Consider the following 72089-nt stretch of genomic DNA (forward strand, 5'->3'; position numbering starts at 1 on the left):
CCAGACGCCCCTGCCGTTTTAGGCTCCCAAGAGGCGCTGATCCGACTCCGTTCCTTGCCTTGTCCAACCATCTCCTTCGTAGACACCACTTTCTCAACCCTCTGCGCCTGATACCCCCCTGCTCCGGCAGGTGTTTGTGGGCTGAGAGAGCGCCCTTTGTTCGAGGAAGCGGAGCCCTCGTTGCCACCACCAGACGCCCCTGCCGTTTTAGGCTCCCAAGAGGCGCTGGTCCGACTCCGTTCCTTGCCCAACCATCTCCTTCGTAGACAGAACTCTCTCAACCCTCTGCGCCTGATACCTCCCTGCCCCTGCAGGTGTTTTCGGGCTGAGAGAAAGCCATTTTGTTCGAGGAAGCGGAGCCCTCGTTGCCACCACCAGACGCCCCTGCCGTTTTTAGGCTCCCAAGAGGCGCTGGTCCGACTTCCGAGTAGTGGAGTCTATACATGAAGCTACTGTACCTACTGACTTGTCTTTTGGCTCAAAACTTATCCCACCTTTTGCCACACACTACTGGTGTTATATTGATTCCACCGAACTGACCCACGTGCGCAAGCCCCCATAAATTGCGTTGTGTATTAGTTACTTTCGTGGCCACTTCTGCAGCCCAATGGTTAGCCTGAGCCCTCTCCCCCGCATCAATGCCCTTGCAACTACCAGGCCCTGCAGTGATAAGGTACCCCACCATGACCCAACCTGGACAATCTGCTTTGTAGGGTATGCCCTGCCCAGATAGGGTTGCCTACAAGGGTATCCATCTACCTCCGTGCCCTTATTGCCTCGCCGGCCTATTCACCCCTCCTCTCCTAACCTGCTTTATATCATTTGGAACGTTGGTAGGAGGATAGGTTTTTTGTAATGCGCTTAATACCCCGAGGTTTTCCAGCGCTAGCATGGGATCAAACCTATGTTGCTCTGTGTCGTCTTGCTTCCAAGGCCAACCTGCTCCTCCTGAGCTATCCTCACCTCTACGCTTTTTACATCCCCTGATTAGCCCTATTCACTTAGGTACACTCACTCTTATGTCCTCCAAATTTGCAATGCCTTGCCATTCCCGACCAACCACCTTTGTGTGCTGGCAATCAGTATTATTACTGAACTGCTGAGTTTGGCCCTGCCGGGCTCTGAACCTGTGTCAACTGGTTCTGCACAGGCGTCAAAGCGAGCGCTCACTCCTGTACTGCAGTTCTATATAGGTACCGGCATCCCGTGAAAGCACCCGACCCTGCACTGCAATTGTAATGCAGAAAGCTTATCGCCCCGGCATCACAAGCCCTGCCATCATTCACCACCATCACTTTGGGGAACTTACACTCTTGTGAATTAGGCGATTAAGAACGGTAGCTTGAGAGAGTGCTGTACCGCTAACCCCCTGACCTGCATACTGGCAGGTGGGTGTATGGGATGAGAGTTTGTAATGCAGCCCGCCAGTGTCATTCGTGCCCCCCGGGGAGTTTGGGGGGGCGATCCTGCACACGTTTGTGACTCCTGTCTTCCCCTGGGTTGAACTGGGAATATAAAGGGAATATAAAGGCTCCCAAGGCCTCACTCAGAATTGCGATGAAGGAAGCTGAGCACCGTACGTGCCCATATGCAGACACGCCCCAAGAGCCTAAAGGTGCAAATGGATGCCCGGCAACAAATCTGCAAGTTACATCTCCCTTGAAATCGGCAGCAGCCTGCTCCCTGATGACTGTACCACACCTGGCCAACTTTCCTTGCCCCTACATCCCATAGTGCAGAGAGCTGCCCTCAGACTTCTCACCCCTGTCTTACCTAAACCACAATTTGCGTCCCGTTATATACAAAACTCTCCCTTCATTAATATTCACGGGTTCACAAGAGAGAAATGACTAGCCCTTTGCAAGCCTGGGCAACTCGCCTTCCCTCCACACCAAGCAGTGCTGGAGGCTGCCCTCCAACTCCTCTCCCCAGCTTCACCTTGGCCACAATTCGTATCACATTATCTCAACAACTCACCCCTTGTAACTATTCAAAAACTGGTTCCCAACAGAAAAACAACCTCCCCGTTCGGTAGAACTTCCTTCCGTGTAGGCCGCTTTGCCCCGGATGCCCACACTGCTTTGGTTTTAGTCTGCCTGTGTGTTGCATTGCTAATCCGCCACAGCACGCTGTGTGCTGCATGCCTGCATCATCCCAGGTTGCCTTTATCCGAAGCGGCTATTACCCCTGTTCTTGCTCTAGTGCAGTTTACCTGGACGCAAGGCTGCTTGATTATTCCTACTGTGATGCCTACAATCTGCCAATGCTCTTATCCCTTTAAAGTTCCAACCATTTCTTTATGCTCGTGTTGCACCCCCTTCTACCAGTGAATGACCATGAATCCACTGTTATTGTCAGTCCGATGGGTTGGATCCGTTTTGCCCACTGCATTATGGTGTTTGAAGTCCGTGGGATGGAACATGGACTAACCTTGTAAACTTCCCCTCCCGTAATTCCGCCGTATCTCAGCAGCTAATTCCCACAGGCATCGCCGTCGTGCATTTCTGGCACTATCCACTGAAATAGGTAATTTCAAGGGCCATAGACAAGAAGAAAAAAGTGAGTTGATAACCAACATCATGCAGAATGGGGCGCGGGGTCCCTGCTCTGCCCTTCACGTACCTAACGAAATGCACCTCTTGTAAAATATCCTGTATTCAACCCCTCAAGGTGACCTTTTTGCATAACTGTTTTCCAGCATCGCCCTAGTTAGAAACAACGTATTCCCTGGAACCTCCAACGTTCTTGTCCATAATCACATGCAGGCACTGCTTGAACCCTTTTGTCCGACATACCCCAGCTAAAATAAGCATGAGGGAATCCCGCCATAAAACACAAACTTGGGCAGCGTTCGTATGCCAATGTGACCGACCTTACTCCTGCCCCAAACAATGGCTCGACACTAGTGCTATTGTCACGGCCACGCCAGTTGTACCGTGAAGCCCTTGTACTGCTAACTTGCGGTGCAGAGGCCGTGAAAAAACAATGCCGCACCCCTCCACCTATTGCTTGAAATTATGCAAAAAAGAATTTAGCCTTTTATAGTCGATTGGACTTTTGAGAGGGGTTCGTGCTGCGCAGAGGCCACATACCCTACCAACACCTGTCAATAAGTCATTTAAATAAGCATAAGCAGCATCCGCCCCATTTCTAACATATCAGATTTTCCTAGCTAACCAATGTAAAGCAGGTCTTTCCACGCGCGGCCATAACTTCTCAAATCAGTTCCTCATCGCATTAGCACGGGCACCCAAACGAGGCAAAATTGAATTGAAAATACCCCCGGCCGTGCACTTTTGATCGCGGTACTAGTGATCCACTACCTAACACTCTGTATGGTGATACCACACATGGGGGCCCCTACGGGAAACACCAAGTGGCACGGTGGCCGCGCCGGCCCATATTAATAAAAACATGAGCCCTCGAAATGCGAGCCTGAGAACGTAATCCCCAAAACTGTCCATCGTTATTTAAACTGCGGGTTTCCGCATGCCCGGAACGCATGGTGATGCTGCCACATAATGCAGTCAAAACAAGTCTGAGACTTTGGTTGTGAGATATTACGGACCCCGACATGTCCGAAGCGACCACACCACTCCTACCATTTACGCCACGTGAATCCCCCCAATCACAGGCCGGCCTTGCTAAACGGCAAACAAATGCGAAAACATTACCGCCCCAAAATGCCAGCCCCTTGCACAAAAAGGTCACATGCCTGATGACTAGCTCCACGTGGCAAGGCAACCCAATTGCCCTTTAAGACGTGCCCCACGATCGCACACATGGATAACATTAAGTGGCCACATTCTTTGCTAGTATTCCGCCACTCGGAATACTAGCTGCTCGCTCGCTTTATAACATTTAGGCCAATACAGCGGTTAAACCCATCCAGCCTGTTACCCCCGTGTGCTGATCTGCCTGGCCCCCCAATATCAAAATGCCGTGTGCATGCCCGCCCATACAAGGATTGCCTCTTTACTGCGCATTAACCAGAGAGCATATCTCCGCCCTCTCTTGTAGCCGTAGCTGCGACCATACAGCAAATGAATGCCCTTGTGCGCGCGACTATGAACATGAGGTAAGCGGCAGGAGGGTGGGTGCTACCCAAGGGCCATGTGGGCCCCACCCGCCAAGGAACAATTCCTATTCCTTGCCCCTCCCCCGCACGTATCTCTGACCGCACATTTTTCGCAATCCTGCTTCCCCCTAATCGATGGTCCTTCTTCACTTGGACCCCGCTCCTTCAGCGCTGGAACCATTCCACTGGAACAGTCCTTTCACTGGATAGCCACCAGAAACAGGAGCACACCATCAAACGGGAACACAGGAGCACGGGAAACCGAGCCGAAAACGAAATCCTCTCCTGGTCAGCAGGCGCCCGGTTGCTGGAAGAGCTGCAAGTGCTCCTGTGCCGGGCGCCTGCTGCTTATGAATCCCTTGCTCCTCCCCTTTCCATTGTTGGCCCTTCGCGGGCTTTTGGCGCGCTTGGCGCTTCTTTTGGACTCTTCCTGCCCTCTCCCCTGCCCCCGAGGGGGGGAGGGAAGAGAGAGCGGAAGGAGGAAGGCCCCTGCCCCGGTTATCGGGGTGCCTCCTCCATTTTCCTTTGGCTTTTCCGTCGTCACCTTCAAGTAAGGTGGTGCCCACAGCCAGTACTGATTTAACCCTCCCGCACGTCGTGCGACCGCAGGACCCTCCCCAGCCTCTTCCTCTGCCACGAATCTCACGAATGGTGCCAAACATAACTTCTTGCTACCAAACACGCCTTTTTTTGAAGATCGAATCTCGACATTGTGAGTAGCAATAGAGGAAATCAGGGATGAGGGCAGGTTTAAATCTGTGTGCTAGCAGGAGCCGGGCTGGCAGCCCGCCACTTACTGTGTCTTTTTTTTATTTTGAATACTAATACTAGTAAAAGACGGGTGCGGCGTGTTAGCGGTCTCTGAGAACCGCCACCCCGTGAGCCCTCCACTCCCCGAACACAGACACACAGACGCAGTGTTGGTAGTGCGGGCCCCCCAGTGGCTCTGATGCTGCCAGGAATGCCCCTTTTATTTATAGAGGCACGCAACGGAGTGAGACATCACTCCGTCGCATGCGCCCCCTTCATGGGCCAGAGCCACACTCCTCCATTTTAATAACAACAAACCGAAAAGGAGGACCTAACTACTAAACAGCACAGCACACAATATCAACAACCCCCGGATACCCCTGTTTAATGGTACCCACCCTGGATCCCTAGGTGGCACCATGCTCCACCGGCTCAGGAGTCTTCATCACACAACAGCCCTCACTTAGTCTGTGACATAGTCCGTAAAACGGGCAGGTTTCCCTCACCCTGTCCTAAGGGGGTACCTCCTCCCTGTCTCTCTGACCGGTGTTCCTTCCTTCACAGGTCCGGGAATCCACCTGGACGGAATGTCCACCTCCTTCATCTGACGCCTCCTCCAGGTCCATGTCCACCATAGTCTCTGCCCTTGGCTCACCCAGTCTCTTAAAGAAGCTGGCATTCCTGGTGACAGATGCTGTTCCATTGACGCGATCACCATGGACCCCTTGACCGCCACCATGTCTAATGGAGCTGGCTCATAGGTGAGAGATAACTTGCCCTGCGGGTGATGATTTCTCACCAACACTTCATCACCCGGGGCGAGCCTTGGTGGTCTTAGACCTCTCTGGGCGTTTTCCATCTCTGTCCGCGCCCTTCTCTCCTCCTCCACCTGGTCATTGTTAAAGATGGCCGGCTCTCGCTCCCCCAGCTCTGGTATTATGTCCCATGGGCACCGCTGGAATAGTGCCTCCGCTGGCGCCACTCCTGTGGATGAGTGCGGAGTGGCCCTGTACCCTCGCAGGAACACATATAGTGCCCTTTGCAGGCACTCGTCTTTTCCTTGTGCAATCCGGAATACCTTATTCAGCGTGCGCATCATCTGCTCTGCTTCACCGTTTGCATGAGGCCACATCAGAGTGACCTTCCTGTGGTGGATGCCATACTCTTTCATGAGGTCAGTGAAGCTCTCGCCCTGGAACGGGGCCCTGTTGTTGTAGCATAGCACTCTGGGCAGTCTATTTGTGGCAAATATCTTCTCCAGTGCTACCACCACTCTTTCAAATGCCAAGGACTCCACAAATTCTACCTCCGGGTATCGGGACCACTCATCCACAACCACTAGGAAGTGGGTGCCTCTGGTCGTGGACCCAAAGTCTGCGTGGACCACCTCCCATGGCCTTGTTCCGCTGGGCATGTTCTCGATGGTTAGCTCACGCTGCACCGGTGAGGCTGCCTGGCACCAAACACAGGAGGCTACAAACTCCTCCACTCTTCTTTCTAGTTCAGGGAACCACACTGTTTGCCAGAGGCAAGCCTTTGTTTTGGGTGCGCCTTGGTGTCCCTGGTGTGCCAGAGCGAATATTTGTTGAATTTTGGCCTGGGGAGCTACGATTCTGTCCCCTCTAAGTAACAGTCCAGAGTCCGAGAATGCCAGTTCTTCACGAAACCCGCCAGAGCTGTTCCAGGGCCACCTTTGCCTCATTTGTCCTCCAGGCCAGGAACTCCATCACCGTTTTCCAGGCTCCCTGTTCCATGGCCGCCTTCAGTATGCCAAAACACTAATCTGCCCTTGATGCCTGTTCCAGTTCTTCCACCTGCACAGAATTTGGCGTGGCCACCTCGATCACCAGCCGTATATGCTCATCTGCCTCCTCCATGCACATAGACGGCTGACCACCTCCTCTCGGGTGCCTGGAGAGATATTCAGCAGCATTGTTTCTGCCCGGGTGGTAGATCAGTGACACACCGTACTCTTGGAGCGCCAGCATCCATTGATCTATCCTCACCGGAGGTTTGGAAGAAGAGCCCGCCAGTATGGGAAGTAGGGGCATATGGTCAGTGACCGCCGTGACTGGCCTTCCCAAGATGTAGAGGCAGAAGTGTCTGCAGCCCCACAGCACCGCCAGCTCCTCCCACTCAATTTGCGAGTGCCGCTGCTCAGTCTCGCAGAGCGCCTTGCTGGCATATGCTATCGGCGGACTTCTCGATAAACCCCCACCGGCGTGAGGACGCCTCAGAGGCCGTAGGGGCTGGCATCTACGATTATCTCCATCTGTAGAGCTGGGTCGAAGAATGACATGGTGTCCTCAGTAGTGAGGGCGCCCTTAATGTCATCGAAGGCAGCCTGCTTGAGTGGCCCCCACTGCCTGGTTACGTCCTTCTTTGTTAGTGTCCGCAGCGGCTCAGAGCAGGAAGCTAGGTTCCGGATGAACCGGCCACAGTACGTAACCATGCCCAGAAAGCTCCTCACCTCGGCCTCTTTCTCGGGTGGCCTGGCCTTCTTAATGTCTCTCACCTTGCGCGGATCAGGGGACACTCCATCCGCCTTGAAGACAAAGCCGAAAAACTCAATAGTGGTCTTGAGAAATTCCCACTTGTCTCTGTGCAATGTGAGTCCCAGGGAGCATAGGCGCTCAAATGTCTTTGCTAGACGTGCCAGGTGTTCAGCCTCTGACCTTGCGAACACCAGAATATCATTGCTGATATTGAGTACCCCTGCCAGGTCCGCAAAGGCCCCTCTGATAATGTTTTGAAACACCTCTGCCGATCAGGAGACACCAAAACGGAGCCTTTTATATCTATACAGCCCACAGTGAGTGGTGAAGGTGGTGATGTAGTGTGATTCGGGGTGGAGTACCACTTGATGGTACCCAGCCCTGAGGTCCAGCTTGGAAAAGAACCTATCACCCTGAAGCACAGTTATGATGTTGGCAATAGTGGGGGTTAGGTGTCTCTCCTGCTTTAACGCCTTGTTGGGCAGGTGCATGTCCACACAGATTCTCACTGAATCAGGCTGCTTGGGCTTACGGGCAATCACAATAGGAGAGACCCATGAGTTAGGGCCCTCCACCATTTCGATGATGTCCAGTTTGACAAGGGTATCTAGTTCCTGATCCATCAGGTCTCTGAGGTAGAAGAGCACACGTCGATGTTTGAGTGCCACCGGCTGGATGGACTTGTCTATATGTAGCCGGACAGGTTCACCAGCCATCTGTCCTATCTCCTCAAACAGAGGTGAGTGTTTGCCTAATAACACCTGGATGTCGTCTAGGCACACTGAGTACGCAAAGGATACAATGCCAAGAGCCTCTGCCGCAGCACAGCACAGTAGGGTGTTGTTACTCACTGGTGTGACGTAGAACCTGGCCCGGATTGTCGTCTCGCCATACTTCACATTTGCAGCGAATGCACCGTCCAATGGGATTGGCTGCCCCCCCCCCGAATGTGAAGATGCACGCCTTCGGTGCAGAAAGGCCAGGTGGGGATCGCATAGTGTCATAATGTTCCCTGGCCATTACGTTAACTGATGCCCCAGTGTCCACCAGCATCGGAATCGAATCCCCATTCACAGGACATTAGACCTGGGCTGTCGCTTGGAGTTGGATTTCAGGAAGCCCACGCTGGACACGAAGAATACATTTTCTTCTTCCTCTTCTTCTTCTTCACCCTCGGGATCATTGCCGTCGTCCCCTTGGTCCAACTGAGCCACGTTTGAGGATCGCTGTTGGCGGAAGAAGCTTGCCCGGACTGGCCCTCTGGGAACAACTGTCGGTGTTTCAGCCCTACACATGCGGGCATAGTGATCAGCCCGTCCACAGCGGCCACATGACTTTCCTATGGCTGGGCACTCCGCCAGATGTGGGAGGTCAAACCCACACTTCAGACATGAGTTGATTACTGTTTGTCCTCTTATTCCTTGGTTGCCAGCTGAGCTTCTAGACCCTCGGCCCCTGCCGATGACACAGATGTCTTCCCCTTTGCTGGGGCGCACTCCTGCCTCCATTCTGGTCGCCCGCAATTCAGAGACCTCATGGCGCCTCCCCAGTTCTAGGATGCGGGGAAGGGTGATGCCCGGCTCCCTCAGTATCTGACGGCACAACTTGCCAGACACACACCCTTGGATGAGTTGATTTCTTACCATTGTGCCAGGGTCATTCCAAGCACAGGGGACTGCCAGTCTGCGCAGCCTCCCATAAAACACATCTAGTGTCTCATCATCATTTTGGCGTGCCACACCCATGAGGAATCGTTCATAATCTGCATTTGCCATGGGCAGAAAATGATTGTGGCGAGCATCCTTGGCTGCCGCATACAACCCATTTGCTGGTTGCAGGGACATGAACACCTCATGTACCACAGGGCCAGCACAGTACAGAAGGGTGGCCAATTTACTGTCCTCACTAGTCTCCATGGTGGCCTAAAGTACATTTCTAACCTGTCCATCCACATCTTCCACCTTGGCCTCAGACCCGATGGTGTGCCCAAGATATCAAACTCAGGCATTGGCTGCAGGACACCAGGTGGTTTGGGCAGTGGTCTTGGTGGCAGTACTGGTGGTGGCTGTTGGCCCACTACTGGAGCGGCTTGCTGTTGGTCAGCGGCTGCAGCTTGGCTCATGATGGAGAGCGCACAGGCTACCCAGATGTAAGACAATAATAGGGGCCGCAACTCACAAACACCCCTTTTTTCAGGTAGTGTAAAGGACCAGAAGGGGGTATCTGTACTTCTGCTCTCTATATGGTAGAGGAGAGGCAAAGAAGACCCCAGCCAAGATTCTCTATTATTGGTACGTGGTCCAGCAATCAAGGCCTACCTTCTCAGAAAGGTGATGCAGGCTGGTTTTTAAGTACAGTGTAGTCCCTAAGCACCCACAAAGGTCTGCACACTGTATCGGTTAAAACAGTCTTTATATATTTAATAGTCAAGGTTATATACAATATCACGATAACGCACTTTGTGCTCGGTTATCTATAATGGCAAATATACAGTTCTACGTGGTACCACAATTACTATTAGATCTCTTTAAAGTGCATCAACTGTACGGTTAAATGGTACACAAATCAGTTTGTAAAGGAAACCAACAATAGAGGTGAGAGGAAAGCAGTTGGTAAGAACAATTGGCAGAAATATTGGTCACTACCATTAAACACAGTTCTGTGTGGAGATCCCCCTACCTGGGCAACCTGTAGAATAAAGATATAAGCCCAGTCCATATATTGTTCACAAGAGACTTCCCAATAGTTCTGCAACCCCAAAGTACCTGGTGTTTTAGCGTTCCTCGTCGGGAAATCGATGGCCCATCTTGAGTGCCCTCCCTTTAAGGCAGGAATCACGGGTCATCGAACCTCCGACGGAGAACAGGGTGAGCTACGATGGTGAAGTGGCCGCTTAGTCCCTAGCGGTGCTCGTTGATGGGGAAGTATAAACGTCCTGCAAGGAAGAGGCATGCGGGGCACCTCAGTGTCGATAGTTCTGGACCGTCAAGTCGTTGGCATCTCTGTGGTCTTCGGGTGGTGGGAAACCCACCAGCGGATGCTCCTCGGCGGGATACAGCGGCGACAATGTGGATGAGAGCGTCCTTGGATTCGAAAGTTCTTAGGCAAACGGGAGCATGGCGGCTCCGGTCAGCAACGGCGGTCGTCGACAGAGGTGGACAACAGTCAGGGCGCTTCTCTTTGGGATTGCACAGCAGTCCCCGTCTCGGGTCGGCAGCCTGTTGAAGGTCTGTCTACCAGGGAGCTTTGACAAAGATCAGTTGGTGCACGATGGTCTCACGTAGCTCGGGAAGAGGGCGCCTTACCATTTTCTCTCTGGGTCAGTCCTTGGAGACACAGCAGCTTTCAGATTGTGAAGGTGAGCAACAGCAATTCTTCTCGTCCAGCAGAGCTTCAAGGTTAAGCTTCAGGTTTACTCCAGTTACTCGTCGTATTGGACTTCAGCTTCTGAACACGATTCCTAGCAGTGAGAGGTCCCCAGATGTACTGTTGATCTCCCATTCATTCCACTGGGTCATACTCAAGCATCCAATCACGGAAAAGGGCATTCATGAAGGCAGGCAGCCAGTCAGCCATTCAGGCCATTCACTTCACTTCTCTCCAGACACTCACAACAAGTTAAGCGCATTGGGAGAAGTACCCAGCCATTCAACACTCCACACTGCATTCAGACCAGTTTCAGGCAGGGCTGTCTCAGTCATTGTGTCAAACACCAGATACTAGACACCCACAAGACAGAATGCGTATTAGTCACACACTCCACCCTGGTCCCACCCATAGGCATACCCACAACATACGGTCGTTGGGAAGGCTCCAGCCAGTCTGGTCAGCACTTCCCCACACTACCATATATGGAACTTCCATCCAACAGCCAGTCAGGGGGCAGGGACAGAGTCAGGGCCTCCCGGGACTTCGGGAAGATCAAGTTAACAGGCGATGGAAGGCAAGAGGCCACAGGGGCCATCTTGTCTCCATCAGGAATCTACCGATTCCAATGACAGGGCCGGCGCATCCCAAAATGGAGGACGCTCAGGGCACCAGTCAATTCAGCACAGAGCTGCCACCAGCCTGTACCCTGCTCTGTGGGCCACACACAGGTGCTCAAAAACAACCACTAGGGGCACATGGTTGTACCCCTTCCCATGGGTGCCATAAGGGTATCCCATGGGTCTCTTCACCAAAACCAAAAGAGAGAGCTGCACCGCAAGGAGTCCCACATGAACTCCGGTGCGGAAAACACGACAGAACACACGATAAAAAGGCAGTAAAGGACAAGGATACAGAGGCCCTGCCCCTGTCCCTGACAACTGGCAAGTTGGGCAGGTCCTGCAGTGGGACTCCACTTCTACTCTCATCCGAGGCCAGTGGAAATGGGCAGAGAGCCTCTGCTTAGTCTTCTTGGTACCAAGATGACCAGCTAAGGGCACCTCATGTGCCAACTGCAGCAGGAAGGGCCTGTAAACCTGGGATACTACCAACCTCTTGAGGGCACCAGGTTCAGGCTTAGTGGGTTCACTAACAAGGAGCTCACCCTCCCAATAAATCCGGAATGTCCTAAGCACTTCTCCTTGGGCCTGGGACAGGGCCTGTTTCCTCAGGCCCTCAAGAGAGTGGCACTCTCTCTGTCTTTCACAGAAGTCCGCCCGGGAGGGTCCTCCTTCGGCTAACAAGCATTGAAGGTCGGGATGATCCTACGGGTTGAGAGCCTCTCCCACAGGAAAGTCTTCTGGCTCTTCTTCCACAGGAGTTGAGACAGGATTTACCACGGGACCCAACCGGTCCAGAGCATGGATCCCAATGGGAATGTCGGAACAGCAGGAAGAACAGGGGCTCCCTCCACAGAGGTGGCCTTCTTACTCTTCCGTTTCCTTTGTGCCTTCGGTTTCCCCATCGGTGAGGGTACCAGGCTCGCAGCCGGACCCTGTGTGACCTGCGATCGGCACAGCAGCCATGGGTAGACCATCCGTGATCATCCCCAACTCGACCAAATCGTTTCTCAACAAAATGTTCGCAGGCACGTTGTCCTGAACCAGAACCGGAAGCTTCGCTGTCTTGTCTCCAATCGTGATGTTGACTAAAGCTACAGGCGATAATTCGGGAGGCCCACCAGCAAACCTGGTGGTTCTCAGAGGAGCACCTCCTGTCCACCAGGGTCCTGTCCACCACTGTCATGCTTGCCCCAGTGTCTCTCAAACCATTAGAAGGCTGGCCATTCAAGAGGACACTTCTCAAAAACCTACAAGTGTTCTGTGGGATAGTCACCAGCACTTCTGCGTACTGGTCCCAGGCCCCAAGGGACACTAAGGAAATATCTACGGGAGCCCTGAAGGTGATCCCAGTAGAGGAGGGTAGGACAGTGGCCTCCACCTCAGTCACGGAATAGGGGTAGGTCAGGCTAACAACCTGGACTCCAAGTGCCTTACCCTTACACTTGGGATCACCCCTTCGGTGATCCAGAGCCCCATAATCCCAACAAGTGCCAGGAGTGTGGGGTACGGTGCTGGGAACACTGGGACCCTGCTTTGCAGCAGGCAGACCACTACTCTTACTCCCACCCACAACAGACTTATCCCCACTAGGTTTTTGGGTCTTAGGAGAGGAAGGTTTTGGTTTACCTGACTGTGACTGCTTTTGGGACTCTTCAGCTTTCTGAGAACCCCCTTTTCTTTGTCCTTGTCCTTACCACTGGCGTCCTTAGGGGACACCCGGTGGGAGACCCACTTGTCAGCCAACCAAGCCAGCTTAAAGGGGTCCAAAATGTTCTGGTCAGCAGCATACTCACAGAGCTCTGGTGAACAGGCTCCTGAAAAATGCTCAAAAAACAAAATGTGGGACAATTCAACAAACGTTTTCACTTTGTAACCATCAATCCACCCCATCATGTTCATGTGCACAGCACTCACCCAGTCAATCCAGGACAAATGATCTTGTTTCTTAAAATCCCTGAACTGTTTAAGGTATTGGGTCGGCGTCTTGGCAAATTTGGCAATTAAAGCAGACTTCATGCACTCATACCGATCCCTTTCTTCCACACTCAGTTTCAGAATACAGTCATATCCAGTTTGAGGCACTCTGCTTAACAAAAACGTAGCCCAATCTCTCTTATCAACATCATGAATTTCACAAGCCATCTCAAACACTTTAATCCATTGGAGGATATCAGAACCCTCTGCATACACACCAACCAAATCTTTCATAAACTTGGTTGCTGGGGACCTGACACTCTTAACTGGTTTAGCTGAAGTCTCCACTGGAGCTTTCTCTAACTGGATTCGCTGACATTTAGTGTCCGGGTTCTTGAGTTCAATGTCCCTATCTTTAAGTTCAAGATCTCTACCTCTGAGTTTAAGATCCCGATTCTTGAGCTCTACTTGCTGTGCCAACTCCTCTTTCTTAAGCTCGGCATCTACTTCCAGCTTGCTATATTCAAAGGCCAATTTCATCCTAAATAACTCAAACTCCAAGGAAGTGCTGGGGTTTGGAACAGAGGGAGCAGGAATGGTGGCATTCCCAGAATCAGATTCTGCGACAACCCTCGGGGTAGAGTCCTCATTGGTTGCATCCCCCCGTTCAAGAGCTTCACAATCAGTCTGGTAGTCCACCAGGGCAGCTATCAGCTCAGCCCTAGACTTATCCACAAAGTCTAACTCCCTGGCTTCACAAACACTTTGGAGATCCTCTAAGCTCATTCGAGTCAATTTACCATTCGCAATAGATTCCATTGCTTGTAATGCAGTTATCTCGTACACAACTAAACCTTAATTTAACAAAGTGCAGATATCCTTACTAAGTGACACGGTAATACACTGATTCTTAAAAGCATAAGCATCCCACCGCTGCTACCAGTGTAAAGGACCGGAGGGGGGTATCTGTATTTCTGCTCTCTATATGGTAGAGGAGAGGCACAGAGGACCCCAGCCAAGATTCTCTATTATTGGCACGTGGTCGAGTAATCAAGGTCTAGCTTCTCAGGAAGGTGATGCGGTCTGGTTCCTAAGTACAGTGTAGTCCCCAAGCACCCACAAAGGAATGTCCGCACACTGTATCGGTTAAAACACAGTCTTTATATAATTAGTAGTTAAGGTTATATACAATATCACGATAACGCACTTTGTGCTCGGTTATCTATAATGGCAAATATACAGTTCTACGTGGTACCGCAATTACTATTAGATCTCTTTAAAGTGCATCAACTGTACAGTTAAATGGCACACAAATCAGTTTTTAAAGGAAACCAAAAATAGAGGTTAGAGGAAAGCAGTTGGTAAGAACAATTGGCAGAAATACTGGTCACTACCATTAAACACAGTTCTGTGTGGAGATCCCCCCACCTGGGTAACCTGTACAACAAAGATACAAGCCCAGTCCGTATATTGTTCACAAGATACTTCCCAATAGTTCTTCAACCCCAAAGTACCTGGCGTTGTAGCGTTCCTCGTCGGGGAATCGACGGCCCTTCTTGAGTGCCCTCCCTTTAAGGCAGGAGTCACGGGTCGTCGAACGTCGGTCGGAGAACAGGGTAAGCTACGACAGTGAAGTGGCCACTTCGTCCCAAGCGGTGCCCGTTGACGGGGAAGTGTAAATGTCCTGCAAGGAAGAGGCGTGCGGGGCACCTCGGTGTCGATAGTTCTGGACCGCAAAGAGATTGAAGAACTGTGGCCTTGGAAGGACATCGAGTCATCAGCGTCTCTGTGGTTTTTGGGTGGTGGGAAACCCACCGGCGGATGCTCCTTGGCGTGTTGATGGTCAGGCCTTCTCCAGCGGGATACAGCGGCGATGATGCAGACGAGAGCGTCCTTGGATTTGCAAGTTCTTAGGCAAACATGAGCACGGCGGCTCCGGAAGGCGACGTCGGTCGTCGACAGTGGTGAATAACAGTCCGGGTTCTTCTCTGTGGGATTCCGAAGCAGTGCCCATCTCGGGTCGGCAGCCTGTTGAAGTTCTGTCTATCAGGGAGCTTTGGCAAAGATCAGTTGGTGCACGATGGTCCCTCGTAGCTCGGGAAGAGGGTGCCTTACCAGGTCCTCTCTGGGTCAGTCCTTGAAGACACAGCAGATTTCAGATTGTGAAGGAGAGCAACAGCAATTCTTCTCGTCCAGCAGGGCTTTAAGGTTAAGCTTCAGGTTTACTCCATTTACTCGTCGTAGTGGTCTTCAGCTTCTTGTGAAAACTAAAAGAAGATATCGAGGCTGAGTACCCCAAAAGGAAATACACCAAACATGGGTTACAAAGAAAGATACAAAGATCTTTATTCTATACTGAGCAGTTTCAAAGGACAAAGCAACAGATAGCTATCGGCCCTCAGTACAACACAACAAACTCCAGCGCTGTTCAGTGTGCTCAGTGAGTAGGACTGTACATTAGAATAGTCGTGCCTTTTATACTATCATAAACATGATGTTCAGCCCACCTACAAGTTATTACAAGTTAATACATCACGGATCTAGGGTTCGTGCCGAGTTCATACATCTATGCATTTAGGTTTTACCATTAATACATTCACTAACAAGTCACAATGGCAACAGTATGTCTTAGGATTTCTCGTAGAGCTTTCTCAAACTGTTTTATACAATGCAGTAAAACAAGTGTTCACCTTTCAGTATTTCAATACATTGTGTTTAACATATGCTCGCGGATTAGCTACGTTGGCGCAGGTAATCCCCTACACACAGGTCAACGAAGGACAAGGTCTCAGTTCATGACCCCAACATGTGGCCTGCAGGCAAGTTACATATTAGTTTGTACGCAGAGGTCAAGACGGCCATGTTACATTCGAAATGACACTGTCCACCATCTTAGAACACAGGGTGACTTTAGAGGGAGAATCTAAAATGGCGGATAGACCTAAAATGGCGGTTTACACTGATCTAAGGTCACGACCTTACAACGCGGATTTCTTCGTAAGCGACTTGGCGTAGGCCAATATACATATATTCATACAGTATAGGAGGCACAATATGATTTTCCGTTCGACAAACCCTCCTTTTGGCCTATGCCAAGCGCTAACTACACTTTACGAACAACTCCAAGTCTCAACGTCCATACACCCTGAATCACTGTCAGAAATATCTATTGCCATCAGATCGGTTATCAGGATTTCTTTCAACACATATTCTTTGGAGTTCTTATCCGGGGCGTATACCTTGTGTCCTATTGTACCTATCGCCTGTGCGCAACATCCCCCTAGCATCAAACATATACTAGGTAGACACTGTATACAGCAACAAAGAAATAACACAATTCCCAAAATGATCAGTAAGACCGAAAGCACCTTCCAACCCCAAGATCGCAAGAAGTCCCAGAACCAAGCGCTAAGATCCCAGTTTCCCTCGGGAACATGCACTTTTGAACTAAGGACGTGCAGATTCTGTATTGCCTTGAAGATAGTTGGGGGAGGAATCTGGAACGAAAACACAGCAAGTGGACCCCACTAATTTACACACTCCACCACGTTCAGCCAGAATGACATCTAATACCATCCAGTTCTGAAGTGCTACTAATCGTATTGCTTTCTGTTCTAATGTCATATTATAGAATATGTCTGTGGTCCGGTTGATGGTTCTCTCCAGTACTCTTGCTAGACTCCTGATGTCTTCAGAGTTCACTATTTGTCCCCAGAATGGCACAAAGGATTTCACTACATCTCTCAGAACCTGTGCTGGAGTGTCACCATTCTCGTCCTGTCGTGGACGAGCCTTTGAAATCTCTACAGTACTGGCTATGAATACCCCAGGTAACAAGATCCCTAAATAACAAGTTCCCTGGCAATCCCTAGGTAACCATGGAAATGCTACATTATCGCAATGGAAATGCTACATTACTGCAAACAAAGTAGACAGGTTCGCCTACATACAAAGAAAAGGTCTGTCCTCCCCAGTCAAATTCGCAATGTTGGCGCAACCTTTAAAATTTCCCATTGACTGAGTGCCATTCCTCTGTATGCAGAAAGAAACTGAATCGGGGCTATGGTTAACAGTGTAAGAAGGAGGTGTGGCATCCTTATTGCCTATAGGAGCCATCTTGAAAGAAATCAAAGATTGAAAAGAGCCAGACAGTCTATCAGAAGGCCTGATAGAAGAAACATTGAGCTTGCTCTTATTCGCGAAAAGCGAGCATCCCAGGGGCGTAAGAACATATTTCTCAAAATTATTCAAATTAGTACTGTCAAAGTTCCCTGAGATGCTATCGTTCCATCGGCCAAAGAACAGTGCTCTAAGAGAAGCATAACAAGCAGTGTCAAAGGTAAGGGATGAATATACCAACCTAGCACCTTATCCCCATGTTGCAGTAAATGCAAACAGACCCAACAGTTGGACTTAATAAAAATAGAATGCGTAGTATTCATGATAAGTAATAATGTATTATTGTAATATCTCTGTCTGTGCTGAGAGTCTCTAGGAGATAGAGTATGCAGATGCACGAAAGGAGTAGAGACAAAGGGTACATTTTCAGTCGGTAAGAAGGTTTCAAATGGATGCAATTCTTCTAGGTACCAAAAGCCTAAAACAATTACTATTATAAAACCAATTGACATTATAAAAAGACAGCAGTACGTTTTCAGGGCCCAAACAGTTTGTCCATTCTCATAGCTGGTCACACGATCATTTATCAGTCTTGTGCGAGCGGTAGCAGTCACAGGCATTGCTGTCTTCAAATGAAAAACCCAAGTGTTTTTGGCTGGCAACCTCCTGGCCGAGCGACTTCTTAGTCCTTCCACAACCCTAGCCAACAGAATCCCCTTATTTGAAAACAATTACTTGGGCCAAAAGCAAGCCCTTGATGATTCTTCTTTCTTCTTCAAATACACAGCCAAACCGTAAGTCTATTTCCTTGGACGCAAATTGTACCTTGTTGCCCCCGGTACTGATTGATCCGAGAACACTGTGTCATCACTTCCCGTTGGAAGCGACGTATCAAGAGCAAGTGAGGATGCAAGATCCGAAACAACAGTTTCCGGAAGCAAAACTTTTGGAGAGTGTTGAGACAAAATGGCTGTTTCCCCAGGCCTCACAGGCTCAGAGAGAATCTCTGATGCACTCTCGTTGCTGTTTACTGCTTTGGGATCATTGGTTGCAGTACTGATGAGGGGTTCTGCTTCTTCTGTATCGTGCGTGACCGGGTGTGGAATCCTCTTGACATGCGTAGCGTGGATCCAGTTTTTCCAGCCTTGCAACGCGCACCGCAGTTTGTGTGACCAGCAGGACCTGGAAAGGGCCCCGCCACCGAGGTGCAAGACAAGGAGATCGCTCAAATGCCTTTACCAACACCCAGTCACCGGGCCGGATGCTATGACCTGGGCCCTCGTATCGTACAGGTAAAGCCCCTCGCACCTGGTGATAAATCAAATACAAGTTTTTAGTCAACTGGCTACAATAGTCTGAAAGAAGGACATTTTCAACATTCCTCAAAGAATGACATTTTGGAAGGTTCCAGATATTATCATGTCTCCCCATTACCACCTCAAATGGATATAGCCCAGTCTTAGATTGAGGGATTGTACGCATAGTTAGCAATACGATCGGTAAGGCGTCCGGCCATTTTAGTTTGGTGCCGGCACATGTTTTAGCAAGCTTGTTCTTGATGATGCCATTGTGTCTTTCTACTAGTCCGGCGCTCTGAGCGTGTCTGGCCGAATGGAACCGTTTGTCGATCTGTAGTGCCGCACATATCTGCAGAATTACAGCAGCGACAAAATGTGGACCATTGTCCGACCAGATGACTCTTGGTAGCCCGAACCTAGTTAAATACTCCTTTAACATGGTTTTTGCAGTAGTCATAGCTGTAGCGTCCTTAACAGGAAAAGCCTCAACCCATTTGCTGAAAGCACAGATAACAACTAACATATATTTCAAGCTATTACACTGTTCCATTTCGATAAAATCAAAGTTTATGTCTTCAAAGGGGACATAAGGTGGACCAAAACTTCCCCTAGGAGTTGATGTACCCTTTCCCACATTGTGCTGTAAACAGATCATGCAGTCCTGAACATATCATTCAGCTATTTTAGAGATTTTGTCATTCACCCAAACTTTCTCCACATTTTTGTAAGTTTCCTGGCACATATATGTGTAGGACCATGAGCCATGACGACCATCATCATCATGTATGCGTCAGAGAGTAGCCATTTCCCTTCAACTATGTCTACCCAACACCCATTATCATCGAGTTTCCCCAAGCCTACAGCCCATTTCTTGGACTCTTCTAATGTGGCATCGGCTTGGATATCCCTTACAGAGTCAACACCCTCATCCATTACATAGGCATTTACGGTCTCCCTTTTAGTGTATATGTTTGCAGAGAGATTGGTGGTAGTTTGTTTAGCTATCTGATCAACGAAAGCATTCCCTTTTCCTATATCATCTACAATCTTTTGATGGGCTGCACATTTCACGACAGCTAACTGAGTAGGGAGTGCAAGCGCTGAGAGCAGTTGTACAATTAGGGAGCCTTGCTTGATCTTTGTACCATGGGAAGTTAGGAACCCTCTTTTTGACCAAAGTCAATCAAAGTTGTGAACCACCCCAAAGGCATACTGACTGTCAGTGGGCCTCATTACGACCCAGGCGGTAAGTTACCGCCTGGGTCGTACCCTTACCACCATGGCGTAAACTATGTTTACGCCATGGTGGTTGGCGGATTTACCGACCCATTCCAAGGTGAGTGGGGCGGTAAATCCCCATTTCCCATTTTACCCTTCCCCATTCCCATTTTTGCCCTATAGGGCATAATGGGAATGGGGAAAGGCGCTAATTACGCCACCGTAAATTACGGTGGCATAATTAGCACCAAGGTCCCTTTGCGGCATGGGTTTTAACGCCTGCAAAAAGCAGGCGTTAAAATCACCATCCCGCAAAGGGACCTTGGAATCAGGCGTTAAGGGTCGGCGCCGTTTACGGCACCGTAAACCCCTTAACGCCTGGGTCCTAATGAGGGCAAGTATATATGTTTACTGTAAGCCCTTTGGAAAGTTCACAAATTCTATAATCTCTGCGGCCTGCGCGGAGTTATGCATGATTCTCTTGGTTTCCACGACCGTGCTTAATGTGTTGATTGCATAAGCAGCTGTAGATGTACCATCCAGAAGTTTGAAGCAGGAGCCATCGCAAAACAGTTCCCCTTGTGGATTTTTCAAAGGAGTGTCTTTTAGATCAATTCTACCCTTTGTCTCTTGTTCGGTAGTGTACAGGCTATCATGTGACTCTTCGTTACTGCAAGCAGTACCTTGCTCGAAAGGTAAGAGTTCAGCCGGATTAAGAACACAACACCTCTTAATTTGTATGTGAGGAGCAAACAAGATCAATTCATATCTCGTCAACCGTGGGGAAGTGAGGTGTTGCGTTTGAATTCTGTTCAATAAAACATCTACAGAGTGATGCACCATCAGGGTAAGAGGACGGCCTAGGACCATTCCCTCACTCTGTTTTACAGACGCAGCAGCAGCAGCGACAGCTCGCAAAAATCTTGGCAAAGCGCATGCTACAGGATCAAGGGCAGAAGAAGAGTAGCTGCATGGCCTATTCTTCCCTCCATGTTCCTGCGTTAATACAGCCAAAGCACATCCATCACATTCATGCACAAACAACACAAAGGCCTTTTCATAGTTTGGTGTGCCCAAAACTGGTGCCGAGCACAATGTGGTCTTGAGCAAATTAAATGCACGCTGGTGCTCCATGTTCCACAGCAATGGCAAAGAAATGCCCTTCTTCGTCAAAGCCAACATCGGCTTAATCACTAGTGAAAAACTGGATATCCACTGCCTATAGTAAGAAACCATACCTATCAAGGCTCTGACTTCCCTCTGTGTATTTAGGACAGACATGCTAGAAATTAGTTTTATCCATTCAGGAGTCAATCTTCTTCTGTCCTTTGACAGGAGATAGCCTAAATAGGCGACCTCCTGTCAACAATATTGACATTTTTTAAGCGAAGCTTTATGTCCATGTTTAGCCAAGCGTATAAGTAATAACACAGTGCCCTCCTTACAAGCGCTCTCTGAGTCGGCAGCTAAAAGCAAGTCATCAACATATTGAAGCAGTGTACAAGTAGAGGGCCATTCAAGAGTATCAAGCTGTTCTTTCAAAGCCCTACTATAGATACTAGGACTTTCTGTGTAACCTTGCGGTGCACGGGTAAAGGTGAACGAGCGTCCTCCTAAGGTGAACGTGAACAAATATCTACTGTCCTTTTATGTAGGAATACTAAAGAAAGCATTCTTGAGATCCACAACACTAAAGTAAGAAGCTGAAGCCGGGATCATAGTCAATATTGTCGTCACATCAGGCACAATTGGAAATTGTGGAGCGACAATCTTATTGATGGCACGTAGATCAATTATGAAACTAAATGGAATTGCATTATCGCCTTTTTTGTACACAGGCAAAATTGGACTATTGCACAAACTACCTGCAATTTCCCCAATCACCCCACGATGCACAAAATCGGAGACGATGCATTTCAAAGCTTGCTCACCCTCGACTGAAATTTTATATTGTGGAATACGTGGCAGCTTTACTCCATGTTTCAAGACTATTTTAACAGGCTCGATCTGCAAAACGCCGACATCATTGTCATCAATTGCCCATAAACACTCTGGTACATCACTGAATTCTGGCGGTAAAGGTCTAGTCAAGAATTGAGAGACAGAAAGTTGCTGTGGTGAAATTGTCAAACACGCTCCATCAGAAGAACAATGAATTACTGCATTTAATTCCTTCAACAGATTCAACCCCAGAAAATTCTCTCCACAATTCGAAGTCAAAACGTATGGACAGTGGTCCGTAAAGGGACCCAAAGAAATAGGTACCGGCAAAGAAACCAGACAAACAACTGGTGTGCCAGAAAACCCTACAGAAACATTGGTTTGCCCTGACAGTGGAATGTTTGGAACCCAAGAATGATCAATGGAACACTTCTGTGCTTCTATATCTATCAAGAATAGATGTTTCCTATTTCCCACTATCATTTCAACGTAGGAACCTTTCTGATTAATGGGAATAGGCGTCGGTTCCAAACTCTGCTTCGGGCAATCCTAGCGAAACAAAATGTCATCAAAAGGGAATTCTTCCGAGAGGTAAGCAGCAGATGGATGATCAAAAATGTTTCTCGTATCCATACTTGGTACCTGATTATCCTGTGAAAAAGGTTGCTGTGGATCCTGTGCGAACTGACCCCTACCAGGGCCCCCTACACCCAGACGACCTCTGGATCGTCTACCATATTCCCAAATGTGTTATTTGACCTCTGTCGAAGGACCGGGCATTGTGCACGCCAATGACCCTCTTGTCTACAAAAGGCACACTGGTTAATGTTTACAGGACCCAAGGGCACATTTCCTTGTGGAACATACTGACCTCTAATGTGCGAACTACCCCCTCTAGGGCCTCTAACATTTTGTTGTAATAATACTTTTGTCTTCAAATCACCTTTTCTCTTTTTGACTCTTTCCTTTTCATTATTAACATGGTTCTCGTAGTACTGAGCCATGTGTAGTACCTCTGATTGAGACTTCGCTTGCCAAGCGCTCTCAGAAGACATAATTTGTGACTGGATGTCAGGCAACAATCCACGCACAAATTTGTCTACGAATAACCTTTTCCCAGACTCTGTGCCTAAGTCTTGTCCACTGAAATGCGAGAATACCTGTTCGAATCGATTAAAGAACTCGGTAGCACCCTCAGACTTCCCTTGGACACAGGCTGTAAGCCGTAAGCCTGTCCCAAATAATTATTTTTTCGGGAATCATAGTTTTCAATTTTGCAATAATTCTGTCAGGTAAAGTTAGTATCACCTGAGGCGGTCTCTCACCAGCTGGCCTTTCTCCACCAAGTCTAATTAAGTTAGACCATGTATCTCCTGACCCTGGTACATCATCTATAGTCCTAACCTGTTTCCACAAATCTATAGGCAGGAGTACAAGAAATAACAGATCAATATCACTTAAGGTGTATACTGAGGATCGCAAGACAGACTCTATTTCTTTATAGAAACCTGTCGGATTTTTCCTAATGTCAGGAATAGATTGTCTAATAGTGTTCACTTCCTGTCTTGAGAACGAGATGTGAACAAACTGTGACACATAATGCACAGGAATATCCTGAGCTGGTGTACCTGCTGCGACATTAGCGGGGATCTTAACTTTTGGGAAGAATGTCGGCGGAAACTCTCTCATAGGCAACTGAGTAATAGGCAACAATGAACGCTTACTAAGCAACAGAGCCAAATCGAGCGCTAAAAAGTGTCAAGTGAAAAAGCTCTCTTATAAATACTCAATAACTCTGCAGGACAACAAATCTTTCCTTTTACACACTCATCCTGTAGGTACTCAACCATTACCTGTATCACTTTCCTCTGCATTTCTGGCATATATTGACTATATGTGTCATATACTTCAACTGGAGTTATCGACGTGTCTGAGATCCATCTAATCACATCTTTCGAACAAATTTGTGTTTCCTCAGATATCGATTTATGACAAGGAAGGAACAGTTTCTGTACATACATACTATACTCATTGTCATCCTCATTATGTAAACCTTTCCAACTCCTTTCTATACTCAAATATCCTCTCAACATGCTCTTGTACTTTCTCCACAGTGTCTCTAGAAAGCGCTAAGGTGTTCAGATCCCTCAACCCTTGTGGGAGATCTATATTGTTTAATCTGTCCCACATTACACATAAGTGAATCACTAATCCCTCAAGAAAAACATTTTTCTCAGGAAAATTGTCCATATTAGAAAGTGTGGAAAAACATTAGCTCGATCATCTCTCTCCATACAATGCTTAGCCCACTCGATCAAGTTTCGTTTCGTCTCTGGAGGAACAGTATTGCGAGTGACAACCCTCGATCTCACTCACTGATCAACTGCAAGTGGTGAAGGACCACTTGGAAGAGGAAGAGCAGGCAAGTTCAGCGGAGGTACTACTACTGGTGCAATAGGAAGAGGTGGAGGAGCAGGTGGTGGAGCAGCAACAAAAGGAGGAACAACGACCGGAGGAAGAGGAGCAGTAGGAAGAGCAGGAAGAACAGGCGGAGCAGGAAGAGCAAGAATAACAGCAGGAAGAGGAACATACGGAGGTGGCACAGTGGCACCAGGCCTTCGTTCATTTAGCAATTTATCAATAAATTCATCGGAAACACGAAAGTCTTTAGAAGGATAGATTTTCTGAATGCCAAGTGAGAAAGCCCGATCCATATTCCTAGCTGATTCAGACTGTTTATCTTGGTCATATAACAACGCTGTTTCGGCGTTCATTTTATGACGGTGCGCATGTTTTTCCCTACTCTTTAGCTGCAGCAAAGCTTCTTTCTTCCAATTCTGTAATACATCGTATGCTGCAGGTCTAGCCTTTTTCTTTAATAAATTGGATTCTAAATACTCAATACGAGGGATTTCAAAACTACCATTGATTGGCCACTGAAGTTCGGAAGCATGTCTAGTTTGCTGTGCCAAATATCATTAAACACTATACTACCAATGCCATGCTTACAGTACAGAGTACAAGCCGGCGACCCCTCCTGTGGTGCTGGACAGCTAAATTCCAAAGATTGTCTATCGCTGCAGAATAACGCCCTGAAGCAGGTAGACAATTTCCCAGGCATATCAGAATACTGGTGCTACCTGGTCAATAATTGTATTTGCATATAAAATGCGCCAAAACAAATTATCAGGATACTTAAGAATCGGGTCATGACTCACCTGATCAATCCAAAGGAGGTCCGATCGGATTACAAAATTCTTTTGTAACAAATTTTACCTCGCGTTTGGTGATTTTGGCAAATCTGCCCACCTCAATAAGTGGACCCTCGTCAAGATGCCGACTCGGACCGCATGCTCACCGTCCAGGGATCGGGCCATGCAGCGCTGTTGAGGTGTCGTGTCTCTTTCAGAAAGGGGCCCCTTTTTGTTACACCGTCCGATCCTAGTCCGATAGCTTGCGTCAACCTTCAACGAGCTGGCATCAATCTTGAGGGTCCCTATTCGGGCGCCATCTGTGAAAACAAAAAGAAGATATCGAGGCTGAGTACCCCAAAAGGAAATACACCCAACGTGGGTTACAAAGAAATATACAAGGATCTTTATTCTATACTGAACAGTTTCAAAGGACAAAGCAACAGATAGCTATCGGCCCTCAGTACAACACAATGAACTCCAGCACTGTTCGGTGTGCTCAGTGAGTGGGACTGTACATTAGAATAGTCGTGCCTTTTATACTATCAGAAACATGATGTTCAGCCCACCTACAAGTTAATACAAGTTAATACATCACAGATCTAGGGTTCGTGCGGAAGTTCATACATCTATGCATTTAGGTTTTACCATTAATACATTCACTAACAAGTCACAATGGCAACAGTATGTCTTAGGATTTCTCGTAGAGCCTTCTCAAACAGTTTTATACAATGCAGTAAAACAAGTGTTCACCTTTCGGTATTTGAATACATTGTGTTTAACATATGCTCGCTGATTAGCTTATTTGGCGCAGGTAATCCTCTACACACAGGTCAACGAAGGACAAGGTCTCAGTTCATGACCCCAACATGTGGCCTGCAGGCAAGTTACATATTAGTTTGTACACAGAGGTCAAGACGGCCATGTTACATTGGAAATGACATTGTCCACCATTTTAGAACACAGGGTGACTTTAGAGGGAGAATCTAAAATGGCGGATAGACCTAAAATGGCGGTTTACACTAATATAAGGTCAAGACCTTACAATGTGGATTTCTTTGTAAGCGACTTGGAGTAGGACAATATACATATATTCATACAGTATAGGAGGCACAATATGATTTTCCGTTCGACGTTCTGAACACGATTCCTAGCAGTGAGAGGTCCCCAGATATACTGTTGATCTCCCATTCATTCCGCTGGGTCATACTCAAGCATCCAATCACGGTGAAGGGCATTCATGCAGGCATTCATGCAGGCAGCCAATCAGGCACACAGTGCATTCGGGCCATTCACTTCTCTCCAGACACCCACAACAAGTTATGTGTACTGGGACAAGTACCTAGGCATTCAACACTCCACACTGCATTCATACCAGTTTCAGGCAGGGCTGTCTCAGTCATTGTGTCAAGCACCAGATACTAGACACCCACAAAACAGAATGCGTATTCGTCACACACTTCGTGCACCTAGGTCCCACCGATAGGCGTACCCAAAACATACGGTCATTGGGAAGGCTCCAGCCAGTCTGGTCAGCACTTCCCCACACTACCATATGTGGAACTTCCACCCAACAGCCAGTCAGGGGGAAGGGACAGAGTCAGGGCTTCCCAGGACTTCGAGAAGATCAAGGTAACAGGCGATGGAAGACAAGAGGCCACGGGGGCCAATGACAGGGCCTGGGCATCCCAAAATGGAGGACACTCAGGGCACCAGTCAATTCAGCACGGAGCTGCCACCATCCTGTACCCTGCTCTGTGGGCCACACACAGGTGCCCAAAAGCATACACTAGAGGCACAGGGTTGTACCCCTACCCATAAGTACAGCCATAACGGTATCTCATAGGTCTGTTCACCAAAACCAAAAGAGATAACTGCACCGCCAGGAGTCCTACATGAACTCCAGCATGGAAAACACGACAGAACACATGATGAAAAGGCAGTAAAGGACAAGGATACGGAGGCCCTGTCCCTCCGCTGCATTTCCAGCATCACAGGTAGTCCTTCCGCAGTAGACAGGCACCAGATGCGGCCAATGGCAACCCCACAGTCACATCGTTCCTCTATATTGCAGAGCAGATGCCAGGCAGTGTAGAGGTCCCAAACATTGAGCAGGATGGGCCCAGGGTTATACAAAACAGCAGGCCTTCCCTGGCGCCACACCCAATCAACTCGATGAAAAACAGTGAAACTATGAAAAATTCACTTCTAAAATGCAGTCACTGCATCCTGTGGCTGGCTGACACAAGAGTGTCCAAAAATGTAGCCTGGATGTCTCATTGTTGCTTTGTATGAAGTCGCAACCTCCCAGGGCCTATTGATCAAAACGGCCACCGACCGCATGGATCAGTCCCCTCTCCGCGGCATGTTTCGCGAAGTGCGCTTCACAATAGATCATTCACGCACACATGAAAGTTACCGACTTTCTCGGGTGATGATCCACAGTTCGTCGCCACTGTTAGCGGTCTCTGAGAACCGCCACCCCGTGACCCCCACACTCCCTGAACACAGACACACAGATGCAGTGTTGGTAGTGCGTGCTCCCCGGTGGCTCTGATGCCGCTGGGAATGCCCCATTTATTTATAGAGGCACGCGACAGAGTGAGACGTCACACCGTCGCGTGCCCGCCCTTAAAAGGTGCACCAATGATTCTGGAACGTTGTTGGTGAAGAGGTGAGATGGCAATCCAATGTCTAAACCTAAAATAGCACCTAGATACTCTGTTAAACTGCCGGCACTTCCAAGGAGATAATAATAGCACCCAATAAACCCACTTTTCATAAAACAACTTAAAGCTGTGAAGTTCACTTCACGCATATCTTTTTCGGCGTTTGTTGGGCCGTTCATTCTAATCACATCAGCAACCTGGAGAATGGAGGCATCAATGGCGGATACGCAATAAAACCATGCAGCTCAGCGCCATCATCAGTGTCTATTTGGAGCATACCTTTATGGTTATACGTATACACAAGAGGAGAGTTTACAGAACGCTGGGGTAGTCCTAATCTATTTTTAGTGATGAGCCAGTCCTGGCCTTTAGGATTACAAGACATTCTTCTTCTTGCAATCCGACATCATTAGTGGAAAATGTAATTACAAGGTGATGTGAGCTAAAACAACAGGATGCACACAGAATATCAGAGCTGGCTTCCAGGGGATATCTTGAAAGCTGGGTTCCTGCATATTTGTTCAAAATAAGCTGGTGAGAGAGGGGGACAGTTGTCAGTGTTACTACCATTACTGAGCTTTCACTTTTCTTTACTGACCTGCTTTTGCACATGTAAGGCAGCCCCACTCCACTGAATGGCATCACTTTTCAGTGATGTTGGGTAAAGAAGCACTCCCCCACAGATCAACTTGCAGTGCAAATTAGTGGTTTCTAATATGTCTGCGTATAGATAGTTTGGACAGATCGTTTTGACTGCTTCTCGATGATATTAAAGCATCCTCAAAGGGAGTTGAGCTGAGAAGTCAACAGGGAACAGAACAGATTGAAGGATTAGAAACAGGCTGGTGCCTGGAGTCAGCGAATTCATGGGCACCAAACAAGACAAAATAACAATACCCTGAACAGGGCCTTCTTATGGGATTTTCGGGATTGGGGCACAGACATTTGGAGAAGCACTGCAACTAAAGAAATTAAAGGAATTCAGGATTTCTGTTCATCATAAAAACCTTCTCTTTGTGAACACAACCCAAAGCTTATTATACTGCCTTGGCAATGATTAAAACAAGTATGCATGTACCCTTTATGTCCTCTAGCCCCCTTCATCCTTGACTGAATTAGAAGAATAAACATGTGGAATATAATGGGCAGTGTTAGTGGTTCAAAACAAGAGAACCTGTGTTCTAGTATACTTAAAGCACTGTAGAATATTCTATGTATACATGTTTTAATTAAGGCTGAAACCCCGATCTAACACCCTTATTACACAGTCCCACTTCAACATTACTGGAAAAGGACTGTAAATGATTTCAATCCAGCACACACCCAAGTCAACGCTGAGCATGTAGTGAACAACTGAAATCCTTATTTATTTTTATCGAAAAGTTCATTATTCCGAACGATATACCACTCATATCACAACCTTCTACTGGACCCCCCTTTCCCGGTCACACTGAACCAGGAATCAGGCTGGTTTGCAAAGGTAAATATTTATTTATGTATTTAAAATGTATTCACAATATGTTTTAATAGATAAACAACAATCGCCAATGGGGTGACAGAACACTAAATAATATATTTAATACACAAGGAGTAAGTAATGAGCAAAACAGTTGGAGCATAGAAAATAATACTTTTGTGTTGGTTCAGATCAGATAGCACTGTGGTTAACAGTTCCCCTTGCAACACCCCTCAACTCCCCAATAGGCAATGTAAGGAGATAGGAGGAGAGAGCGGTATTCAGGAATGGCACAAATCAAACAGAATATCAGTCCCACTTTCCCCCAGAAAACACAAGAGAAAAACGGATTTGACTTTCAGCTGTCAGACTGGCTTTCAAGAATGGATTGGGCAAAAACACTGAATATGGTCAAAATTGCTGAAATTGTTATACATTCTTATGGGAGCTGCTTTGCACAGTTGCACACAAACACAAGCAATGATTTAGTCCAAAGAAAACATTTGAAATCTTAAAATTCAAGTCGGAAGCAGTTAAAAGCTCTTTTACATGTGTAAAAAGTTCTCAAAATGGAAATTTGTGGTAAACTTTTCAGTGTGCGATATTCGCAATAACGGTAGATTCGCAAAGAATTGGAATGCGGTTTCAGATTCTGGGTTCTATGGATAGGTACAGATGTTAGCTACAAGTAAGAGTTGAAATTTCTTTCTATCACACAAACTGAGGGAGTTATGGGGTTTTTAGTGGAGGTCATTTTTGGAAAATAGGCGCGAGAAGGAAAAACAGAAATGCACTTTTAAAAATGACAAATGAGTTTGCTTACAGTAGGGGATGACTATGAAGAAGCAAATACCACACAGAGATTACAATTACTGGATCAGGATGACCACCTGATAAGGAAACCCGACTTCTTCAGGTGAGAAAATGGGCAGCGCAAAGATACTCCTAACAATACTGCTTCTGACTGAAAGATAGGATGGGCTGGAGATAGGGACAAGATTATGCAAAGGACATATGCTATGTGACACAATTCTTCCTATTTATACTCACTGGGACCGTTAGCTCCTGTCATGGAGTGGGTCTGGTCTAAGAAAAATAGCACATCAGGCACGGGACTGGAAACTCTAGGCCGGTCGCTGGATTGGCAGAGGATCTGCTCTCCTATTCGGTGGGTATTTGGATCAGCTGGATGGTGAGTTCCTCAGGCAAGCCTAGTGGTGGCAAGCCAGAGAATTTCTGGATACTGGTTCAAAAGGCCATCTCACCCACACAGCACTTTACTGAGTGGAGAGGATACATTTGAGGATTGGGGCCTTTCTGGAAATCAATAGTCTCTATTGCTGGCAAAAGATTTGGCATCTGGATATGTAATAATAGTTCACGCTGGATGTGGAATGCTGGATCAGAATGCTCTGCCGGAATCAGGATGGTGGCTGGATCAGTGAGTCCCTATGTGCTCTCAGCTGTCTCTATTTATGTGCCAAAAATGACATCACAAAGGGGTGTATGGGCTGGTTTAGCTAAGCCTGCCCCTTTGAAAGATGATTGGGTCAGAATCCACTCTCTGCCTTGATTGGAGGAGAGAAACAGAGTGTGATCTTTATGGTGTAATTGTATGATGCTGAGAATCCACCCCTAGCCACTGGAACACAAAGTCTAATTTTGGCAAAATACCTATTTGCACATGTGCAACCTCTATAAAAATCACATACACCGATTGCATATTTTACATAGCAGCTATTCCTCAAAACCCCGTAGCTGTGGGATCATGTCTCCCCTTTCTACACACTTTTGTCCTTTTCGCACACTTTTCAATTTTTATGCAATTTTTCACAAATGTGTGTGTTTAACATGGGGATGAGTGTATAAAGTTTCACAATTCTAGTGGAAATACATTTTGTGTAAAATAGCTTGCCATTGCTGTCCAGAACATGTCACACAGTTCTGTTGCCTCTTCTCCTGTGCAGCCGGAAATTAAATGAACAACTCTGCCATTTTTATATTTTTCACCATTTTGACTATTAAGTTATAAGTCTTTTTAAAAAGTGTTCTTTGTACATGTTGAGCCACAGATGGTTGCTTGGGTCATGCCTCTTTTTCTCTCCCTGCAGTCCAGGAGCATGCTCCTCCTTGTTTGTTCCTTGCAGAGGCCATTTAAGACCCTCTTCACACTTCGAGTTTTCTGAGCTGCAGCTTGTCATTGTTCCTTTTCCCTCTGTGACCAGATTCTGTCCTACCCTGTAATTAATGCCTTCCTACGAGTTCCTGCTGAGGGAAGGCCTTCCTTCTGTGAGAAACAAAAACTGCTATTCCAGTTGTGCAGCTTTAGACAAACTAATAAACTTTTAAACTTACCAAAAAAATCACACCTGTTGCATCACATACAACTACATTTCTTTTTTGGCCTTAAAATCTGTGGAAGGGAGTTTGGTTCAGTAAGTGTTCTTTCGCCTGTCTCTGTCTTGTGCTATCGGCAGATTTTTATGAAAACATTCCCTAGTGCTATGGGTATGTGCCGATGCTAACACTCTGCCCTCAAACACCTTAATGACTGACACGTTCACTTGTTTTCCTAGTAGTGGCACGGTGAAGCTGTTGGCAATAGGAAATCCACATACCCCCTACTACCCAGTTGGAACTCTGTTATAAGAATTTTGCTTCATAAACTTGCTTTCGACTCTTTGTGAGATTTCCACGTTACCCAGAAGGAAGTCAAGTTCCCTGTTTGTACGTGGTCACCAACGGATAAACTTCCACATTACAATTACTAGGGCGACTGCAGGTGAATCACCTTTGAGCCCTGTGCAGTACAGCGTAACTGTCAAGAAGGCGACATCCTGAACATAATCATAGCACTTTTTTGCTAAATTCCCTCGACGCCTAATATCAAACTAACTGTGCTAAGTTGTTTTGCTACTTTACTAAATGACTCATATGTGTTGCCGGCAATAGGGTGACTGCAGGTTGTTTTGACCTTTGAGCCCTAACGGAGATAGAGCCTACTGCTTGCAGAGGAGACCTTTGCACCACAATCAAACATGGCATACGGGACTGCTCATGATTTTGCAGGTTCTTTTTGACTTCTCAGAACTTGAAGTACTCCTGCTCTCGTAGTGCTACTTCTCAAGATGCTACACACTGGGTGTGTTCCTACCTTGTAGAGAAACTCTTCATGTACGTGGGCAAACTCCTGGCATTATCAGCATACTAGTGTGGTGGGGAGGTAAATGCAGGCTTTTTTGCCTTTGAACCTCCCTACGATGTACTTTTTCGAATAATTCTACTCTGACCACATTCTTCGCGTCAGGTTACCATTGTGTTATGAAGTATTACCCTGTTTTCTTTCTAACTCACATAGTATGTTTATTATGGTCCTGTGAACTGAAATTCATACAGGCACCTTGGGTTTAGTTTAGGCGACTGGAAATACTTGTTCACAGTGCTGCTCTGTTGATGGTAATATGCTTGTGTATTAAGAGTTAACTAGTAGTTGATGCTTTATCTCTTATATACTGCTGTTTCACTCATCGTGACTGTGGAAAGAACGTCACGGTTATTGCACATTCTCGATTCATCTTGAATAAAAACAAAAAAAAAACAGGATACACATTTTTGTTGGAAGTCAAATTCGTACTATGTCCTCGGGGTTACGCAGTGGACGATTGTTGACTGCACATCCCCTCAAAGCAACGAAAATGTTAAGTGGGAAGGATACTAAATCCTCAAAGATGCATGCCATTACAGAGGATGGCAATACAGATGATACTGCCCCCTCACTTATACCATGTGCTGCCAAAATACATTCTCTTTGTCCGTCTAATTCTAAAACCATAGGCCACAAAGTTGCTTTTCCATATGAAAAATCCTGTAATGCTCGGAACACTTTGCCTAGCGCACAATCTCTACTGACTTCTCCTAAAAATCAAAAAGAGATAGTGATGCACTGTAGGAAAGTTTTCTGAGCATGAGCGAATGGGATGAACGTGTGCACATGGATGACATAGAAAACGCGTCAGAAAATGCACCATCAGAAATTTCCATTTTGGCGCCGGCTGTCTTAATTGAACTCGAAAAACAAGTCCAATTATCTGATGGGCCTTCTACTCCTGTCACTGCTCCGATAGGACGCATTTCTATGGTGCATTTGCATACGTGTGAGCAAGTCTCCCCTATAAGAGCAATGAATGAATCGTACTTAGAAGAAAAAACTCCAAAAGCAGAAAATAATCCCACATCAAATGCTTCTAACATGAATGATGATAAACACACAACAAACAATACATCTTCAGGGGAGACAAACAAAGAGAGACGCCCTAATTTTCCTAATGCAAACTCATTCCTCCAATGAGCAATATTCTTCAATCCAGCGAAGGATGTGACTACTCTTGAGGCATCATACCCTGTGCTATCCAGGATTAAAAATGTATTGCACAGGGGCCAGGATTACACACACTATGAATTTAGAGACTTGAAAGCATTACAATACTAACTAAATTAAATAAATTGGAAGGATACATATTTGCAGAAACTATAAACGCGAAGGAGGTTGTAAATCACCAGTACAAAAGGAGGTACATGCCACTGCAGATGTATTCACTCAAACAGGTAGTGATACATCAAAGGAGATTAATCTTGATACTTAAGCTCCCTGTCCCCCCTCCTACAGTTTTCCTCAATCTTTTGCGCAAATGGTATCCCACATAGGATCTGGGGAAACAATCCAAATCTTCACAGATGCACAATTATGTCATATGGTAACTTCCAACACTGAGAAAATAGACCAACTTCTATTTTTTACACAGAGCAACAAGTTGGAGCATGATACGCTGACCAATGACGAGACAGGAAACACGCTTCCTGGGGAAACGGGACATCCAGCTAGCCCATCAGTATTAACAGCCATAATAGAAGCACAAGTGAATCAAAACTCATCAGTCCCCGAGAAGGTAATTGAGGAAGAACTGCAATCTAAACCAAGGGCACAATACTTCTCCTCAAGGAAAGAAAAAGGCTCATACTTAAGAGCAATTAAAATGAACAACAAGCGTCTCACAGCCCAAAAAGACTTGGACCCTTAAACAAAAAACAAATAAAAAAAATACAAATAGTGGACAAGAATCTGTTAGGAGAACTCCTAAGCATCACAATGAGTCTGTCCCAGTGCAGGGATTGCAGCATTCTTGCCCCGATGACCATGTTATCAACTTTGAGGAAATCTCTGTAGAGAGTAAGGCAGCCCTCCAACTGGATCAGGGAGAAAATTAAATTCTCCCGCATATGATAAGTCATTGGTGCAGTTGGATAAGTCAGAGCACTCGGTATAGTAAACTGCCAGCGAGAAAAAACTCAAAGCAAAGGGTAAAATGAGCTACTGTTACAAAAACAAGTTGAATTTACCTCTACGCTTTCAATTCCACAACAATCACAGTTATCAATGTACTATAAATCTATTACAAATAAAAAAACTGACCTAGGCAAAGAGACTGACTATACAGAGGAAAATTGCAACATCAAATACCGAGGGCTCCATGGCACTGGTGTTAGTGCAAGGGTACCCTGCAGATATTGCTGCAGCAAAAATAAATAATTCCTCTAGCACCCCTTACGCTTGCCCTGCCCTCGTGGGCGTTGCAGCTGAGAGCTTAAACCATCAAAAAACATCTGAAAAGCCCTCGTCCAAAACACATAATTTAAATTCTCATGATGGTCAGGTATGCTCTAATTGTTCCTCCAGGGTTTCAGATAACTCTTTGTTGTCTGAAACCAAGGAGTTAAAGACGAGGAAGGAGGCTGATGTTTCCACCCCAGAAGCCTCCATTATTATAGGGTGGCTCAGTGATCCAGAAATGAATGGTGATAAGAGGCTAAATAGATCATTTATGCTTCAGGCTTTTAAAACAATTCCTGTCTTAAGAACACGATCCTCAAATGACATTGAGTGGATTACCTTACCTGAAATCAATAATTATCGAATGGTACTGCAAGTCCTGTCACAAATAATAGCGGAATTAATCTGGAATCATACCGGAGAATTTAAAATGATCGGCCTATCACTGCATCCTTTTGAGGCTATTGAAGAATCAATTGTCTTCAACAAAACCCCTCTGGAAATACAAAAATCCTCACAAGAGCTGTCTGGGGCAGAAATATTGGTCGTTACCCCAGAAACTGCTGTAATAGCGCAACTTGTTGCTTTGCCCCTGACTGCGAAGGATTGGTCATGGCTAACAGCACTGGTAGGAACCTTCAGGGTACGTCCAACTCGCCTGCAACATAGTAGCAAATCTTCAGTGAGAGTAGTTTCCTGGAATTCATGTGGATTTAGAAATCTTTCTACTTGGTGCAATCTTTACTCTCCGCATGAATCTGTGGATATTATGCTATGCCAGGAAACAATGTGTACCTACCCATTCCAACTAAAGGGATTTGCTGCAACCCACGTGATGGCACAACGTGGCGTGCAGGGTAGACCATATGGTGGGCTAGCAATACTCCTTAATACGAACTTGTTACACAACATACTCAAAGTGTATAGTTCACACTCTCTCTTGGCGACGGTGATAGAGTTTATTTGGAATGTGAAAGATGTATTTGTAGTTCTAACTAGTGTTGTATCACAATCCAACGCAGATACACATTGATTCTTTCTTTATTAGGATCGCTGCTATGTTTGTGGAAGTATTCAGGGAGTCGATTGTAACGCCGAAAGTTTAAGTTCTCATAATAGGGACCTACACTTTGTCAATTCTGTAAAATGTTCGTTGACAAGACAAAGAGGGTGACAATTGTGTGACTTCCTTGCCACTTGGGATATATTCTTCATTGCATTTCAGGACAAGGGTCAGGTTAGCACATGGCACTGTGATTATAAGCACTCTTGTATTGACTTTATTGCGGTATCCATGAATCTAATGTATGATTGTAGTGGAACTTGCATTGACCCCTTCTGATACAAGTGACCATGCAAATTTAAATTTAACAATGGAAGTTAGAGAGTACAAATGAAGTCTGAGGACACCCATTCTTTACTAATTGATGATCGCTCTGGTAAATCCCTAAGGTGGAGCAACTACACGTGCGATAAATTGAATTCAATAATTGATAAAGAGATATAAACCGTTCTAAACAGCACTTTTCTAAATATACCCTTGCAGTTGACTATACTCCAAATATCCAGGATTATACGTTCTGCAATTGAAAAGGTGTTGAAACTACAACGGGTCATGCCTCAAATTCAGCATGTGCACCCTCATAATAATTTAATTAAATTGGCTAAAACAGGAAAAAATGCTAAACTGAGACACCTTAAAAGGTCTCTTCTGTCGGAAGACCAATTTGAATTAAATAAGAAAAGAATTTGTAATCATTATAGAAACATATGCAAAAATTATAGGGCACAATCTTACCTCTCCAATAATCATGCGATGATAGACAATCTGTGTCACAACAATAGACGCTCCGCTTGGGCTTTGCTACGTTAAAAGGAACATACACCCATTTTACATCAGTCCTCGAATACCACGGCAGACACTTGGACACTATTCCTTAGGCAAAGATTTGTCCTCCCGGAGAGATTTCGAACCTCTCTCTCCAAATATACGACTATGAAAGATATCAAGTTCACCGGTTGGTCTATATGAGAAATTATCATAGCCATTGGGATTTTAAAAAACTCTAAAGCTCCTGGGCCTGACTCAATTCCACCTTGCTTACTTAAGAGAAATCCTTGTTTATGGGCTGCTTTGTTAAAAACACAGTTTGATCACGTTTTACAAACTGCAGCAATTCCTTTGTCATGGTGGCAATCAATTGTGGTGTCCAAAGGGGTTTAATGACAGATCCTGCAAACTTTGGGCCCATTGCGTTAATTGATACAGGTGCAAAGGTTTTTCAATTTTGTTGCTTCACGACTTGCACATGTATATTCGATCACATACCACATCATCAAGGTTCCAAGTTGGATTTCGTGCTCAACCTGAAACCACATTAAATGCATCTATTGTAGCCCATTTGTTGGCTAAAACAAAAATCCCCTATTCTGGCCCAATTTACATGGCATCTGTTGACTTGTCGGCTGCCTTTGACTGTGTGATTCATCGATTACTTTGGCCAAAGTTAGAACATCAGGGGCTACCATCCCATCTTATTGCCTTGATTGCAAAGTTACATCAGAACACCTCTTACCTGGTGAGGATAAACACTTCAGGAGCAAATACCCTACCAATTCTCACAGAGGTGGGGGTGAAACAGGGTTGTAACTTGGCTGCAACCCTGATTCAACCTCTACCTCCGTGAGATTGATGAAATCTAGGAAAAGGAGATTTCATATCCGGCAAGGCTGGGCCACTTAATACTCCCCTGGCAGATGATATTTTAATTTTCGATCGTACACCCTATGGACTGCAAATAAAGTTGAATATATTTGCAGATTACCTATATAACCATAATCTACAGTGCAATGTGCAAAAATCAGGAATATTTACTTTTCAGAACTTGAAGCACAAGGGTAGATCGACAACATGGACCATTAATGGCACTTCTATCCCAAAGGCTATCTCTCTAAAATATCTTTGATATGACATAATTGATTCTAATTCTTTAACAATGTGGAAGAATGGGCTTAATAACAAGGTTCCAGCTTTGGTCACCCAAATTTGGATGGTGTATGAAAAATGTTGTACATTTTCAATGGTCCCACTATTTGAATTTTACACGCTCAAGGTGGAAGCGACAATTCTGTACGGATTGGATGCTTGTCTTCTAAACATAGGTGGTGTCCTTGACCAGTTTCAGGGTGCCCTATGGAAGCGCTCGCTGTGCTTGGCACAATCTCTGCCTAGCGCAGTGCTGCGTCAGGAACTGGGACTTCTAGCACTGTCTACTAGTTTACATTGGCGGTGGATGGCTAACTTGGCAAAGATGTTGTTTCCTCCTCCCAATTCATTATATCAGGATTTTTGTCAAATGGTAAACGAAAAAAATCCACCTTCAGTAACAAAATTCCATGATTCTTTAAAAACCTTTTAGAAGAATGTGAGCTATCTCTAGCTGACTTAGAATATCGCCTCCTACATGCTAAAAAAGGTACATTTAAAAATGACTGGGCAAAAACTCTAGACCTGATGGGTACAAAGAAATCGTACACAGAAGCTGTTAAAGTTGCTTCCAAAAGAACACCTCATCAGATGTATCTGAAGAAATTCCCCTGTGCATCCTTGAGGGTTCAACTATTTGCATTTTAAGCTAAAACAGCTACACACTTTGGAAAGAAACATGAGATGGGGAATTCTCCTGTTATTGAAGGCAATATGAGGTGTCGCTTCTGCCATAATCTAGCGCAACACAAAACCATAAAACACCTGGTAATATATTGCCACTATTTTGACAACAGGCGGGTTGCTCTTCTGGGTTGGAACCCAAACGGTCTAACAGCACCTGCAAGGGAATGGTGTTGGTGTGTTTTTATGCGGGGGTATTCATAGAAGATTGTCCTGTCTCTAGCAAAGTTTTTGGTAGAAATATCTCTGAAGCTGGACCTCAAGCGCTCTAATCCTCAACCTGGAGGCTGTTTGTAAGAAAGAATCAAAGAGATCATAGAATGTTCGATGTGTAAATAATGTATATAATGTGTGCTGGGAACACTTTCCTTTCTTTTTTTAATATATATATAGGTGCTAAAATCTACCTCTAAATGAAACATAAGTACTTGTAATTATTTGAATTGATGTTGTTTATGAAATGTTTGGAATACCAAAATGTAACTATTTTAAGTTATTGTGTGTTGTATGAAAACTTGTTTTCCACATTTTCCCACACCATGTCATTTGACATCATCATTTATGTTTAGTTCAGTCCTCCCATTGATTCGGTTAAGAAGTTGACACTCCCAGAGAAAACACCTCCCTACTTGAAAGGTCCAACATATTTTAGATGTTTGACAAGGAGTGTTCCTGTACAATTCTGGACTCAAATCCATATATCTGCTATAATATTGGTTCTAAAATGTTCCCATTATTAAAGCAGATATTAAAAAAATAATTGCACAGTGAGCCTGTATTGTTAGACATGTTACCCATATCATATAGACTGATTTAGTGTATTACTGCCACATTCTTGCTTAAGCCCATTACTAGGTTCAAACTGGCCTATTGCTACTTATCTTGTTGCTCAAATAGCTTATGGTTGCTACACTACCTGATTTAAGCCTGTACCAGCCTATTCTCACTGTGATGAAAGTGCTCACTAATTGGCCCCTCACCTATTGTAGTACCTGCCAACACCCAGGCCTTGCCGACCAATACCCCTGCCGAGGCACATGTACAGACACCACATGATAGGGGCCTATACAGCGCTTATTATGTATCTGCCGAATATTTATACTGTCCTGTTGCGGACTATCCTCAATTTATTTTGCACTCTGAACGCTACCATGACACCTACCCACCTTTCAACTGTGACCACTCCCTGTATTGCGTCACCTCATAATAATCTTCCCAGCCAGCTCAATCTGGACACCAGACCTTGTTGTCTACATCAAAGAAATCTTAAATTCCGAGCTAGGCTCCCTAAAATATTCGAACCAGTGGTCAAAACCATATGTTATACCAGAACTAACACTACCAGAACCACAGGCCCTCTATCCTTAACCAATAACTCCTTCCGCAAAGTTACCTCTACCAGGTTCTCACCAGCAAACAATAGTTGACTTACTCATGAAACCAACACCCCCTTCAAGCACCTTCACATCCCCCAGTCACTGCCCACTGAAACTAATCAGACTAGCATCAAAGGTGCCCTAATAAACGCCCGTTCCATAGTAGCTCATGCTACGGAAATAGCCGATTTACTTCAATTAGAAAAAATGGACTTCCTCGCCATTACCGAATCCTGGCTCCACTAGGCAGCAGGCCCATCGATGATGCTAGCCATTCCTCAGGACTATACATCCTCAGAATAGATCGAAATAAATCCCGAGGTGGAGGCCTCGCCATAATCGCTAAAACCAGCCTAGCCATAAGACTCGTCACGACACAAAACCTTGATTCCTGTGATTCATTGACAGTCAAATTACCGATCTCCGACACTCAAACCCTGACTATCCACCTCATATACAGATCCCCTGCCCCCTTAGCATCCTTCGAAGAAGATTTAACTACTTTGCTATCAGACAACCTTAAAAATTCCTCACATAGCTTCCTCCTAGGTGATCTTAACCTAGGGTTAATGACCTTCTAGACCACAATGCTATGCAAATTAATGATTCCCTTGTTGAACTAGGGGGCTCACACAAAAAGTGACTCTTCCAACCCATATTAAAGGAAGAACTCTCGATTGGATAGCAGAGCACAACTACCAGACTTCCATCTCATCTATAACGCCACAACATTGGTCCAATCATCACCTGATAACCTTCACTTTAGAAGGCAAACCACCTCCCATGCCTAACAACAGTATAACACCGGCCATCCCTACCAGAAATAAAAGAAACATAACAGCGAAAAAGCTTAAGCCTTTGATCCTTCCTATGCTGAACTCACTTCCTGCCCATGCTGATCCCTACACCTTAGTAGAGGAATATATCAAAACAATGATCTCTGCCTTAGACACCATAGCACCGCTGAAACTTAGAAATAGCAAACCGAAAAAAAAACATGTGAACACCTGGTTCTCTCCCTATTTGAAATCAATCAGACTTGAAAAGCGCAAAAGTGAACACATTTGGAAACAAGATCCATTGCTTACCAATAAAAATAACCTTAGTAAGATAGCCACACTCTACAAAAAAGAAATTGTCCTTGCCAAACAATCCTCCTTCAATGAGCGCATCACACAAGCCAACTCAAGCACTAAAGAACTGTTTACAATACTTAAAGAAATGGAAACTCCTATCCTTGTCCCCGACACCTGTTTGAAGGATAACACATGGTGCACCAGCATTCAGAATGCCCTAGCCAATAAGGTAGCAACCCTCCAAATCAAGATTGCCAATAAAAAATAATTGCTTGACCTTACATCCAAGTCTAGCATACCGTCTCTGCCACTCCCCCGTACCACCCGATCTCCCTCCCAACAACACTCTACCCGCTTCACCTTCAATAAAGTCTCCATCTTAGATGTTGAAAAGGTCATCCTCACCCTCATACCCTCTACCTGCCAGGGCGACCCCTGCTCAGCTCAAATCATAAAAGATGCTGCACAAGATCTTTCACCATTCATCACCAAACTTATCAACACCTCCTTCTCTACCGGTACTATCCCCAATAACCTGAAGCAGTGCTGGGTTCTCCCACTACTTAAAAAGCAAACACCAGACCCTTCCATACCCCCCAACCACAGACCAATGACAACAGTCCCCTTCCCCTTAAAAATCTTAGACAAGGTAGCTTACCTACAAATCCAACAATACCTGGAATGTAATAAGCTACTAGGAGTACTCCAATCAGGTTTCAGACCCCAACATGGGACTGAAACTGCCCTGATCGACTTGAAGGCACAAATCGACACACTGAGAGACAGTGGTAAGGCAGCCCTACTGCTCCTACTTGACCTCTCCGCGGTGTTCGGCCTAGTGGATCACAAAATCCTGTGCAACCACTTGGACTCGACCGCCCATTTTTCACAAGAAGCAATAGGCTGGATCCAATCTTTCCTTGACAACAGGACAATGCATGTAATTTCATTGGCAGCAGCAGCCGATCTTATTCCCATTGCATGTGGGGTGCCATAGGGCCCCTGCATGTCTCCTACATTTATTTATTTATTTATTTATTTACATTTATATAGCGCACAAGCAGCCCAGGGGCATTGAGGCGCTGTTACTTGCAATGAACTTAGTTACATGGTACAGGTAAGATAGCGGATGTTGACACATTGTAAATGTTGCAGGATGACGTACTATTGTTACAAGTATTGCTTTTGATCATATGATACAGTATACATGGGGTAATCGTGCTAGTATGTCTAGCCTTAAGTGAACAGGGTAGTCTTCAGCGTTTTGCGGAAGGTGGTGAGGGAGGCCAACATTGTACAACATTTTCACAAAGCCCCTTTTTGGTGATCTAGATGGTCGGGGTATCACCTACACCAATTATGCTGACGAAACCCAGATCCTCATCCCGCTGACGGGAGATTATACTAAGGATTTGGCATTTGTAAATAGAGTGTACCTCATCATCCAGGCATGGATGGCCTTGCACGGTCTATGCCTGAATGATGACAAAACGGAACTCCTTATCCTCGGCACCCCAGCCAATCTTAATAAACTTGGCCACAACTATTCCAAATTCAGAATAGATGACAATAACCTTACAGTAGCTAAGGAAGTCAAAACCCTTGGCTTCTACATAGACTCCACCCTAACCTTCAAAAAACAAGTTAACTCCATGGCCTCATCCACTGCCTATACATGCAAGTTAATTAGACCAGCAAAGCCTTTCCTCTCCACCAACAATTGCATTACCCTCGCAAGACCCCTTATTTTGTCTAAAATGGATTACCGTAATGCCCTATATTTTGGGAGTAATAAATACATTACCAAAAAAATCCAGATTCTACAAAATAACGCGCTGAGAGCAGCCCTAAGCTTCCCTAAAACAGCTCATATTTTGGCTATTAGAAGAAATAATAATTGGCTTTCCACCAAAGATAACATTCTTCTAAAAACAGCCTCCCTGATACATAAATGCCTCCACAATGACGCCCCATAATACCTCATAGCTAGGTTTACGAGGCATTCCTCCAACCGCCCCACGAGAAGTGCCAATGCCAATCTCCTAACCGTGCCTAGATTTAATCGTACAAAGACGGGTGGTAACAGCTTCCTGGTCAAAGCTGCACAATATAGGAAATCTCTCCCTCTGTACCTGAGGGAAGACCTACCCTACCTTTGCCTCGGGTCCAACCTCATCCACTGAATCAAGCAAAATGACATCTAATCACAATACTACGCACTCTTTGCTATCCTCTCCATGCCCTCCTCCCCCTCTGCCTGACCGTACACACCGTGCTCACCATGATTACATATTGTGCATACTGCTTAATTATGCATAGCACCTGTACATACTTTGCACGCTGAGCATTTGCATTGCATATATTGTGTAAATACGTAATCCTGTGCCCTTAAGTCTCATCCCGTATAAACTGTATAAACTTTATAAACTGCCTGCACCTGCACAGCAATGTAACCAATCTGAACAACCCGCTTGTTGCTTATTGTGCCCTAATACCTTTGGGTCTGGCGCGCATTATAAATATTAAAACAAAACAAATAATGGATGACAATGTTATTAAAATGATATTTTTGTATTAATAATTGATACATATTAATATAGCATGTTTAATCTCATAATGTGGGTGGGCTCTACCAATTCCATAACTACCTTTGTCTTCTAGTAGTCTAAATAATCAAAACATTACAGAGAACAATGTAATTTGCATGATAGTGCAATTTGTAACTGACCACAACTTCTGTGTGTGCCATTTTGAATATGGAGGTTTCATTTTAGCTAAACTATTAACTGAAGGTTGGGTTGTTCTCCATGCCATCCATTGACTGGCAGACATTCTTTTATGACCAAACTAAAGGTTCAAAAATCTGAAAGCAAAGTGTAACATGTGTTTTATCGATTGTTATTTGGGAAATGAGGATCCCCTTTGAAACACTGGGAAAGGTCACATGATGAGAGGTCACATGATACTCATGACGCTGATCCATGATGTCAAACTGAGGATTTGGGAAAGTGTAAATCAAAAGTTTTTCTCTCAATCTTTCAAAAGTGAACATTTATTTTTTATGAGTACAGTCCTCTTAATGTGTTTTTCAGATGAGGAATTACAGGATAAGAGGCCTGGTATGGCCATATAGCCGACTCATGATTTCCAAAGGCAGTGGCCTTTTAAGCTGAAAAACAACTGCATTCAGATAACAGATTTGCTCTCCATTGATTCTGCAAGGGATAATATATTTGAGATACAGTTCCAACCTGATAAGCATTTTCTCCCACCATCACTCTCACTTTTCTTCTGGCATCTGCAGGCATGTGATAAGTCTACTGGTGTCTGTTTTGCCTGTTTTATAATTTTTCTGAACTCCTCCTCGATTGTTCTCCCTCTACCCGATGCTCTCCCGAACCCAGTTCCTCCTTTCCCACCCTCCTCCTGCCTCCCATCTCGCCCCCCTCCCCTGATTGGGTATCCACAAGCGGCCTGTCTGGCCTAGTGCTGCAGCTCTCCATCCTGCAAGTCCCTTTTTTCTGGCATCTGCAGGCAAGTGGCAAGCCTCTAGTGTCTGTTTTGCCTGTTTCAGCATTTTTTCTGAGTCTCCCACCCCGATCGTGCTCCCTCTACCCCAACCCTCATCTCACCCCCTTCCCTGATTCTGTATCCACATTGGGCCTGCCTGGCCAAGTGCTGCGGCTCTCCCTCCTGCATGCCACTTTTGTTTCAGCATCTCCAGGCATGTGGTAAGCGTCCTGGTGCCTTTTTTGTCTGTTTGAGCATTCTTCTGAGCCCCCACCTCTGATCGTGCTCCCGCTGCCCTGACCCTCTCCCAGACCCACTTTCTCATTTCCTTCCCACTTCCCAGCCCGCCCCCTCCCCTGATTCGGTATCCTCAAGAGGCCTGTCTGGCCTAGTGCTGCGGCTCTCCCTCCTACACGCCACTTATTTTCCGGCATTTGCAGTAAGCCTCCTGGTGCCTGTTTTGCATGTTTTAGCATTTTTCGGAGCCCTTCAGCCCTGATCGTGCTCCCGCTGCCCGGATCCTCTCCCAGACCCACTTCCTTATTTCCCTCCCACTTTCCAGCCTGCCCCCCTTCCCCGATTGGGTATCCCCTAGAGGCCTGCCTGGCCTAGTGCTGCGGCTATCCCTCCTGCACGCCGCTCATTTTCCGGCGTCTGCAGACATTTGGTAAGCCTCCTGGTGCTTGTTTTGCCTGTTTTAGCCTTTTTCTGAGCCCCCCAACGCCAATCGTGCTTCCTCTGTCCCGATCATCTCCTGGACCCACTTCCTCATTACCCTCACTCCTCCCGCTTCCCATCCCGCTCCATCAGCTGATTGGGTATCCACAAGTGGACTGCCTGGCCTAGTGCTGCACCTATCCCTCCTGCATGCCACCTTTTTTCCATGCATCTGCAGGTAAATGTTATAGTGAAAGAAACATATATCAAGTATTTTATAATGAAAACCTTTATACCGAATGCTTTTTTTATGGGAGGAGACACCTCCAAACCCTGTTTACCACCCTTAAAAAACCGACCCCAAAGATTTCCCAAAAAACTATAACCCTTTACCCCACCCCAAAATGCATTCGGTATAAAGGTTTATGTTATAAAATACTTGATATATGTTTCTTTCACTTTAACATTTTCGATGTAAACACTGCATGCCATGTGTTGTAAGCCTCCTGATACCTGTTTTTCCTGTTTTAGCATTTTTCAGAACCTCCCTCCCCGATCACGCTCCCTCTGCCCCGACCCTCTCCCCGACTCACTTCCTTGCTTCTCTCCATCGTCCCGCCTCCCACCCTGCCCCCTCCCTTATTGGTCTTCAGTAACCCAGTTAGAGCACAACCCAGAGCAGTTCCTGCCCGTGCAGCCCCAGTGGTGTAGGACCCGAGGTAAAGGATACCAGCTCTTAAAGAGGCAGCTCCAGACCATGTGTGGTCCCGTGTTAGCCTGTGGTGCCTACAGCCGTCAACCAACAGCGTCCGACCAGGTAGGAGACCTGTTATGAAGATGCAACAGAGGCAGGTAAGCTTGTAATATTGATTTATTAAGTACATGAGTTAGAAAAGAAGACCCTACATCTTATGAGCTCCCTTCCCTTCAGCCTCCCTTCAGCTCTCTCCGCCAACCGTCCCTCCTCGAATCATAACAAGAAGACATCACTAACATTCTATGACATCATAATGCATAGCCTTCCACCCTAGAGGTTTCTTGCTTTGCCTTTCACATGTAAAGAACCCCTGCCTTAAGAGGAAACAACATAACACATCTTCCCCTTTTTCCCTTTTTTTTTTTATTTTTATATATGTATCATTAGATTAGTTCACTTTTTATAAAACCGGTTTTAGACAAACTGCCATGAATGCTTCACTCCAGGGTTCTCTCCTGGGTGCTGCCCCCACATGACTCTCAAGTATGGTCTCTCTTCACCGAAGCAACTCTATTTTTATTCCACACTTGCCCACCAGTAACTCCCACTGCCCCTTTCATGACTGCCACCACTCTGACGGGATCAGAATAAAGAGGTTCCCCCTTCCTCCTTATCACTCCTCTCTTTATCCTAACCCAGTCACCACATTCCACACGCAACTCCTTCCTTCCTCTCTTCAAATTCTCACATCTGACCCACTCCGACTTCTTCCTCACTAATGATCTCCTCACTTCGTCCACAACAAGATCGGTCTCCCTACATCTTCCTAACCATGGCGGACAAGCTATAGAGTATGGCTTCCTTCCTCTCATGAGCTCGAACGGGCATAGGCCCGTCGTAGAATGTGGTGCCATCCTCAAAGCCCACATCCTATTCTGTATCAATGCTACTTTATCTAAGCCACATTCTTCTCCCATACGCACACTCTCCATCACACACCTATTCATCCTCTCAACCACACCATTTGACTCCGGATGATATAATGAGGTCCTTTTATGACCAACCCCACACTTCCTCAAATAGTTAGAAAATCTTTCTCCAATAAATTGGGGACCATTGTTGGTCAATACCGTTTCAGGTAAGCCCTCACTCGCAAAAATTTCCTGTAGAACCTTTATCATACACTCACTCGTGATCTCCCTCACTATCTTAAAGTCTACCCATCTGGAAAATAGGTCTACCACCAAAACAATATATTTACCACGGGCATAACCAAGTTCCACGGGACCAAGTATGTCCATGGCAACATCACACCATATCCTGGACGGAAGACCGACGTCCACTAATGGTTGTTTTCTGGCCACCACTCCCTTTCCACTCTTAACACAATACTGACAATTTGCCAGGCAAGTCTCCACCTCCTTATCAAAACCCGGCCACCAATAATCTTCTCTTAGTACACCTTTGGTCTTGGTTATTCCTATATGACCGCTATGTGCCAGATCAATCACTTTCTTCCTTAATCCTTTCGGGACTGCCGCCCTACTCCATCTGAACAAAATATTATCACTAACGGATAATTCATCCTTCACCTCCCAATATGTCTTCATTTCTTCCGCCAACTCCACTTTATTGGGCCAAGTTGTAGATTCAACATAAGTAATTACCCTCCTTATGATATTATCTCTCTCCACTTCGTCCAACCACTCCTGCTTGGACACAATACCATCCGTGTTGACAAACACTAGCTCCATCTCCTCACTCTCTGTACTTTCGGGACCTGCCACCCTTATTCTAGATAAACTGTCCGCCAAAACATTCTCCCTACCGGGTATGACCTCCATCCTAAAACAATGTGTTTGCATCCTGGTAACCCAGCCTGCCACTCTCCGAGAAATTTTGTCCAGGCCTTTATTTTCAAAAATTGCTTTTAGGGGTTTATGATCCGTTCGTATCACAAACTCCACTCCCCACACAAAATTTTTGAATCGTTCCACTGCCCAATAGCAAGCAAGTGCCTCCTTCTCTAAAACAGAATATCTCAACTCCGCTCCCTTGAGTCCCCTTGAAGCATGGGCAATCACCTCTTCGGAACCATCTTCCTGCTTCTGGGACAACACAGCTCCCAGACCACTTTCACTCGCGTCTACCGTGATCATGGTTAGCTTCCTGGTATCAAAACATCCTAATGGACTAGCCATGTTTATTTCTTCCTTTATCCTGTTAAACTCCATGTCACACTGGGTACTCCACACAAAATCCGCTCCCTTCTTAAGAATTTTTCTCATCTCTTGTACCTTATCAGCGTAGTTTATCACAAATTTGTGGTAAAACTCTGTCATCCCAAGGAAAGAGCGTAACTCATTCTTGCTTTTCGGTTTCTCAATACTCTTAATAGAGTTCACCATATCTTCCTTGGGCTTAACTCCATCTCCCGACACTTCATGTCCCAGATAATCCACTTTTGCCTCCGCAAACTTACACTTCTCACCTCTCAAAGTAACACCTCTTTCCTCAAATATCCTCAAAACCTTCCGTAGGTTCCTGTCATGCTCTTCCATTGTGACACCACTCACCAACACATCATCCTGAAAACAGAACACTCCCTTGATACCCTTCAACAACCGATCCATGATCTTCTGAAACACAGATGAAGCGGACGCCAGTCCAAACGGCATCCTTCTAAATTGAAAAACACCTTCATGTGTCACAAAAGCAGTAACTTTCCTACATTCCTCCACCAATTCGACCTGATGATAAGCTGACGTCATGTCTAACTTAGAAAAATATCTTCCACCACCCACCATGGTCAATAGTTCACTCATGTTCGGTAGTGGGTGTCTGTCCACTAGCACACACTTATTCAATTCGCGCATATCAATACACAACCTTATGTCCCCTGAACTTTTCTTCACAATTACCACCGGGGATACCCATTCAACTCCCCCAGCTCTCTCAATCACCCCTGACTCCAATAGCTTCTGCAGTTCCTTTTTCACATTCTCCCTTAAAGCAAAAGGTACTGGTCTGAGCTTTGCAACAACAGGTATACTGCCCTTTTTTAACGTTATTTGATGTTGAAACCCTCTTATCCTTCCCAACTTCTCATTGAATACTTTCCCAAAACATGGCATATATCTGTTGTGACCCATAGACACCTCGGATATTTGCAATACTTGTTCTGGGTGATTGGGATCGAGTCTGACATTTATGTCGCCAGGGGACATAAAAATGGGAGGACCCGATATCCCTGGCAAGCTGCCATGTCCGCTGCCACCCAAAATGTGACTTGCGGTGCGCGTGTTCTATTTTACTTGTAACAGGCGCAACTGGTCACGTTTTGAGCGCTTCCAACGTCCTTTCAAGTATTCCCCCTTAAACCCCAAATTACTTTACTGATGCTTTAGCATAAGACCAAGTAGTACGGGAAACTGGTGCCTTTTTACAGTTATTGTGTTCTTCTATTCATGGGATTACGGTAATCCTGTCTACCTTTCCCTCTATTAAGTATTATACGGCACTCACGTTGGAAGTTCGCTTCCTGCTTACTTTAATCTGCCGGAGCCCAACCAGAAAAGAGTTCGGACGGATGGCCCCAGGGGAAGGCTGTAATAGTCAAAACACACTTACTTCTGTCTTCCTGGGAACTTACTCCGAACTCCGAAGAGCGGCCACTCGACGCCACAGGGGAGCGGAGCGGCCAGCGTACAGGCTCACACACGGGCCGCTCACGGCTGAGAGACAGCGAAGCAGCCCTCCCGGACTTGCTCCTGGAGCCGAAAAAGCTCTTCACGTAGCGCCCCTGCGCGGGCGGAAGCGCCTACACGGTGGCCGCTCGACGCTTCAGGCGAGCGGAGCGGCCGATTCGTAGGCTTCCTCACGGGGCCGCTCAGCGCTGCCTGGAAGCAGAGCAGCCCTCTCCCTTTTCATACGCCGGGAAAACTTGTTCTGCAGCCCCTGCGCGGATGGCGGCGTTCACCTGTCCCACTGACATCCACAGCTACTCACGTCAGCTGGTAACGCTGATTCGCTGGAGAATCCAGCGACTAAACAGTCCGGTCTTCTTCGCGCTTGTATAGTGGACAGAGTTCCCTTCCGGAGCCGCTCACAGGAACCACAAGTGGGTCACCCTTATGGCACTACGCTGCACATATACACAGGGCGAACTTGGAAATGAAGGGAACAGTTCATAGGAGCCTGCAGCATGTCGGAGTCATCAGATCACGCGTACTTCAGCTGGGGTCTTCTTTTCACCTGCCATCCATGGCATTTCATCCCATCCTCGTCGCCATTGTTATGAAGATGCAACAGAGGCAGGTAAGCTTGTAATATTGATTTATTAAGTACATGAGTTAGAAAAGAAGACCCTACATTTTATGAGCTCCCTTCCCTTCAGCCTCCCTTCAGCTCTCTCCGCCAACCGTCCCTCCTCGAATCATAACAAGAAGACATCACTAACATTCTATGACATCATAATGCATAGCTTTTCCACCCTAGAGGTTTCTTGCTTTGCCTTTCACATGTAAAGAACTCCTGCCTTAAGAGGAAACAACATAACAAGACCTACACCATCTGATCTTCTGTGAAGTGCACAAACCTGTCCGTAATTCATTGTAACTGGTCCAGTTGAGTCCTCCTGCTATTAGTCTTGACTCTAACCAAATACTGCCTTTCATAATTAGCCCAATAGCCTTATTCTGCATCTAATTATCCAGTAACGCATAGGGGTACTGCATTTCATGTTCTCCCGTGTTAGGCTTTTCTCCCTCTATCCAGGTGTCCCAAATCTAGGCGCTGCTATTACATCCACGGTTACTACATGAATTGTGTTATTGCATTTACTGTGTTATTGCATTTCCTATTACTAAATTTACTGTTGTCCCTGTGTTAGGCCCTTTCTCCCTCTATCCAGGAGTCCCAAATCTAGGCGCTGCTATTATAGCTATGGTTACTGCATTTACTGTGTTATTGCATTCACTATTACTAAATGTACTATTATCCCTGTGTTGGGCCATTTCACCCTCTATCCAGGTGTCCCAAATCTAGGCACTCATATTACATCTAGGGTTTGCTGCATTTACTGTTGTCCCCCCATGTTAGGCACTTTCTCCCAGGATCTGGGTGAACCAAATTCTAGGTGCTGCTATTTCATTATTGAACTCCCCTCCCAGATGGAGAGATCACATCAACAATCACCACCTCTCTGACCCCTCCTCATTCCTGCCCTTTATGCACCATACCCACCCCCCACAACTCACCCCTGCCGGCGCATACCATCCACTCTAGCTCCTACCTTCATGAACCCCCTCCACATCTCATATCACGTCGCCACCTATGACCCTTGCCCCCAAACACTGATACACTCTGACCCACCCTGCCCACCACCCAATCTTCATTCAACCTCTAACTCTAAGTTCAGAGTAGCACTCTGGTGTCCCAAACACTGCATACCTAAAACCCTCATCCCACACACCTCAACCCACCTGAACATATCATCACCCATCTTCCCCCAAGCATCTATTGAGAACAACCCCACACTCCCCGCCCATCTGCCCATTCACCCCCCATAAACTCAAACTCACAAGTCAGAGGAGCTCTCTGGCATTCCAAACTTCATGTGTGCCCCACCACTTCCGTGCCATCTCTGTGCTCACTGAGTAACCCCTCAAACAGATGAAAACATCAGCCCCCTCTAACACCCTCACTAGCACACACCCACATGTGTAGAGATCTGCGTCACTCCAGCATCATCATCCTCTACCAACACGCCTCACATCCATGCCCCCACCTTAGTCCCACACTTCCTCACCCCCAAAACCTCTCCCTCAAAACCCCAGCATCCCCCTGACAGCACGATCCCTCAAGGACAACCACACTCCACTAACCCTGCACAGCCTATCTGCCTCATCTTCGCCTGCAATACCCTCTCACCCTACCTCCCACACCGCCCTCTCCACCTTCAGCTCCTACTCAACCCTGCCCCCAGACCGCCCCTTCTTACCTTTTGCCTTCTCTGAAAGCAGCACGTCTCACCCTTTCTAAAACTGTTGCTTCATCCTCTTCTCCCTCTGACCCTCCTACCCTCTCTTACACTCCTCTGTCACCCAAACTCACAATGTCTCTCACCTACCTACCACCGCCCACCCACTCACCAACCCTCAAAATGTATGTGAATCCAGCCCCCTCACTAGCCCCCTCAGTCAATCTCAACCACCCAAACTGATCCTACCACACCTCCCATCTCACTGGGCACCCATGTCCACCGAGCACTGGGCATCCATGGCCACCATGCACCCCCCATGACGAGTGTCATGAAAATCACCTCCCCTCATGTAGTCACATTCATCCTTTTCCATACCCACTCTGTAGCAAGAAACAGACACAACATCTTTGACCTCCTATCCTCTGACAATCCAACCTCATTTTTATCAATGAAACTTGGTTCTCTGATGACTTTGCAACAGTCGCACACAAGGCCTTCCCACCTGGCTACATGCTTATCACTCACAAAAGACCTTCCAGAGGTGGCGGAGTGGCAATACTCTACAAACCTAATTTCTCTGTCTCACTGGTCAAAACCTAGACTTGCAACGCTACCTGTAAATCCCTTCTAGTAAAACTCTTGCTACCATCAACACTCACAGCTTCCTATACAGGCCCCCTGGATATGACAGACATTTTGCCAACAATCCCATTCAGGTAAATCACCCTACCCTGACACTACTGGGAGAATTCAGTATCTGGTTCAATATGCCCAACAACCCCATGACCCAACCTCTGGTCGACAGTCTTGATGCACTCAACTTCTCCTGACATAGCAATTGTCCAACTCACTCAGATGGTCACACCCTTGATGGTATCTTCAGCTCCCATGACCTCATCTCTACATCCATTCCCAAACCGTTTATCTGGACAGACTACTCTGCCATCCCTTTCGATCAAAAATGCTGGAACAAAGTCAAGGTACTCCCCGATCTAGCCAAAGCCCTGCTACTCTGTCCCCCAGTGACACTGGCCTGTGGTAGACCCTTAAAAACCAAATCCTTTGACTCCTGGCTTAAAGAATCACTCATTCCTCTCACACCCCACTGCCTCACGCAAAGGACTGTTAGGGAGAATTCTCAGAGATGTGCTTATTACCTTCAACTTAGAGACCCCCAGCAACCTTGCTGGATTTTGAGGACTTATTTTGTTTTACCTGGAGAGAGTGTGAGCCTTTTTTCCCACTCTCTCATGTATTTTTATGTGTGTTTTACTCTTGTGTTCTTTGATTATGGAGTTTTAGATAACTCCATAGGCATCATCTTTTCACTATTGTGTCACACAGCACCTTTAGTGCAGTGGATGTCCTTTGGACTTCCCAAGGTTTAAATACCTTCTCTGGGATGAACTACTGTTCCCCAGAGAGTGTAAAGTTAAATTGACTTTACTAGTCTTTTTAATTCATAGACCCAGCACACACTATCTTCCTATAGAGTGCTTAGTATTCCTTGTGTCTAAGCACTCTTGTAGCTGTCAAAAGCTACCGTTTCCTTTTGAAATGACTGGTGGCAGTGGTTTTATAACAAACTATCGTGATTTTTCCTGACTGCAAACACTGGTAGTTAAAAATCGGTGCCGCCATGTTTTTCAATATGGCGGCCAAGACCTCTCTGTAAAAACAGACTGCAGTCATCTATTATTTCCACTTCTATGTGCAAAGGTCCTTCTAGTGTTTAACTCTCTGCACCAAACCAGGTTTGGTCCCTTTGTTCATGAGCCTTTGGCAGGCTTCAGGACTGAAGCCCGCCCTTGGCGTCTGAGTGTCTGGGGTGGGCAGGAAGTGTGGGAGGTGCGCAAAACTCCCTGTGCTTGGTCTCCTAGGAGACTCAAATGCACTCTGATGTGATTGGCTGGCTGACTTTCTGGTAAGGACAGCCACCCTGCTGGGTGAGTGACAGCTAGGCTTGAATGAATGGGAGAAAACTGATTAAAAGGCGAGTCTCCAGGACTGGAAGCCAGAGTCGACCACTGAACGAAAGAACAGAAGACAAGCTGGAAGGGGACGGCTGCTGCAACCACTGGACCATTGGTTTGCCCGGTGAAGCCCTGCTGCAAATCCGAATGGCCAGAAGTCCAGTCAACAGAGAAGCTCCTTCAAGGACGGCTTCTTCCTTTGAGTTGGCGGGACCAATCAACTTTTAAGACACCTGGATACCATTCTCAATGATGGTTACAGTTTAACCAGGGAGAGGGAAACCAGTTTGTGTTTTGAATCTACAGATACTTGAACTGAAGTGACTCCATTTTGTTTGCTTCAACAATGATCCCATGCAGTGCAGGAGTCCCTGACGTCCTTCCTCTTGTCTCCATGACTGAGGGTAAGGAACAGCGAGGTCTGCAGGAACTTCCAGGAATGAACCTCTCCAGCTGCATCTTTTTGCTTCACATTAAGGTACTGTGTCATCCGGTTTAGAGATCCTAACTCTCGCGGTGAAAGTTCGTGAAACTTTCCCAACTTGCAGGCCTAATCAGCTTGTGACCCAGCATATCATTCTTTTTCACCTAAACTACTTCTGAGAACTTTTACAAAGACTTCTCCATTTGCTACCAGAACTGATCTGTCCTATCCAAGAACACTAGACTATTGACTTTGGCCTGGCCTATTGAATTGAACTGACCCTCCTGGTAAACTGAACCTTTGCATTGCCTAACAGAAGTGTTTTCTAATCCAGTGTACAAACCTATGTCTTTTTATTCCCATTGAAGTAATTGAAGTGCCATGTGGCTCCTTTTTCAGGGGAACACAAACTGTCTCTACAACTTAGAGTTTGTTACTGTAGTGTATTGGTGTTTAAATATTAAGTTGATTTCTACTAGTGAATGTTTTCTAAATGATTGTGTAAGTATTTTTTTACCAAGAAACCTTGAGTGTAAGTGTCTACTTGAACCACTGTGATTGTGATACTTCTGTGTAACTTCATATACTGCTCACATTCCCTCTTGAGATAAGCCTGGCTGCTCAGCTCGCTCCCAAAAAGTGTGTGGTACAGACTTATACCAAAGGTTGGTTTTTGCTTACACATGTAATCCTAATTGTGTGTGGTATTCCCAGAGGGTACTGCATGCAATTCTGCCTAACAAGGACCGCCCCCCAAATGGCTCATGCCCCACCTGAAGACTTTAAAAAATCAAAAAAATTCTCTTGAGCGCAAATGGCGAGCATCTAAAACCGATCCCAGCAGATCTATGTTCGCCCTTCACCACCGTAATTACAAATCCAAGATCCGAAAAGCCAAAAAGGCCTATTACAATAAACAAATTCTGAACTGTGGCATCAGCATCAAAGAACTCCACAAGATCATCTCCAAATTTGTGAAACATGTTTGTACCTTTGCCCAAACCACCCCCACACAAATGCTCTGCGACTCCCTCTCGCTACATTTCTATGGCATTGCACTTGGCAGGATGGCAACCCTTAACAACCAAACTCTCCACCCTCACCTCCTACCATACATCTAACCCGATCCCATTGCCCCAATGACCACAATGCCAACCTTCGACTCTTTCCAACCCATCTCGAGAGACGAGTTCCTAGGTCTACTATCCGGCAGCAGACCCTCTGGATCCCCCCTCGACCCCTGTCCCACCTCTCTTCTGAAAGAAATATCCTCCTCTACTTGCGCAAGAGAACATGCAAGTTCCATACTAAACAATTCCCTCACCTCTGGCAGCTTTCCAGAATCCTTGAAAATAGCGCCTGTCAAACCGCTTCTTAAAAAGGCATCCCTCGACCCCCTTGACCCTAAGAATTACAGGCCATTCTCCAACACCAGATTTCTCGTGAAACTCATTGACCGGGCGGCATACTCCCAGCTCAACTGCTTCATATAATCCAACAAACTACTCGACCCCGCACAATCAGGCTTCAGTCCGTGCCATTGAAGAGAAACCACTCTGATATTGATGTGGGATGATCTCAAGATTTGATAACTTGTTTAAAAATGTTCGAATTCTCTGTGCATCCAGTCCTTGATTTCATAGTATTAGCTCCATCCTTTCATTCATTTCTGTCTTGCATAGATACTTAGTTATATTTTGAATAATTTAAATGAATTCCCACTTAGAGCTGAATGCGCGGTGAAAAGTTTAAGTTGCAAATTAACCTTGGAGCGTACTGTGTCTTTCCTTAACAATTTAGTCTTGATAATCTAGTGTAAGTAAAACTTGTCCTTTCTTTCCAAACAATTTTCTCTGGTAACCGCGTTTATTTTCCCAAAACCAAATTCTCTTTCCACCTTGAAAATCTCATCCAATTATTCAGCTAGAGCAACTCTTTGCCGTCTATAATATCCCAGTGAAATACATCTACAAACCAGCCTAAAAACCGCATTCCAATTCTGTCTATTTCACCCGTTTAAAAAAAAAAACGTTTTAACATTTAAAACAGAAAAAAGTGTAAAATGCAACTTTTCAACGTGTGATTTTGGCTGCACTATGTTCTTACTTTCAAGTTGCTTTCTGAACTGTATGCCCTTTGTTGATATCTTGCCTTATAGTTGCTAGTGATATTATATCCCTGATACAGTGATAAGTCATATTTATCACATTTTTTGAAACACACATACATTATTTATTTTGCCTCTCATTTTGTGAGGGAAGGTCGGATTTTAATTCTGTTTGCTGCCTAATATCCCTGATTCATTGCTGCTCCCTTCTATCCACTCAAATTTAGATTAATTGGGGTTTGAGGGAGCATTGCAGGGGGAAATCTTAACTTGGGTGCTATAAACCCAAATAGAAAATGTTCTCCTATTTGTTTGTGCTTTGGATATGTTCTTGTAGAAGGTCAATTAAGTGTATTTCATTAGTTTGCATTGCAATTATCACCCCATTGGTGATTGCTGCCCAATATTAAAATTGTGTGATCTCATTTGAATTTTACAATAAATAAATATTGAACTCCCACCAACTGGCCTGGTCCATTGTGACCCGGGGTATTTGTAAAAGGGGGTGTGAGATGGGTTGGGTGCCAGCTCAATCCGAATTCGTAGAAAATATAGGAAAAGCATTCTAAGTGAGCGCTACATTCTAGGATGAGGACAAGAGTCCTCTTCCGGTGTGTGATGCCCGACTGGAATCCTAAACAGCTTGGGGGCTTGAATCCTAAACAGCTTAGGGGCTCGTGCCGGGAATTGGGATTGTGTATTCACCTATGACAGCTTAACCCAGCAGGCTAACCTTCAAGGTAGTGATACTAGGGTCAGGGGTGGAGGGTTACCAAAATTTCCAGTACCCAGGGTATTCCGGGAAAGGGATAGTTACCCTTCCCCTGAAACCCCTAGGTATGAACAAAGACCCCCGTACCAGCCAGAACGGGTGTCCCAACTCTCACAGGATATGAATCGCTTGTTGAGGGCTCAGCAGAATCCTCAGATGAACATGGTGACTCAGAACCCCTCAAACCAAGGGTCTGGCACCCCAGAACAATGATGGGGAGGGAACCCCAATAAATCACTGGTTCTCGAGGAGGAGGAACGGGGAGGGAGGGTGTACAGCCCTAAAGGAACCTTTCTTCTTCACCTGTGAAAAGCCCCTGGACACCACAGAGCTAGAACTAAAATCTGCTGCTCCTGAAAATCTGCAACCCAGGGATCAGAGGGTGGGTGGGAGAAATAAAGACATCGAAAAGGTCCATTTTGTGGAGGAAGTTAGTGTCCGCAAGTTTGAAGGGGAAGAATCCTTAGAGGATTCTGGGAAAACAATCTTCTCCTTAAGGAACGGGGGAATTCCTCCCAAAGAAAAATGGCTCCAAAGTGATCTGAATGAAGACTGGGTGGATGTGGTGACTGATTCAGAGTCACCAATCCTGGAACCCCAGAATGGTCAACCAGAGAATAAAATATTAAAAGAGGATTCCCAAACTTCCCAAACCAATTTGGGTGACTGCCTCCCAGAAAGGGGTTGGGGGCAGCCCAGGATCAGAGGAAAAAGGGGATTCCCAAACAGCACAAACCAATTCTGGTGACTGTCTCCTAGAAAAGGGGGACAGCCCAGAACCCAGAGAGCAAGGGGAGCCCGAAACTCCCCAAATATCAGAATGCCAAATTTTGCTTTCAGATTCCCAAACTCAGACACAGAATTATGTCCAAAATACCCCTGTGTCGCAGTCCAAAATCAAGAAATGAACCGTCCAGCTGGCTCAGAATGCCCATTATCTTTGCCCACTGGAGGAGAAAGCAGGTAGATTCTACGCCTCCGTCCAAGTGCAGTGGCAATGTGCATTTTTAGCACTGGCGGACACAGGATCCCAAGCCACTCTTCTTTTTAAAAAGATCTTTGATCAGCTAAATTCGGGAAGGGGGGAGAGACACCAGATCCCTCTCACCCTTGTTCCTGGATAACTCCAGAACTTCGACGGGAATGAAATTCCTGTCGAGGGGACTGCAGATTTGGAAATAAAAATTGGGCGACATAAGATGAAGCACCTGGTCATAGTGGTGAATCCATAGGGAACCCCCTGTCTATTACATCCTCCACAGGTTGTCTCCCCAAATAGACTATGTGAACAAGAACCTCTGGACTCAGATTAATCGGCCAATGAAGTTAAAACAGATTGTCAACCATGTTAGTTTAAATGGCACATGCCACATGGTTCCACAGAAATCTGATCATATTGAGTTTCATTTCCAAAATGATCAAACCCATTAGTTTCTCACTTATTGTAATGCATGTTCTAATATAGCTCTTTTCTACTCACTCTACAAATTTCTTACAATGAGCTATTAACATCAATTCTTTATATACACAATTTCTTTCATTTTTTTATTGATGTTGATGTAGAGTGGGGGAGGAGATGCTGTAAAGAAAGTTATTGACATAAACATAAGATAGGAAAAGAGAGAGAGAGAGAGAGAGAGAGAGGGAGAAAGAGAGAGAGAGCATTGTGCGGACACATTCATATTCATTGTCAGTTTTACTCTTTTTTGCAATTATTTTTCCATTCCCTTGACAATTTCAGTGTTGCTTTTTTGCTCACACTAAGGGAGTGCACGATTGCATGCTCTCCTCACATCTGAGAGATGCAACCAATATTTCAGTACCTTAGTTTTTACAGCTGTGGGTGTACAATAAATGACCTCATAAGGTCCATGAAACCTCGGCGAGTTCCACCGCCGAACAAAACTTCTTATATATACATTTTCACCTGGCATTAGTGCGCCCCCCGGGCTGTCTGGGCTGGCATTGCAGTATCTATCGCAGCATTTTCAGTAAAGGGCGGTGCAATTTGTCACCCTATGCTACATACTGCACATGTCAACTTAGCAAGGTATACCTTAAATTCTTCCCCCAGCACTGTGGCAGCCCGGTGCGCATCTGATGCTTTTCTTATTGGGGAGAGTGGTGTGTGAATATGTCTGCCCGTCACAATTTTGTGTGGTCTTAAATGATGGTCCTTGCTTGGCTGCGTTCTGAGTTGGAACAATGCTAGGGGCAGGCAATACACCCAGTTTTTCTTAAGTGCGTTACACAACTTTGACAATTTACTTTTGAGCAGGCCATTGATCTTTTCCACCACTCCGTTAGCCATTGGATGATAAATAGAACACAGTTTGTGCTTAACCCCTAAGAGCGATGTCACTTCTTTGAAGAGGTCATTCAAAAAATGTGTGCCATTGTCAGATCTTATTATATCGTAAATTCCCCACCTTGAGAACACCTCCGATACCAAAAACTTTGCAGCACACTTTGCATCCGGGCAGGGACACGGTCCTGCTTCCACCCACCTTGAAAAGGGGCATACCACCACAATCAAGTACCTTGCCCCATTACATCTCTCCCCCATGTCCGCATAGTCGATGTGGAGTTCTTTAAAAGGCCCCAAAGGACACGGTAGAGTTCCTTGCAATGTTCTTAGGGTCATCCCTCAGCTGTATGTTTGGCATGTGGTGCATTCTATGGTGAATTTTGACAGATGTTCCTGCAGGTTGGGAATGAACCAGTGCTTTTGTATGTCTGCCGCAATATGTTGTTTCACTACGTGGGCTGGGAAATGCAGCTGCTGGAACGGTACTTCTAATAGCTCCACTGGCATCACTACCTTCCCAGTCACTTGCTGTCTCCAGATCAGATCTGTTGGTGATTGTTTGCACGCTTGTTTGGCCAGCAACTCTTGCTCTTCTATTGGTGCTCTTCTCTATAACTCTATTATTTGCATTATTGGCGTGTTGCTATACACTTCTTCTGATGGTTGTGCGTTGGGTGTTTTGACAATACATCCAATTGTTGTGGTTACATTGAATTATGAGGCGTCTCTCGCTGCTGCGTCTGTTGCCGCGTTTCCCAATGAGATTGCATCTGTGTTGTAAGTATGGACTTGGCATTTCACCACCACCACTACTGATGGTTCCGCTAATGCTTCTATTAGTTCATTTAGTAATGGTGCATGCTGTACTGGCGACCCATCTGCCCTTCAAAACCATCTTCATCACATTGCTCTACACTGTTCTTCGCTTTTGCTGCAGATGAGCAAATCATCTACGTACTCTATTATCATGCTCTCTACATCAATATTTCCAAGATCTTCATGCAAGATCCTATTGAAAATGCTGGGGCTTTCACAATATCCCTGTGGTACCCTGCAATGTTCGTATCTGTTTCCCCCTAGCGTGAACCCTGTGAGGTACTGAGAGCTCGGGTTGAGTGGGATTGAAAGGAAAGCATTTTTCAGGTCCACTACCGTAAAACATGTGGCCTCTTTGGGTATGCTGCGCTGTATTGATGCCGGGTTAGGCACTAATGGGCACTCTTTCTGGATGACATCATTGAGTGGCCGGAGATCTTGTATCATTCTCCACGCACCTCCTTTTGCTTTTTTGATCGGAAAAATCGCTGTGTTACATGGTGAGTTTGATGGTACTATTATTTCTTGATTTAGTAGAGCACTTATTGTATCTCTGATCCCTTCTTCTGCCTCTTTTGATAGTGAGTACTGCTTAACCCTTGAGGGTATGGCACCTGGCTTCAATTTTATTTTAATGGGAGTCACTTCTTGCAATAATCCTACATCATGGGGACCTGTGGTCCAAATCTCAGACAGGACCCTTTCCATGTCTTCCTCAAATATGGTGGGTGGTGCGTTGACACTAGCCATGAGTGGATTGTGTATCTCCCTGTATTGGATCATGATGCCGCATGGTATACTTATTTCCATTATTATTTCCCCATCTCTCACTATCAGTGAACAGCTCTTCATCAGTTAAATCGTGCAACATTATGATTGGGTCTATATATAGTACTGTTCTCCACTCGCATCCATGTGTGTCCAGTCCTATCACTGTGATACGTTTGCTTGAGACCTGAACCCCCTCTAGATCAATAGACAAAATGGTTCCTGGCACAAGGTCTGTATTCACAATTGGACGAAAGATAAAGTCTGAAGGCACCCTCCATTCCTTTCTTGTTATTTCTGGCACCACCCGAGCTAACACTTTAATGCCGTAAATGAACATATCCATGTCAATGGGCACCCCTCTTACTGCAACTTCGTTTGTCATAGTGCTGATCATCAGCATTGCTCATACAGGGAACACTCCTGGGGTTCAGCACACTATTCCCCGCTCGGTAAAAGAGATCGTCATATTTAACTTACTCAACAAATCTCTTCACAGCAAATTGATTGGCGCGTCTTCGTGATACACTAAGGGTGCGCGCACTGTTTTTCCCCCTACTGTTATGCCAAGATCTTTTGTGTAAGGAACTTTTAAAATAGCCCCAGAGAACCCCTGTGTTTCCAAATTTCTTCCCGAGAGCGTAAACCACCCTTCCATGAGACATGATTTTTCCGCTCCTGAGCCTACCATGAAGATAAACTGCTTGTTTCCTATCTCTGCTCCCACTACTGGTTCCTCTTCTGCATGTAGGGTAGTGGATAGGACTGGACACGCAAGTGCTCTCCTTAGGCTGTCTTAATCAGCATACCCTATAGGCCAGTCCAGGCCTGGAGGCACATCCATAATGAGTGAGGGGGCCCGCCAAGTGAAACACTGAGCACTCACACACCTGCTTTTTCCAGCTGAGGGAGTGCTCCTGGGCTGGCTGAACTGTAAAAGGGAGAAACTGAGCCATGCAAGGCTGGGGGTGTTTTGCTTCACCAGCCTTCCTTAGCTCATTGGAAATGCTGGCTGGGGAATTGCATGCCTGTATGTGCGAGGGGGAGCTCCTGCGCCTCCTCGCACATATGGACAGAGCAGACTGGAGTGGGGTGTGTCAGCACACATGTGTGGGCCTCTGCATGCATTCACAGGAACCCGGAAGCTTTTGCTACCTGATTCCTGTTCATGATGCAGGAGCTGGAGCACTGAAGAGAATATTTCAGGACAAGAGCAGGAGGTAAGTTTATGTTCATTTATTTTTTATTTAAATATGTGTATGGATGTGTGTACGCTTGTGTTGTGAGTGAGTGTATGGTGATGGGTTCTCCTGTGAGTGATTGCTGTGTTAATGTGTTTGTGTGTGTGTGTGGGTGTGCGTGTGCATGTGTTTGTTTTGGTCTGTTGAGCTGATTTTGGCAAGTGTGGGTTAAGCAGGGAAGCTGATAGATGTCCAGTAAAAAGATACCATCCCTGTCCCATGGGATCCACAGTGCATCAGAAGGAGAGCTGATTTTGGCAGGTCGGTAGGGGGATTGTGCAACAAAGCATTTTTAAGATGTCTTTTTTTACAACCCTCCTCCCACCCAGGGCTCTTGTGGTGTGGGCTAGCAAGACATATCATCTGTATTGGCTAGTCGTGGCAGACACATGTTGCCCAGCCTTGGAGTATTTGGAGTAGACTTGAGTAAATGATCATATAGGCCATTTATATAAAGACAAAAGAGCATGGGGACAGTACACAGCCCTGGCACACCCCACACTGCACATGAATTAAGGCAGTACACTGTCTGTGAACCCCACTCCTCACTCAAGCCACCATTGACAGATGCAATTACTCAAGAAGATCTACCAAAGCAATTGGGCAATTCATAGATCTGAGCACACCCCAAAGCTTGTCCTGATTGACCTTGTCCAATGCAGAGCTCAGATTCATGACGGCAAGAAAAATGGCTTCTCCTTAATTTAGAGTAAATGGGCCACCACAAGATCAAGATTTGGTGCCTGCTCTGCATTTCCAGGGACTTGTCTGATCCCCAGCTGGATAGGGGAAAGTATGTTACTACACTCTGCCTAAGATCCCAAACTCCCTAAAATTGCCCTCCTAGGATCTTAAACACGGAGTCCAAAAGGGAGATTGGTCTGTATGATGCCGGTAGTACCCTTTGACCCTTTTTATAGATTGGATGGATTACTGCACATTACAAGGAGGTGGGGTATGTGCCGGCTGTCCAAAAAGCATTAAACCTCATGTCTGGTCTGGTTACAACAAACACAGATCCAATGGCACATTATCTGGGAATGGGGCCCTGTTTCCAGCTTGGCAAAATGTCCCCTTCTGTAAAAATAATGTTTCCTTCAGTTGGAGATAGTGTATGAAGGGTGTCCATGACTCGTAGCACTCAGCGACCACACCAAAATGACTAGTACTATATACAGAGGAATAATGGGATACCCATGCCTGACCAAGATCAGCGACAAGGGTGCCACTTGACTGGAACCTGTAGAATGGCCCATTGTTCATTATGTCCCAGAAAAGTGGGGCATCATTTGGGGCAGAAGAATTAGCCCACTCCTTCCATGACTCTGCTTCAATTTCATTTTTTCTGCATGTGATAGCCTTCTTCTAGGTGACCAGGGCAGTGACTAGGTCCCTCTTAGCGCACACGGAATCCCTCAACATTTCCAACAAGTTAGACCTAGATTGTGTTCAGTCTGATTCAAACAGCCAGTTTGCAACTTCACCTTGCTTTTCTCAGCCTTCATTGTAAATGCGGTGGATAGGTTGGACAAAAGCTTTGAGAAGTCACACAGGATGGTACTTTGTTCTGAACAACCAGCTAAAAGATGTTAAATCTCTCACCAATTGTTTATAAGTATATCCCTCTGCAAGCTCTCTTGGTCAGCTAAATGCACCTATGGCTGATACAGCAGACCAAGCAGTACACCCGTACCTTGTAGTTTGACCCCAAGCCTAACAGGGAAACAAGTTATTAGAGCATTACATTGTAAGCCCACCTTACCCTGTAATCAGAAGTGTAGTGGGAGTTGTTTCCACATGTTAGGAAAGGACAAACACTTCGAAAAATCAATCATCCACACACCATTCAGTACACCCCCCATATGTGCACCATTTAGCATCTTTTGTACAGATTGACTCATTGCATAACAGAATGCTTCATGGCCAACCCAGATGCACATGTGCGATCCCTGGAGTGAAGCTTATCAATGTGTCTAATAGCACATTTTGCCTCTGGAATTGTACGACCTCCTTGGGAAGGAATCAGAGCTCTGTGCATGAGGAGCGGATGAAAGATCAAAACTCTCATGCTTACAGTGCTAAACATTCTCCTTGGCTGAATCAAAAAAGTTGGAAAAAAAGAAACGCCACTCCTCCTATTGTGATTCAATTTATGATGGCCTAAAACACAGCTCATCAGCGCTACCACACTATGCATCATCCGCTTTCAACTCCAACATTTAAATACAGTAGCAACCCACTTTAAGCCTCACACGTCTTCTTTTTAGCCCTCCTCATTTCAGCTGCCCACCCCATCCCCACAATTGCTCTGTGCCACTTAGGCACTGCACACATAAACATAAATGTCACAGAGCATGAGATCATTTGCACAATCCTAATGGGCCCCTATCCATGTGATCAGAACTGTAGAGATCAGTTTCTTGACAAGCCTGGGAAATTACAAAAACTTCAAAGAGATCAACCTCCACCACGTCATGAAGTCTGCCCCCTCCAGGTTCACACTGTTTAACATCCACAAAGAAAAGTCCAATTGATAGCACCCTGCTCTGTGGTGTGGGTAATGGCACATGCATAGTTCATTGCATATCATGATGCTGCAAATCCATTGCAGCTGCATACAGTTGACAGGCATGCAACCTGGATATTGATCGACATGTGTTGGGCAAACTACCTCAGCCAGCCGTATTGTAGAGGGAGGCACAGCAACCTCTCAGACATGCAGGTTGGTGTGATGGCACTTGTTGTAACAACTTTATTAATTCTATATTTGAATTTACTGTTTAAAGAGCAGACCTACCATGACAGCAGCAGTGATTTCAGTTGCATTTCATTACGACATAATTGGATAATAAGACCAATACTGACTTATTTTGTAGATATTGTTGAAAGGTTGATGCTAGAAGCTAGAAGACTGAACTTAATTGCACTTTATGAAACGTTTTCACCTGATGAAGGGTGATTATCTTCCGAAACGCATCAAGCTCTTTTATGATATACAGAATGTTAATTTTAAAATTGTTTTTGGGTTATGAATAAATCATTTGTTTAAGAAACTATTTTATGGAATTGATACATGTAAAAAGTATTGTATGAGAATTAATGCCTACATTTGAAAATTGAGAAATCAACATTGACTTATGTTAAGTATATAAACTATTGACTGACCATTGGGTCAGTGTAAGAGGTGTGCAGGGAACGGGAGTGTCCACCAACTAAGGACACTGTAATATCCTCAACTAACACTACACCAGATACCACCCCCACAGCTCCTAACACAACACTGACCGCACCTGGTTCCATGTAATAATGTTGCCACAAAAATCTCGGCATGCAAAAATATCGCCGAAAAATTGCCGTTTTTTGTGGCGACATTATTGCATGGAACATGCGGGGGACACACCCGCAACCCCCAAACTTTTTTTTTTTGCCCCTGTCCCCATATATATGGTCACCCAAATAATATTGCTACAACATTTTCCCAGCGATATTATTTACGGCGACCATATATATGGGGATATTATTACCTGATACCCCACACCTCGAACAGGGGTACCAACCACATCTGACAACACCTGTCTTTTTTAGTGGAAGACAAACATGGAGAGGACCCAAGAAAGCTAAGAGGCAAATAGAAGGAACAAACAAGTTGTTAATATCTGAAATCGAATATTTTCTAAACAAGAAATGGATTGATTAAACTTAGGACTTTCTTTTGTCCCCACAAATATCATAACACTGTTTGACGAACATATCAATATAGCTCAATTAACCCAGAAAATGAGATTGAAGATCTTCTTTGACTCTGTACCCCAACAGAATAAAAGCCAAAGACATTTGATTACTTGGAAATCAAGTCCAAGAGCACTTTCTAACTAGGTGTGAAGAATTCTGCATGGGACATTTTTGAGAATTCCTTGATGTATGATATGATCTAAAGTCTATAAAATACTTTGACATAAGAGAACACAACTTGAGAAAGCACCAACACAAATTACTGAGACAGTTAGCTCAAGATCAAATGATAATTATCAAACAGCTCCTAAAGGGATGGTTATTGTTATTATGGACAATGAGTTCTATGTCAAAAGTTGTCTCTCACTACACAGTGACAGAAAAACGTACATGGTTCTAGATGATGGACTTTCAAATACAATCAAACTGATCATAGAAAGTGTTTTATCAAATGCATTAAATGAGGAATGGATAACAGAAAGAACTAGAGAATACTTGACTATCAAATTCACAATATTGCCTGTGTTTTACAGTCTACCCAAAATACATAAGAATCTTCTAACTCCAACATTAAGACCCATAGTGGCAGCCACAAACATCAATTTTGATCTACTGCCCAAATACGTTGATAAATTTCTACAACCGATAGTACAGAAGACCCGCACGCATGTGAGAGATACTACCCACTTCTTAACAACTCTGGAGCAACTCACAGAATTCTGCTTGAATTGGACTCACTTTAGATGTGCAGAGTCTCTACACAGTGAAAGATTATATGTCCTGAAATGGGCTTTACTGCTTGAAGATTACGTTCAATCAGACAGGAATTTAACATTAGAACAGGCCGAAATCATATTATTTAACAACTACTTTCAATTTAAATAAAACTACTATCTATAAGTCTCTGGCACATCTATGGGGTCGTCTATGGCTCCATCATATGCTAATTTATTCATGTATGTTTTTGAGACCCAACATATACTGGAACATCAAGGATGGAGGTCTAAACTAGCCTACTGGAAATGATACATTGCTGATATTGTTGGAATCTGGTCCAAAAGAAGAACTGGATGAATTTCTAATCTAACTGAATTATATATTCCCGAGAATAATATTCACTCTGGATATAGCACCCCAAGTGTATATTTTCTAGACATTCTTATCACCCCCAATGATAATAGATTCATAACATCAATCTACCGTAAACCAACTGACATCAATAATACATTACATTACGCCAGTTATCACCCATCACATTTAAATAACAATGTACTATTAAGTCAATACATGAAGATGCAGAGGATCATATACGATGACAGGGGGCAGGGCTACTAACCCTCTTGTTGTGTGTCAGTTGGCCTTATATAAAGTGCTGAGGAATATGAGTTGTCTCTAAGGGGCAGCCAGGGGGGCAATGAAAGACCAAACTGGTTGAGACGTGACTTAGGTCTTCAACAACACCTTGAGTATTAGGGTGTAAAGCTGAGTACTGGATGATCTATTATTGATGATTATCACAAGGACACAAAGGCACAGGGGATAGAGAAGTTCTATCGAACCCTGCTTAGTTGGACTGTCCCTAGTTGGCGCTGATGTGCCGCTTATCTAATAGTGGATAGATAAACGGAAAAAATAAATCAATTATTTTACTGTATTCATCTTCAGTACCAGATTGTATCTTGTATCTGCAAGTACAGGACCACAATAACCAGTTTGGTGCCTTACTCATATAGAACTTTACACATTATTTTGTTGGATTGATTGTCGTTCAGTATTGTGGCAATGATTCTCGGTTATAGCACCTCCCAGTAGAAAGGACTTCCCGGTCTATGACTTGCATATCAGTATTGGTGCTCATGGTAGACTGATTATCATTGTCCATAATGTTTGCCTGGCTGACTAGGCAGTGGGGTATGTTTCAGTCATGTGTCGCCTATTCTAAGAATAGGGGGCAGATATTTCCCTTATTTCTTAAGTTAAGACACGCCTTCAAAGATGGTGTTCTGTAAATCCCAGGATATGTTGGATTTTTTTAATTATTTATAACGCAGACTAATAGTAGATGGTAAGCCAACACGTAAGTGATTTCACATAGTGTATTACCTTTGTATCGTATAAGGTGGTAAGAGTCTGGCAGTTTATGGGCTCATTCAGACCACTGTGATCTGTTTTTAATCAAAAAATCCAGCGGTGTTCCCATTTCAATAGCATAGTTTGTATGTTACCACCTCTCAGTGGGACTATTACCTTTTCCACAATTTTCCAGGATGAATCATCTTCACTGTGGCCATGCTGTAGGAAGCATTCCACTGGTGGTGCATTGAGTCTCCTGGTCTGTATGCACGATTTGTGTTCTAGAATTCCCTTCTTGACTGGTCTTGCTGTCATCCCGTCATACTTACGATTGCAAGGGCATGTAATCAGATACATGACGTGACTAGTGTAGCAATAAGACAGGGATACTTGTCTCCATGGAGTGTTTAGACAAAGGTCCAATGTTGTGGATCTATGTATGTGTGGGCATACTGAGCTTTGGCCTCATGGTGAGTGCCCCACTGCTCTTGATGAGTTCCATATTGTAGGTTGTATCACAGGGTCTCGTCTCGGATGGTAGGACCCCATCAAGGAATCATTGATGTTTTTTTCTTTGTTCTATGTAAAACCTAGGGGGCATTAGGGTACTTGAGCCCACGTTAAGGATAGGCCAAAACTTCAATAGTTCTTTTTTCACTTTGTTCAAATGTGTAGAGTAACTCAAGACTACTGTGATTCAATGTTCTTGTTGTGGTCTTAGATACAGCTCTATTGTGGTTTCTCAAGGAATATTTCTAGCACATGTTTTTAGCTTGTTTCAGGAGTTCCTTTGGATAACCTTGATCCTGCAGCATATTTACAAGTTCCTTGGCTTGGACATCATATTCTGTTTAATCTGAACAATTCCTGCAGAATCTCAGAAATTGTCCAAATGGTAAGTTAGATCTAACTGTTGTGGGGGTGAACGCTGTCAAATTGTAGTAGTGAGTTCCTATCCATAGGTTTTCTAAAGACTGTAGTACACAGTCTGCGGTTCTTTACCATTATATTAAGCCAAGCAAATGTACTTTTTCTTTGCTGCTGGTGAAAGTAAACTTGAGACATCTGTTTCTGTTGTTCAACCATAAGGGGTCCACCTAGATATCAGGGTGTTTAGACCCCCTACATCAGTCTTCATAGAAAATGTGTTTTAGCTCTTCATTTAGAGTGTTGTTTTAATAGGGACATGTTGTCTCTTCAGTACTGGCCAATAAAGGAATCATTGCCACAATAGTGAATGACAATCAACCCAACAAAATCATTTGTAATGTTCTATATGAGTAAGGCACCAAACTGGTTATCATGGTCCTGCGCATGCAGATACAACATACAAACTGGCACATGAAGCTGAATACAGTAAAATAATTGATTTCCTTTTTCTGTTTATCTAGCCAATATTAGATAAGCGGCACATCAGCGCTACCTACAGACAGTCCAACTAGCCACCTTTAGATAGAACTTCTCTATCTCTTGCGCCTTTCTGTCCTTGTGATCATCGTCAATAATAGATCATCCAGTACTCAGCTTTACACCCTAATACTCAAGCAACCCACCCCTCCTTATTACGTATACTCTTAGATCACACCACATGTCAAGAAACAACAGTAAATGTAACAAAAACACTAAAAACAAGAAGATACCCGGACGCAGTGTTAGAAAAAGCAAAAAATAGAAGCAACACACAGACCAGGAAGACCCTTCTCACACCCAAATTCAAATGGAATGATTCTACATTTATACATCTGATGAAATTCTCACAACAGAGTGGACAAATCAACCGGCTGATCAAAAAGAACTTGAGAATGACAAGATTAGATCCTCATTTTACAGACAGAAATCTAAGGGATAGACTTGTGAAATTTGAAAGGATTGACTCAAAAAACAAATTTTTCTATCCAAACCTAAACAGGGGACATTCCTGTGCCTCCACTGCAATCATTGCAACAAAATACAGAAGAGAGATTACATCAGACATCCCTGCACTGGACAGAACATTGAATTAATGAACTTTGCCATCTGTGACTCAAAATTCCTTATATATGGGGGTGATTTGCCCCTGTGGTAAATTCTATATAGGACAGACAACCAGGAAAATCAAAGAAAGGCTGACAAAACATAAATCGAACATCAGAATATACAATTAAAAATCACATGTGACCAAACACCTTGCTGTAAACAGTCATTCCATAGCCCTGCTAAAATGTATAGCTCTGGAGAAAGTCAAGACCCCGCCTAGAGGCGGTAATAGCAGCATGCTCCTGGCAAAAAAAGAAATGTACTGGATCCACAAATTGGATTGCATGACCCCCACTGGAATGAACAAAGTCCTCTCCTCACACCATTTCTTTAGACTGACTAGACCCTTGTCGTCGATAAGAATATCTGAGCATTGTTATGTAAATATCCTTGGAACTTTTTGATGAACAGTATTAATATCCTTGGTCCCATGAAAATCTGAACATTAATGTGTTAATATCATTGGGACTTTTGGATGACCAGTATTAAAATCCATGTCTGTTATCAATCTCTGTCATAACTATTCAAATGATTCATTTGATACTAGTGGATAATTCATTGGACACAATAGAAGGATCATATAAGAATGGGAACACATAGACACATATGTGACATACTGACCAATAGAAGGTTACATGTATAAGACACGAGCAAGGAAACTGTCACCCGAAACAATATAACTAGCAATGTAAGATTCTAATTTCCATCTATACTATACAAACATGTAATTATTTGGTGTGACGAACATCTAAAAGAATATGCAACTGTTATTTGTAAGTTCTACCACAATGTTTCCTCATGGTTGAACAGAGTAATTCGGTAATTGATGATGGGGACCTTCATGTGTATTGGAACTTTTGAATACTGTATAAGATATAAAATGATCATGATTGTCAATGTAGAATATGTGGAAATACTATAATCATGTAAGGAAGGACATGGACCCTCGGAAGTGATCGTATGGTACAAATGATTCACACTATGTGTATTAATGAATATAATTGTACACATACATGCACATGACTTCATATTGCGGAGATGATGGATAGAGATGTAAAACATAGAACCACATTTGATACTACTATTGTTTTAATATAATACAGTAGTAGCTCAACATATAGACAGATTCGGAAATAAGTAATGCATCTGTGTATGAAACATTTGCACAAGATGACTTAGACAGGTAACACAGTATACACCCACACCTATTATAAACTAGACAGTGACATATGGTGCCAGTGCGCTCTTGTAGAAACACTTAACATAATAGATAGGCAATGCAGTAGACATCTGCACCTATTGCAAACAAAGACAATGACATATGCCATTAGTGTGCTCTCGTGGACGCTCTGAACGTTATACTTAAATGGCCATGATGCAGACGGCGCTATAGCATAATCCCAGTGAATGCAATAGAAACAGCACCTGAGCAGATGTGGTAAGCATTGAATTATTGAAACATTATTGTTATTATACATGAGATTATGGAGTTAGAGATTTATGCCAGAATACTTTATACTAGGTAAGGAGTGAACATCTCCTGTTATGATAACCCACACAAAAAGACAGCCTGACACAACAGCAGTTTAAGAGATACTCATTACCATTGGTAAATCTAATCTCGCATGATAACCCTCTATAGATATTTGTACAATTATTTCATGGAGGCAACCAAACAATCATCACAAATGTCCTTATTATAGCATTGGAAGTAACAGAATTAAATTCAAGTACAACCTATGGGATTAAGCAATTGCTGTGGGCAATAAAGGTAACCAATAGCTATTAATATATGTCAATTCTTACTTCACATATTAATGCCCTCCTTGGTCAATAATGTGGATGCTCATGTTCCTCTTGACCCTCCAGTTTATAGCAATTTTGCGATCCTGCAAAATGCCGCAAAAATTGCCGTTTTGCAGAAAATGACGCGAAAATGGCCATTTTGTGCAGAAACAGCATCTTTAAAAAACAGCAACTTTAAAAAAAAAATACTCAGGGTGCCAGGTTCTCAACTTTTTTTTTTTTACGCAAGAAATGAAATGCACCAACACATCTCATCACTTGCGCCCAAAAAAAAAGCAGCCCAATCCACAAGGGACACATGAATGTGCCATTTTATATGCGTGCCCATTCAGATGGCCTTTTTCACCTCCTTGATCAA

Source organism: Ambystoma mexicanum, chromosome 5p, assembly GCF_040938575.1.
Source record: "Ambystoma mexicanum isolate Mex_15411 chromosome 5p, UKY_AmexF1_1, whole genome shotgun sequence".
Lineage (NCBI taxonomy): Eukaryota > Metazoa > Chordata > Amphibia > Caudata > Ambystomatidae > Ambystoma > Ambystoma mexicanum.